Consider the following 50,700-nt stretch of genomic DNA (forward strand, 5'->3'; position numbering starts at 1 on the left):
ATTCTCTCATGATCCTTTGCAGAGACATCTTGGTACTTGTCGAAGACAATGATTTTCTCAGTAGCAGCTGGGTAATGACTCAAACGTCTGTGAATGGATGTTATTAGATCTGAAGGACTACCCTTATGTGGCCATACAATATGGTAGAACAACTGTGAAACATCCACGATGGCAATATCAGCTGATGTTGGCAATGTCTCAGGCACAGCTAGTCGTTTAACCAGCTCTGACTTGCTACCTTTGCGAAGACAACCATACTCATCGATGATTGATGCAGGCACAGCACACAGTTCATAGGCAAACAGCGGCTCAAGCTTCATCTGTCTTCGCTGACCAATCACCAAAAACCGAAGAAAAATGTTTTCAAGGTCTATTACTGGCCTGACTTTGTTGCCCTTCACTTTTGTCTTGAGAATAGACATTGTCTTGATAGGGCTACTTATAGGGTTGTAAAAACCATTAGGAAGACTGGCAATGTATTTTCTCTCCATTTTTTCTCTAATCGCAATCGAGTCAGCAACATTCACAACAGAGGGGGCAATTTGGCCAGTGACTGGATTGTACAGATGAGGTCGATGATCTTCTAGTGGGTGAGGATACTTCTCAACCTCTGCATCAATGAGACTTCTATCTTTTGCATCCAAGACACGTCGATGCTTTAACTCTTCTTTGTGCTGTCTCTGTGCATTTTTGCCTGGTGTATAAGCAGAGTACATACGATCCACACAGTCTGATACATGTACAGTGATAGGGAATGCATCAATCCACTCACACACAAGCTCAGCAGACAGTGTCATTCCCTTGAGAGCTCCTTTACCCATCTTAATAGCAGTCTGCTCACCAAACTGGTCAGCAGAGACAGCATTCCAATATCCATCATGGTGCCGACAGACAAGGTCTGGCATAGCTTCTATGGCATGATGTCTGCGCATCTCCAGCAGGTACTGGGTCAAATATCGAGCATATTGCACATGGCCAGCAAGGAAGAAGTACTTCATCATTCGCTCCAAGGATTGCTGCTTCAAGTAAATGTTACCTTCTCTCTCTGCACGTTCAAACTGGTGGATGAGTAGTGTAGGAAGAATAAAGTTGTCTACCCAGTGCCGGCCAGTGGGATGGAGGCGAGCATTGTCCAGGTACTTCTCTATCTGTTCAAATGTCTTTGGCCCAGTTGATAGAAAACGCTTCAAGATTGATGCTGATACACCACGAAAGGCTCTCATTGCTTTCACCCAGGATTTGCCATTGAATATGCCTGTCAGCCCTCCATATGCTGCAGCCACATACACTTCCAGAGCTGGACCTTGCATTAGTTTTCCAATGCTGCTGAGGAATGACTGTATAATATGCATTCCACCAGGATGAGCGATTACATTATAGAACTGCACTGGCTGGTTCCAGCATACCTGCTTTGTTACAACAAACAGCTGCATGTCCATAGTGAGGTGAACATACGTCATTCCCATGTTGACCAGCGACCCCTGCATGTATGTCAGGGTTGTAAGTATCGTGTCTGGGTGGGAAGGAGGTGCATCAATCAAAGGACCAAACATATACGTGCTGCCAGGTCTTAGTATGCTATGGTTCCTGGCAAGCTGATTGTTGAAACCATTCCACTCCATAGCATCTTGCCCTTCTCTCAAGCTGTTGAGCCACTGTGTGTCTTTTTCTTGTGCAGCCATCAGACTGGCCTGACGAGCACATACTTCATTGAAACTGATCCCAGTGGTCTTGTCAGTTGGTACGGCAGGAGGAATTACTTTCTTAAGACCAGTGTAGTGTATAATTGTTATGGCCTTGCTATTACCCACAGACTTGGCCTGCTTGGATGTAAGGCGTGGGATTACAATTGTGCTGATGCCCGTCTGAATGTTTCCAGTCTCAATGATCCCAGCAGGATGCATCTGAAATTCTGTGGCCATGGCATGTGTCTCACGGCGACCATTTGGGGTTGACACCAGCAAGTCAAAGTTATCATACCAACCAAATACGACTCCAACTGTTTGCGTGAGTCCCATCATCCTATGCAGTGTGGCAGCATTATCACCAACATACTTTGCCGCTGACTTGCGCAACCGTAACACCTCATCATATGACACAGTATATCCATGTCCATTCAAAATTTGAATGAGATCACTGCTACCAAACTTGTGATGTAGTTTCACACCCAACCCAAGTGCTGTTTGGTTTCGTGTATTGGTAATGTGATATTGTATTGATTGTGATAAACTCAGTGATGCCTTTGTAATTTCACCATGTGATACCAGCTTTGAGACAAACCTGAGCAGTGTGGCACTAGTGTGTTCTTTTGTTTTGGCAAATGTAAAGTCACCAAGATCATATATTTTGTTATTGGAAGGAATTTCACGTGCCTCAGTTTTGATCTTTCGGACCAAAGCATCCTCTTTGTCCTCATCCAATGTGTCCACTTTGACAAACTTTAAGATTTTGCCTACAAACTCCCGAAAACCAACAATAGATGCACAACCCTCAATGTAAAGCACCGCCACATCATCACCCAAATACGTAACCAGATTGGTAAACATTTGCTTTCGTGACAACTGACCACCATGACTCACATACTTATCATACAGTTCAATAGAAGTCCAAGTACATAGTTTTCTTTTAGTATACATCTCATCAACAAGCAGCTTCAATGCAATATCATCAATCATTGGGCTCTGGTCAGCATGCATGGGAATTTTTCTGAATTCCTCATAACAGCGAACGTGATACTGTGCCTCAGCTGCAGATAAGTCATGTACACCATGACAGCGCATAGCAACTTCTCGACTCCACAAATCATTTCGATCATCACAATACTGTAGTACAACATCCTTGAAAGGTGGAGCATCTTTGAGACCCTTTCTTTCACAGTGTACCACTCTGTCCCACCTATCGGGATGTTTAGGATTAACAGGTTCACAAACTGCTGCACAAAACAAGCATTGTTTCTTAAAATGAAACTCTGTCACTTGTGATCTTCTGATTCTGGCAGCGGGAGGTTCATCACTATCTAGTAAACCTTCCTTTCTCTTCTTATTAACAACTTGTTTAATATGTTCCTTAGAGGTGAATGAACAGGAGCAGCCTTGATGAACTTCTACTGATGCATCCTCTCCTTGAGAGTCCAAAACATCTTGCATTCTAGTAAGGGTTTCATCATCATGCCGCTCTGTTGCACATGCAATAAGTCTTTGCACGGCTTGTAATTTGAATGTTTTTAGTCGCCCAGACTTGCTGCAGGTTGGCAGGAGGCATTTCCCAGCATCAGTCATCTCTAATACCCAGAAAAGAAACAGTAAAATTAGAAAAAAAAAATAATTCATTTCAAACGTTTAGGTGCAATATTCGCTACTGCTATTCAAACATAAATAAATAAAATAATAAAGGTCAAAGTTAATATTGACCTGACCTTTAGCACTAAACGTTGACCTGCAAATAAACAAATAACATCAGAAATGAATTCTACACACAAGAAAACCCTTAAAAAGAGGTATTACACACTATAGTAGGACGGGTGGGTCAAAATTTACATTTTCAAAATGACGTTTGGTGGCCATCTTGGATTATGCAAATTAGCAGAGTTGCCCAATGTTGCAATTTTGGCAACCAAGCTAAAATTGTTCTTTGGTCCCATATGAATGTAAATCAATAAAAAAACTTCATAGGAAACAAAATTTCTAGGTTCAAGAAATGACAAATCGACTATATTTAGAAAAATCTTCACCAGTATCATTGAAGCACGACTATCAAAATGGGCAAATGTTTTTGATATAATCCCAGAGACACAGGCTGGATTTAGGGAAGGCTATTCAACTATTGATCAAATATTTACATTATATGCCATAATTCAGAAACAGTTAGCCAGGAAAGGGGGGGGGGAATTGTATTGCCTCTATATAGATTCCCAGAAGACATTCGACTCGGTTAACATGTATTTTATTATTTTTTTGACTGGCCAATAATAGTATCAACGGAAAAATGTATGTAATTTTACAAAGTATTTATAAAGATGTCAAATCATGTGAAGGAGGGGTTACTTCGAGATTCTTTGAATTGAAGAATGGGGTTCGACAAGGGTGCATATTACATTAATGAGCTACAAAGCATGTCGGATGACTCTGGGTATAGAGGAATACAATTGATCTCGAACGACATGTTAGAGTTGTTTTCATTATTGTATGCTGACGACATTGCTTTATTTTCAAATTCTGTTTTGGGCTTGAAAAGGCTATAAGTATATTGTATGAGTTTACAAACAAGTGGGATCGCAATATCAACTTAAATAAAACTAAAATTGTAGTTTACAGAAATGGGGGATATCTCAGTAAATATGAAAAGTGGACTTCGAGAACAAGCAAATTAGTACTGTTAGTTCATGCGAATACCTGGGGTTGGTAATGTCATGTAAATATTACCACAGAAAATTTAGCTATAAAAGGCAAAAAGAAGTTGATTGCAATCAAAAGATACTTAAGAAAAATGCAATGTTTTAAAGCAGACTTGTATTTTAAGATCTTTGACACTTTAATTCAATTTGTACTTACATATGGGTCTGAAATCTGGGGATATGGTCAATATCAACATTTAGAAAGTGTACATACATCTTATTGTAGGCAATACCTCGGTGTAGGTAAAAATGCTCTAACTTGTACAGTATTAGGACAGGACAGGATTGTGGGAGGCTACCCTTATTTTGTTACCATGTTAAAAGATGTGTGAAATATTGGTAAAAAATTACTAGCATGGATGAAAACAGATTTCCCCAAAAAGCTTACCGGATGCTACTTTCACTGGACGAAAAAGGACAAAGGTCACATGGGCCACAGAAATTAAAAAATTGCTATTTAAATATGGGTTTGGTTATGTCTGGTTTAATCAAGGGGTGAGGGACTCTGTTATGTTCTTGTACAAATTTTGTGAACGGGTCAAATATATTGGAATTACAGATTGGTATATAGACGTTTGTTCTGGAGAAAAAACGCAGTATTATAGGCAATAAAAAACAAATTTTGGGATTGAAAACTATGTGTCATTGCCACAATTAACATTGCGCAGAGCAATAGCAAGATTAAGATGTGCGTGCCATCCCTTAGAAATAGAAAGAGGTAGACATAATAATATCTCTAGGGAGGGCCGTATTTGTCATTTGTGCCTGCAAGAAATTGATGATGGATATCATTTTTTACTAAAATGTACTGCATGGGACACAATCAGGAAAAAGTATCTCTCAAATGAGACCCAACCTCCAAATTTGAATACTCTAGTACAACTATTAAGTTGCTCTAAAAGCCAAATCATTAACTCATTAGCTATATTTATTTATAAGTGTTTTTTTAATCAAAGATCAAATGAGAATAACCTAATAAGTTTGTATGTATATACATATTAATATCCCCATCACATTATATAGTGCTTATATTATCTATTGACACCCAGGCCTCTTCATCTATATTTTCATACATATTTTGTAATATAAATTTATTTCTTGTCAATAATTAATTTGTATGATTGTAATGGGCCGGAGGCCATTATACAATTAATAAATTATTATTATATTATTATAGTTTTCCTGATTATATTCTTACCCCCAAAGTTGGCTCATTTTGTTTAGCTACACCCTGGCAGCCATGTTTGGCTTATGGAACAGAGTCGATGTTGACATTTCTCTATTGTCAGTTCCTCTATCCTGTTAACTGGGTAGAGGATTATAACTAAGGTTACATGAATGGAATACCCACAGATGCATGTCCCTGTTCTCTAAGGTTTATGGTATAATTAGTAATCAATGCTTTATCAATTTGAGTTAAAGCGGGCGGTACTCACCTGCGCGCACACAATGGAATTTAGCCCTAAGCGACGATAACAACACACGCAAAGGCTCCTGGGTAGACGCTTGTTTGTAAACAATGACACTTTATGGCCATCTGACGCATGCGCAGGCGACGACTCCCCCGCTTTAAACCATTCAACAGAATCGTATATTTCGTCAATAACGAAAGCGGGAATGGGTTGGTTCTCGAAATTTGTTTTAATATAACACCCGCGTTCACTGCGCAATGGTTCAAGTCACGGTCTAATGTTTATGCATAATTCTTGTATAATCACAGGAGATATTGGTCATTATGATGCTGCAGGAAATTTCTTCGTAGTAGACAGATTAAAAGAACTCATTAAGTTCAAGGGCTTTCAGGTTTGATTTCAAATTAAAATCATTTTAAAATAAATCAATTAAAATTAGTTTATTTGAGTTGAAATTATTTTCTGCGAAGAAAGATTTTGATATGTAGGTGTATTTATAGGTTGCACCAGCGGAATTAGAAGATATATTATTGACCCATCCTGAAATACAAGACGCTGCTGTGATCGGTGTACCTGATGAGTATGCTGGTGAACTCCCTAAAGCAATTATTGTGGCAAAGACTGACACGCTTACGCCAGAAGATGTTGTTAGATTTATGGACGGTAAAGTGTTTCATCTTAATACGTTGTTTGAATTTTTAGTCCATTTAACATCATTCCATGATACCAGCATTCAATTTTGTTAGTACTTCATATAATTTCGTCAAAGCAGAATTAATGAGCCTTGGACACAATTATTGGTGAATAAGTTTACAATATATTTATTTTGTAATTTTGTACACAGGGCGTGTTGCTCATCACAAAAAACTTAGAGGCGGTGCTGAGATTTTAAAGGAACTTCCGAAGTCACAAAGTGGGAAGATATTACGAAGAATACTCAGAGATCGTGAAAAAGAATTGAAAAAGAACAATTAGTATCATAAATATTATACCAGTATTTAAACGTGTCGTAAACTTAGAAATGGTGGTAGAAATGTTAGCAATGCTTAATTATGTACATATTCGCAATATACCATGGATGTAGCAATGTTAAAACTAAACTAATAGCATCCAATTATTGGATAGACGAATGATGGATGGAAACTTTAGATATAGCTATCCCTACTTCTTTCATAGTGAGTGATTCTGATATGTTTAGTATTGGTAATTAGGACTAGAATTTGTTCGAACTAAAAATGTAGATCTCGTGGCGTTTACTGTAATCGCAGTATCTATAAATCTCAACTTTTTACACACGGTAATAGGAGAATAACAGCAAAGTAAACGTTAGAAGAATGATTGGACGGAACCACAGGATTTTAAACAACTTTTTTCTGATTCATCATATTGTCATAGTTAACCGTCCAGGACTGACCCAACTACTGAGCATTTAATCTGAACATTTAATGCAAACTTGTGTATTTCTATACACAAGCTAGTATTTGCAAAAAACAGGAAAAATGAATGATTGTTTAATATTACGATATTCGTATACGCGTTGAGCAAGTCTTTCAACCGACCGACCAGGGACATTCGGGTCGTACGATCATTCCCTTTCAATATATGTTACTGCATTATTGAAGAATGGTACACGCTTGGGGATGTTACAATTTAAATTCTAACATTCTAGTTAGGTCTGAGAGGGTGGACTTTTGACACCAATCTGATTACATGCTGACATAGCGCACAGCCATATTTTAAACATGTTTATTATATATAATCTGTATGGATTAGAATAAAAGTTCGAATCGTTATCGTTGTTTTCTTTGTTTGTTTTTTTATAAATTTGTATTCATGACGTGTACTTTAAATTCAGTTATGCAAATCTGTACTGTGTTTTGACAAGTGATATAATGAATTGCATGTACTATAAATGCACAGACAATATGCAAGATTCTAGAAGTTTGAAGGAAGTTAGCGCTGGGTGAACATGAGTCTGACAGCTCTGAGATGAGTGCCCATTCTAGCATTCCTACTCGACAAAACATGCCGATACAGCGACACAGCGATTTAAAAAAACGGTATTATTCAACAAATGTTGCCAGAAAAAAAATGTATGTATGTATGATTAATGATGTAGAACAGATCATGAATAGCACCATCAAGTCATCGGGGTTCATGTGGCTGTCTACTGTAATGATATCACAAGAAAGAAACTGACAAAACCAGCATCTGTACTATACGTCATTATCTATTTCTGAAACGCTTTCTCATTAATTATTACGAGCTGCCATTGTTCACACCAACCACACATTCGGAATTTACCACCTACAGCTACGTGCATAATATTTTTAACCACCACTCCAGTCACAAAATGCTACAACAGCCAATAACTATAAAAAAATACAAAAGCTCACGATACATTTTCGATACATTGGCCGTACGTAATACAAAACTTACAACTTACAACAACATGAGTAACTAACAATACTAAATTCATACTAACCTTATCACCAATGACAGCTGTTAACACCACAATGCCAGCCACAGCTATAAGTCACAATTGAGACACGAATCACGAGTAGCCAACGTATTTCGCAATGAACTCCAACTCCAAGTGGAAACTACGCTCACATAAGCGTTTTGCTTTTTAAATAACTACAACTCTCGTCACCGATATAATTAGATTGACCTCAATTGCTATTTTTAAAACACTATGAAATGGGACAGTTGGTGCTAAATACACGACGACACGAATTCATCAAATTCATGTAGGATATTTGATGTTTCGATTGAAACTCTAGGGCGTTACTCGATTATGTCCGTTCCACAGTAGTCCAAATTGGCTTAAAAGGATTAGTTCAAATTTATTTATATTTAAAACTGAAGCTGTGAAAGATGAAGCGACTTAGGTGGTGTATAATAAATATAGATTCACTATGTAAAATGTTTTCTTGGCGGAACTAAGACCACAATACATTCCAAACTAAGGATTTTAATGCTAAGGGAAGGGTGGAGTAACTTCATTACCGGAACAACCCATTAAACAAATGTACCCCACTTCCTCACTTGGTTATCAGTTTGTGATCAGGACATTAGTCTTATTTAATTAGGTATAAAGAGTGTTGTCTTATGCCACGTAACAATGTGTAAACAAATGTGTACTGACTGGAACTACTTTTAGACATCGATTGACCTGCCAGTTTAGAAAATCACATGGAGTTCGCGTTTGTGTTCTATAGCACGACCTTACAGTAATCACACACATTTTTCGCGATCATTTAAAATAAGCCTTAGAACAATATAAACGGAAAAGAGTACAAGTATTTTACTGTCTCTCAGTTACAGGAGTTTTCTGGCGTTCGTTTCGACCACCGTGGAAAAGTCACTTCCGTGTTACTGTCTGCGTGGATTTGTCGTACTTTGGCGACTGCCCATCGATTCGCTCCATCAACTGATGATGTCTCCCCGTTCATATGTGAAACTGGCCATACTGATACAATTACAGGAAAAATTGACAAATCGTCTACAAAGTTCGACGAAATGCCGTAACTGAAAATTCAACTGGACACTAGTTGTTTTTATAAGACTGCATAAAAGTCACGTTTGCATATCCCTATACGTAAGAGCGAAGTGAAGAGGCCGTTCCAGATTGAATTCTCATGTTAAAATATGACGATAAAGACAATTCCACGGAGCTCTAAACTAAATAACATGTTCAACAGTATATGTTTATTTTCATTATTATAGAGTATATAAAGAACTCATCGTGAAAAAAAAAAAAAAAAAAGTTCCACGCGTAAGAAAGTATTTATGAGTACTTCGTCTTAGCTTATGTAACTTTTTACGACCCATATTCAAAACAAGTAAACAAAGTCCACTTGACGTCCAGAATTTATCGCACCCGAGTAACTGCCTGGGCAACTCTGTTTTTTTTTTGTGGCTAGGTTATTAGCGTGTTGTTCCCGTAATGTCTAAAAATAGAAGGTTTTGTATTTTCATTATTTCTAGTGATCCCGGGGGGGTCACTCAATATTAAAACCTTACACCATGTGCGTTCTTGCTAAAAAAATAATAGGCCCCTAGGGCTGTGGCAGCACATTGACAAACCATACCCCTTATTGCGGACGCAATGTAAATTTAGTACCCCCTAAAGCAGACATATTGAAGAAAAAATCTCCCCCTATTTCAGAGATATTTTAAGAATATCCTACCCCCCTATTGCGAGGATTCTCTGCCGTTTTTTGCACTCAAGTGGATTGTGATCAACTCAAACAAGTTACTGTGTATGCAACTCCTGTTGGTGTCATTCGTTGTTTGATGAAGAAAGATGAGAACTATTGACATGAGTGTGAATATGATCATTTATTTGATAGTTTAAAACACAATGCACACAACTTTGCCAGGATTCTTATTCCATCAGACACAACTACGCAATTTTATGTTCAGCTCCGAGTGACTTTTGCATGAATACAGGGCAGAACACCCAGAAAAAAGCAGGAGCTGAATGCGAATGAGGCCGAGGCGCGAAAGCAATTTCGGAAGTGTGGATGACTCGGGGGATGACTTTCTGTATGCGGTTTATTGTTATCGACGAACCGAAACAAAACGGGATAACACACATAATGTAAATTAAACTGTAATCAGTGAAAATGGGTTTTATACTCACAATATACACACAATATTTGCTGCAAATATTAATATTTAATACGCATATGACTCGTTTCGCTAATTACAGATAATCGAAAATCTGTGATCAGCGAAACATGGGTCTGACACGTACAATATTTACAACTGTCGGACGACACTTGACAAGTATATTTACCTTTCCGTTGTGAAAATGCATTGAAATCGCTCATTTTCACCATTCCGGACCCGGATCTCAGTTATGCATGGACGGATTTTGTTCAAATTTGGTACATACATTAAACATAATAGGACCTTGATGCACGTCTTTTTTTTCGGATCAATAAATAAATAAAAATACTGGTCAAGTTTCGTCTCCGGCCGGGCGGTGGTTTATTGCTTAAATATTATTTTCAGCAACATTTTGTAAATAATGTGCGTATAAGACCCATTTTCACTGAATACAGTTTAATTTATATTATGTGTTTTATCCCGTTTCGTTTCGTTTCGTTTCGTTTTGTTTCGTTTATTTGATTACAATAAGCCTCCGTATGCTCGTATTGAAAGTGGCGGGAATGTCCCGGTGGGAAAGTTCAAGTGGACGTTTGCTGCCTGGTCCGGGCTATGGGTGCGCCAATTCGGGGCCTAGGGCGGTGTATGGGAGTGGTTGTTGCAAGAGGGGGGCTACAACGGGCGCAGCAGCCCTGTGAGTTTATTTCTGGGGGCCTATTGCAGACATTAGCATTTTAAAGGGGGCCTATTTGCTTCCCGCGCGGGCCCGCTTTAGAAGGTGAAAAACACCTCGCTTTCCCGCTAAACTTGGAACGCACATGGGGTAGTAACAGCATATAGAGTGACCCCCCTCCCGGGGACAACATACTACTTGTTTGTGCTATGCTTCCCTTGCACAATTCATCCGCACACTGGCTTGGCAGTTTTTCAAGAAGGCTTACATAATGCGTCTTGTACTAGGCTAATGCTTCTGCCAATATTCACTTTCAGCGATTGCTGCTTGGAGTAAAACTTGAAGAAAGACATTATTTTGTGAAATAGGAAAGCTATTTACTATAATAGTATTATTGACGGGTCACAATAATTTTCATGTAACTTGTCCCAAATTAGGAAATGAAGTTGAAATTACAATATATGATCGATTTTTTTATCTATTAAAATGGGGATCCCTCTCTAATATTGGTGGCTGGGTTGACTAGTTCATGTGATGTCTCGCTTTCTGTGAATGCCACTCGCCCAAACCTTTAAATTATGTTCATGAGGTGTACGAGCTGAGATTCGAATTTCCAAATAGTGATTAAAGTGAGTACAAAAACTGAGAAAAATATTTACACAGGGGAAATATGTCAATAGACAGTGTGAGATTTCTGGTATCGAAGCGTTTTGCAAATTATAAACTTTGTGACCGCTACTATGAGCATCTGGACGAATTTTGTTCGGTGGCACATTTTGAACATTCTTTTCGAAATAGTTCATTTAACCATTAAGACTTTAGCGAGAAGACAAATTCTTATCTCTTCCTAATACTGTTATAGATGATTTTTTTTATATATGAAATCTTCTGGTTGCAAATATGTATCACATGTTTTTACTAAGATGAGTAAACCATTCTAAACACACACACTTGTGAGCGTTGCTGCAGTTTAGCAGCTCTTATTGGCCGCTTAAGCTATTTTGATTTTACGTTGCGACCATCTCTGGTCGCCCGCAACGTATACCACGACCAAGAGAGCTACATAAACGGCAGCAATTGTGAGCGATGATCATATTTAAGCTGGATATTTAAATTGAAGCGGGCATATTGAAAGATCACTATCGGAATTAACAGGTCAAATGTGTTCGACTACACAGTGATTCACAGAGAAGAATATTGTATCACGATTGAATGCCGGTTAACAGATGGACAGTTAACACCATGGACCAATTGACCCTGATACAGCAAGCACTCATATTTTAACCACACTGATATGCTATGTGTGCTGTTTAATTATGTCGACATTGTAATTCTCCCATAAACCAAACACTCTAAATTGTACTAAAATGTTACATCTATCTAAATAAAAGAAATGCTCCACTAATCAATTATAACGAAGACGCTTCACACGCCAACTGTGGATGATTGAACACAGGATTCATTTAAAATATATTTACTAAAGGCTTATACTTATATATTAGTACTGGTAGTGTGCGACAATAATTTATTGTGGTCAATGTGTAATACTTAATGATGACAATATCTAAATTTATGGCAGTAATATGACCTCATTAAAAATATCCAACTGCTAATTGAGTTATCTTTTATACAAAAAGAGAAAAAGTACAAAATACCATTGTCGTTATACTAAAACCATATGAACCGGAACTCATGCCACTGAATAAATATATGGAGTTCATATATGGGTTTTGGTAATCACAAAAAAATGATATGCTAATGAACAAATTATGATAAATTAAATATGCAAAATAACTACACGAGAATAAATACTCACGATGATTTTCCCGGTAACATAGCTTTCATTATTTTTACGCTCACATAATAATTGAATTGAATACACTAAAACGAACAAGAGACTACAAAATACAATAAAAACAAATACAACTAGTATCGTATTCAGGTCATACAATCATCATAACGCGTATGAAGTTACATATTATTTATTGTGATTTCGGCAAGGTGCAATTTTATAAACAGAAAAAGTAATTCCAACACTACGCTACGCTATCACGCCACGCCACACCACACCGCACTATCACGCCACGCCACGCTATGCCACGCTACGCCACACTACACTACACTGCACGGCACTGCACAACACCACACTGCACCACACTACACTACACTACACTGGGTAAAAAGCTTATATAATGTTTTAGTACTAAAAGTCGATAACCCCATTGGGGCATTTTAGCGATTGCTGAAAAAACAAAAAAACACCATCTGTAGAACTAGATCGATGAAAGCATATGTCAGAACTGTATTTCTTCGGTAAGTTTTGTTTGAAACAAATAATCTACTACTGGATGGAAAAATTACTCCCACCACACCAACTGTGGAACTATTTCTATTTGTACTCGTAGAGACACAGAGTAGATTTCTGATGGTATCAGGTGATGTTGTTGGATACTTGGATAACAAAAATCTCAGTTGCCAATTGCTGGAAAGCTTTTAGACCGTAATTGGAACAGTGTTGAATTGATGTGGTCTTGTGACATTATTGACAGATTGTGTAGATGGCGTATCCCTTTTCCTACTCATTTCACTCAGTTAAGTCTCAATTCACTGTCACTTTGACATTTGATGTAGATGCTATTACTGCATAAATCAATGGGAATGCGGCACATATACACACACACCCAAGTTTACCCACAATATTGCATATGAATGGGCATTCTAGTTGATACATCACATACTTGTAGAGTTTGATGTTGCTGGCCGATGCTGAACAGTATCATCAGTGGCTCTTCACACATAAGATTAACAGGTTGTTTGCCAAGCTCTCGGTGACTAGTCCGTCATTGTCTGATTGAAGCTTTTACCACGATGTTGTATCCGCCACAACGTTTTGAACCCCTACCAAGTGACACGATTCTAACTTGACCCTCCACCAGCTTGTTTAACGCTGGGGATCTCATTCCTCTGATTTGTACTGTAAGTCACAGTGAACTAAGTCTCTCTTGTTCTGAAACTCGCCCTCGTAATGGATTAGCATATTCAGTATGTTTATATAATGACTTTCTGTTGCTGTCACCCCTTCTAGACTGTTAAGTTCATGAGTTGGGCTCCTAAATTGTATATGCAGACACAAATTCGATTCAACATATTTAAAAATATTTAAAAGTTGAGATAAAATATGCAAATTTCGAATACACAAGGAACCATGACACGATGGCCGGCCGCGCCACCGTGACGTGCTCACGGAAAAAGGCGAATTTAAAATACCTGACCACCACAGGTGGTACATGGTACACAAGCTTCATGTTCCCTCAGAGGAGGATCTCTTTTTACAAAAGGCAAGTATGTTATGGTTTGGTAAGTCTGAACATATTATAGTAAAATGAATTGCTCCTGACTCGACACAGCATACACATGATTCAGCAACAACGTCATTTCGTGTCGTTGAAATTGATTACCAATTCATCGTTTACAATTATGTACACATACGACACAGTTTTTAACAAGTGATTCGTAATATAGTGGACATATAAATGACGCAATAACATAATACTCTACTCATAATTCTTTGCTGAAGAATCAAAATGGTGGACTACATAATTTGATGAAATGTTGAATATCCAGAGATTTGAATGAAAAGTGATAAAGAAAAACTGTAAATTGCACGTTCTAACATTTGCCGAGCTCTTTTATCTGGGAGTAATATGTTGTTAGCCTTGACTTTTCCTTTAATAAAACAAAATAATACAATAACACATTATACTCCACTTACGTTATTTCTTTCCTCACCATACTAATACGTCATACGCTAACCCCCATCTGTTGTCCAATCGTATATGTTATATATTTCCATAATAATTCACCACTAGAGATTAGAAGCATTCAAATATGTGATCTATAGGAATAAAATAAAGGCCTTACAAATCAACGGTGTCGCTAAAGACGAATCACACGCCAAATGTGTTATTGAATGATTGGACGTAGAATTCATTAATATGTATTTACTAAATGCTGTGCTGTAAAAGTAGATATATATTGATGCTGGTAGTGTAGCAATGCTGGTAGTGTACGAAAATAATTTATTGAGGTCAGCGTGTAGCTCCTAATAATGACAATATTTGAATTTATGCCAGTAATATGACCTCATTAAACATATCCAGTGCTAATTATTCTTTTTATGAAATGAATAAAAAAATACGAGTCATTGTGCAAAGTGTTGTTATATTAACACCATGTGAACTGGTAACCTGTGATTACTGAATATATGTAGGAAATCCACAAATCTTGCGGGCTTTCGCGATCACCAGAAATTTAAAAAAATTAATGCTAATGATAAATAGTAATATTTTAAATATATAACAACAACAAAAAAAAAATACACGGAAATATAATGAAAAACAAATAAACTACGATCGTAATTTATTCAGGTCACATTGTCATCAAGTATCAAGGTACATAATATTTGTGATTTCGGTGAGTAGAAACACCGTTTTGATAGTTGAATTGTTTGAATCTAGTTCAATGACAAACTAAATGAACTAATGAATGACTGGCTGATATGCTACATATACTACAATGTAAATGCGGATATTATATGCATTGTACTTGTCTCAGGCAGTATAGTATCGATAGGTTGGAAACAATAACGTAACAGCAAGCAATATTCGTAGTCACGGAGTGCATGCCATGAATATTAGTCCCAGTCAGTTCAGTCACATAGCACAGCGTCCTCCTAAAAAAAACGAAGTATAAAATATGTTGGCAGGTGACACAAGGTATTTTTTATAATTGTACGTGTATAATATTAAAGGTCGTGGCCGTAGCGTTGCGCATGCGCGAGATATAGGTTTCATTTGAACAAAGACTGTTGCGCAGACCGTTACACGTATTTATATTTTATCATAAATTATGAAATGTTACCAACACACTAGTTCTGTCAGCACAGAAGTGAAACTCGATCGGTTGTAATGACATAGCACTTACGGATATGACAAATGAATGGTTTTCTTTTAGTGCAACATTCATCATCCAGTTTAAATTGTGGATTGGTACGCGGCGACTCCCTGCAATATAAATAGTATTATAACCTTGCCCGTGTTGAAAAATAATAGTTTTGACCAAAAATGAAAATGCATAATGAGAACAATAGAAACTACATATAAAATAAATTGTTTGTTTTTTTTTGGGGGGGGGGTTAATACAGCATGACTGTACTATAGTTTGTTGTTACTCCAAACATTAAAATAAACTGCACAAGAGTATTTGAATGTAAACCCATGTGTTTTCGATATCAACCCTCCAATAACACATCACCCATCGGCAATTTGAATGGTCCAATTTGTTCTGTTCTGCTATTGATGTGACTAAAAATATATATTTTTGTTGTAATAACTGCTGTAATATGTGATAAACAGACACTCGCTGATGTTTTTCTCCCAACCTTAACTTCGGAAGCGCATGGGATTCATTTCTGAGCTGTAAAACACATGTTAACGCTTTACCTTCCTACGGGTGAATTTGTCATTATTGTAAAAATATACGTTTCATATTAGGAAAACTACAAATTATATAAAGTTATTGTTTTTTTTAGGTCACCAACAGCAAGTCAATCTCAAAGTCTGAAGATTATCATCTATTTCATCTTTACACATTTAGACAATCAATCCCGCACGATATACCGAGATCAACTGAATCTCGTCAAATTTTAATCAAATACAATCAATGACAGAGGTGTCAATTTGGAATTACTGCGACGTAATTTACTTATAATTGCCATTTTAATGAAATCGACGTAGGCCATCCGAAAATATCTATCCCAAGAACTTTTACGACCCACAGAGTGTCCACAATATCACGACCGGAAGCGATTATTTATTCGTCAATGGTATAGTAAATAATATAGTTTACCAGAGCTGACAGCAATCTTGGTCATGTCCTACGTCATCGCAGTTTTTAATGATCCTGTTGTTCGGATTTTTTGATTGCCACATCTCACTCGATAGTGAAAAATCTTCCCCATTCGTCCACATGAAAGTTCCTTCAATTTCCCGATCATGGCAACCAATCCAATAACCATGTCTCGGTGGATTATTGAACGGCTCCGTTTTCATCAAGAAGGTTCGCAGTGTGTTACGAAAGACTTTTTTCTCCACGATCGCCAATGACGCCTCGAACCCATCAACGCTGTAAAGATCTCTACAGTAGTCATCGGCAGATTTCCATGACAAAAAAGGACTCAGGAATACTTTAAATAAGTCGTCTTCAACACAAAATTCGTCTGAAAAGTTTGTAGAAAAGCTGTAGCATTAAGTGTATATATTGCGCATATATGCCGTTATGGCAGCAAAAATACGAAGTACGCCACCAAGCGGTGACATAATTTACAGAAAAATACGTGCATCTCATTTTCAAATTCAGATTATCGCCATATCTAGATCTCGTTTGGAGACGGTACTTGTTTTAGCCCATCAAATAATGTTTTAATCTATGACGTCGTTGCGTCCACTAGATACATAGGTCACAGAATAGAAGAAGATCATCCATTGCAGAAATGACAAAATTGTAAAACCTGGTGTACTCCATGCATTCTAGTTTATGTCACTTCACACAGAGTTAACTACATATTTAATACTTTATTCATTCGTTATTTCATTTATCCAATTCATCTCTCGTGATTTTATTATTATTTTCGTAATTCATCTAATTATGGTAAAATATCTTGTAACCAATTTTGACTATCGCATACAAATCGAGAATAACCAATTACATATTGCATAACAAACCCTTTTATAATCTGAATCATATCAAAGCAACATTAAATATGTCGAATTGTCTCTTTTGACTTATAATAAATGTTAAACATTAATTTTCTTTTGTGGATGCAAATCAGGCGTGATAACAAACGACCACCAAATATCAATAAGTGACATCTGATTGACCAACCCACACTGCATCGTTCCCTTTCACAAAAACATTTTACAACATAGAGTCGCCGTAGAGGGAGCCGTGTAGACAAGTACTAAAACATACATGAATTCATACACTGTTTCACAGAAACAATACAATAACAGATTACAATACAAATCACCCCTACCTGCAGCAGAGTCATTATATCCTCCTTTCTGAATATCACACGGACAGAACACGCGTACCTCGTAGTTCTGACATAAATTATAGTTATCGTCATGGAAACATATCAAACCAAATGATAAATGACATTGTAGAGTTTGTGATGTCTGGTCCCACGGAGTGTACGGCTCCACTGCAGTACGACACTCTATCTCAGAAGGCGAGTCACAAATTTGATAATTTAGACGAAGGTCTTCTATCAATTCGAATTCGCCAACTGCTTCAAAGTCAACCAGACCGCCATTTTCGTCGTCCATCCAGTCAGTCCATACATCGCAGGCTGGTGAATTGACAAATGGATTGTTATGACGATTTGTTTCAATATGAGTGGTCGTGTAGTTATTCAACTCCACGGATACTCTGAATACGTGTCTCATTCGTTACAAATCCAAACTGAACCTCGAGTTATCACGAATTCAATTGTGTTTCGAAATGTTTATCGATCGAACGTGTTCTGGTTGATATACTTAAATCAATCGAAATTTTATTATTCTAATTGATTTCGATGCATATGCGAATTACCTACGGATATTAAATAATACCGAATATCATTGCATTCAACGTTCAAAAATGGTATTATATAAAAGCGACCATTCCTAGTTTTATTTTCAGCAAAGAGAAAAGAAGAGCGAGAGATCAAACAGCGTTTTCCCATCAACGCAGTGACTTTTACAGTTAGTACAGCTATGTTGACAATCCAGCATTCAATTCGACCATACAACTGATCTTGCCGATCTGTTCGAAGTAAACGTTGATTGATGTTGCTAGGATTAATACTTTTTATATCTTTCATCTTGCAATCCTGTGTGATATTTAAAAGGGTCGTAGTTACTCTAAATTTCCCGATACCAATCTTTGCTAATTAGGAAAATATCACTCAGGGGAACATATAAAACTATAGATTAGAAAAATATCAAAACGCTAAGTACAAAATGGCTTTATCTTCATTCCGGGTTTTAATGTACAACATTCGGGAAAAATGAGCCCCGACATGCGGACTGCGAATGGATTGTCGATAGTATATTTATAGAATTATTTGATTGTAGTTTATGGTAAATATCTCGAATCTCAGATCAATTTGCTACAATAAATTTAATTTAATAAACCAGAAATACATATTACAAAACACTATAAAACAAATATATAATTCATATTACCTTCATCTGCAGCATATGCCTGTAATAATAATTTAAACACGTATGATTTAATATATATATACAACTATAAATACACTACTGAATTTCCACTACTGAATGTTACCTAAGAAAGAGATTAGATAAAACATTTGGTGCGCCACATGGTTGAATGGTCACCTAATGTGAGCTAACTATACAATGCGAAACAGTATGCGATATATAGAAACATCTAAACTACGGGTACTAATACTGTCTGGGTCGTTTTAGTAGTTTTGACTAGTCTGTTCGTATGGTGTACATTCTGGGTACCTGTCATCACCGCGGCGACATTCGTGATTAGTCTTGGAGACCTGTTATATAGTAAACTGTATTTAGACTTAACTAAATATATTGATATTCGGACGAAAATATATAAATATATATATTTATTTTTCATTGTACATAAGAGAATCTTCGGAGGAAAACTCATACATTTCGAGCCATAGTCTGTTAAGGGCTAAATTTAAACACATTAGTTGGATGTATTAATGTGTAATAAATTGATACTATATGAAAAATAATAAATTACTTTTTTTGAAGATCAAAAATAAATTTTTTAAATTAGCTTTGACACTTGCAATTGCAATTGTTTTTCAAAACAAAAATTATAACAGTAAATATAGTTAGCAAATTTATAAAGTCGAACAAAATAAATCATTAGTTATCTTCCCTTGGAGATGATCTTTCAATACAACGAAGTTTGTATATGGAATTCAAAGAAAAATTTCGCTTGATTTAAGTATACTTACCTGTTGCAATACGATTAACCAGCATAGCCATTCAAACATCAGTGGTATCCTAATTTTCATTTTTCTTGGACATGATGTGCCGTAGATGACAAAGTGTATTCATTTTATCAACGTGCATTCCCCTCATCGAATAAGTAATTTGTAATATACGATTATTATCATATGATTAAAAAATGTGTAAAATAAACACGCATTGCGTGTCGAGACATATATTATACTTATTGAGTTTGCTTCAATAATTATACTAGTATAGGAAATCAGTGATTATAACCTTGACAAACTGAAAATTCATAAAAGAACACTGAAAACTAATTAGATTTGACGTGGTATAATAAACCTGATTCATTATAGAAGATACCTAGGATATTTTCTCTTTTTGCGGCAAAGTAATAATACACCCTTGGCTTTCAAGTACACGAGTCAATTTACTTTGAAGACTAAATTTTGAAAAGGGTAATTATTACATAGTGAAATTATCCATTTACTTCAAATATTTTTTATTTTGTATGTTGAATTATTCAATGTAAATGTTATTAATACCAGCATGTTGGTACATCTAATATGCGGTTACCATAGTCATTGAATGTAATAGGCATATTGTCTGAAGTTCCCAGGACATCGCTGATACGTACGCAGATCGACTTCGTTATTTAGTATGTACATCCGTACGGATTGGAAGAGTCCAATTTATTTACCAATCAATTAATGGTAGTGTGTGTGGAAAATTCAGTGACACGTTTTACAAATGCTAGATTAATTGAGTCGACATATTGGACTATTATAAATGAGAATACCCTGAATTTATTTAATTTGTAATCAATTGTACTCCCGACGAAAAAAAATTATTAATAAGTTGCCCGACAATTGGCCTTTATGGCTGAATATTTAGAAGTTATTAGAAGGCAGTCTTTATCATATCGTGTCGTATTGCCAAATGATTGGGGCATTGGGACAAGTCACCAAGCGACGAGTTATAATATAAGGTTATAACGAAGAAACCTCAAAGTATGCATGAAGACAGTACAGCGGCAGTATCGACCGACGCGCAGCGGAGGTCGATGCGACAGGGTACTGTTTCAGTCATAATATTGATAATATTGATGATGCCGAAGGCTCTGGCATCATCAATATTATGGTCATGACCAACAGCCCGAGGGCAGACAACATATCGTGATATTGCCCGAATAACCATGTGTTATTTATTTTATCACATCGAACAGACATCCACCATGCACAAATACATCTACCATAGATCACTCACACCCACTCTCCCACGAAATAACAACGCTTATATTTGAAGTATGCAATATTGTATTTTATGCATTATAACAAGTGCAACATTACATATATAATAACAATATCATACATACATTGTTTGCTAAAAAAACTACAAAAAACACACAGTAAACGCTATTTTCAGCCACGGATACTAAAAGTTAACCACTCAATTTATCAAGTATAACATTTTTGAAATAAATTGAGAGAAATTCTCAAAATGTATTTTAACCACTCGCCAGATAAAAATGTCAGAGTGCAGTAGAAGTGTTTGAAATTACTTTCTCACGAACATAACAAACCAGTCACACAGCTTAGGCCGTTTTCGGTTAGCATCGGCGTGGAACTTGAACGTCTAGAAATGCTCACAGCGTAGAACGCGCTTCATATAAAGAATACCCTAAACATCAAAACAGAGTATCTTACTCAATATTCATTCTGGCACGTTGGCTGTCTATTTCGGATGGCCAAAGTTCCTTCAAAACCTTGGTAGCAACCCCGAAAGCAACAACGGCCGGGGAAGCATCAATGCCGCGAACGACAATTTTTTATGCGCAGTATCGTTGCGCAGTAGTTTCAGTGACGTCATTCTTGTGATATACCCATGTAATATCCACTTGGCGGGCAATATACCATGTAATATCCATCTTTATTCAATGTCATATGACCAAGTTTCAACCAATCATAGCAGGCGTAACAGTAGTGAGATGTGATAATAGCATGTAGAATAACACGGCGCGATATTACGCGGTGACGTTTATTTACCTATATACAACATTGGATACGGTTTAATTGATCTGCAACAAACTGTCTAAATACAATAAGAAAGAGATGCAATTGGCGATTTGAAAGTCCGGAAATAGAAATATGTTTTTTTATCAAGTTACCAGCGTTACCATGTGTAAACCATAAACTCAAAGCAGTTCCAACTCCTTATATAGGGTTGGAAAAACATCTATGTAATTTTTTGAAACCTCACTGAAAAAAATACCTTACTCATGTACTCTTTGTTTGTAAATAGTGATAAAAATGTTCATAAACAATGTTGGGCCACTGTGTGGAGTCAGACGTTACTATTGCGTGTGTGTGAATATCACGTTCTGTCACATCGTGCCATTGTATGTGAGATGACAGTCCGTACACGTATGACATGAAAGTAATAACCACGTTAATTCACGAATCCACTGTTTTATTAATATGTTATGTACTGAATATATGAAATCCTCAAGTTTCTTGCACAGAGTCTAATTATTCTGAATCTTGCCATTGAACTAAGCCTCTTATCAATCGCGTCTATCGCAATATTTTTTTTTCAAATGTGTTTTATTTATTCCCTTCAACTCGCAAATTACTAGAGGCAGAAAAAGTGTAAATAATGAGCACCTATTCATTATGTACGAGTCAGTTTAAAATGCTCCGAATACAATTTACTATTATATTGAGTTATGTATAATCAAAGATTTCAAAAATTAGTTGAGAGTAAAGCAAGTTAATTCAGTCGAAAAAAAGTCACAATCGATGACCTTATATAATATTATGTTGCTGAAGTTATCGTGATTAACGTGTATGTAAGCTAATGATCTGCTGCAGCTCGGGACTCGGATATCATTGGCCAGTTTGAAAATACCTTATTTGCATATTAAAATTTGAAGAAAAAAAATTGTAGGGTTGTATGTGAAAGCCATGATAGGGAAAGTTGGGGGAAAAAATCATTCCAGCCCAAATGTAATTTAACATGCCCCCCCCAAATAACTGCAATGACACAAAGAGGGTATAAACAATTGAAATGAGGAAGAGACAGTAGGTGGGGACGTTTAGAGCTATGGGTGAGGTGGTTGTTGCAGACGTCAGGTACACTATTTGTAGTACTCCTCTTACTGGTTATGTTTTTATTATAATTGACTTTGATTTAGGTTATTTTAGTCACCTGTGTATGTTCGACAGTAGCCATGCTTAACATTATTGTTTCGATAGTTTTGTTTTTGGTTCCAAATACAACTGGGACACCACCAGTTATAATCTGTTAATTAAAGTCACAGCTTTATACATACCCACTTCATTTATTTGTTTGGAATGGATTTTGTCAAATTCATCTTTTCATCTGGTTGAACAGGTTGAACGTGGTTGAACGAGGTTGAATGATGATGAATTGGATTTTGTCAAATTCATCTTTTCATTTGGTTGAACAGGTTGAACGTGGTTGAACGAGGTTGAACGAGTTTGGAATGGATTTTGTCAAATTCATCTTTTCATCTGGTTGAACAGGTTGAACGTGGTTGAACGAGGTTGAACGAGGTTGAACGAAGATGAAAAACAGAAAAAATCAGAAAGAAGTCAAAATGTAGTATGCTTGGTGAATACTTGATTGTAACTATACTGCCATTAATTATAATGCCTAACATTTAATGGCATAACATATAGACCTGAAGGATGAAATGATGTATGACAACATTAAAGTCAAAAAACAAGCAGCCTCTCAACTGTGATAGCTCTGCTGTTAGCAACACACATTTTAATTAAAGAATTGAAGATATCATCACAAAATGAACAAATCTGACAGAGGCTCGCCTGTAGTACCTATATGTATAATATCAAAGCAATCTGAATGGCATGAAATAAAAAAAATCTAAGGTACATATCAGACTTTCAAGAAGAAGTCGAAAAAGTAAGTCCCTGGACCATTGTCTGCCGGGGGCTAAAAATACACATTGCAGGGAAAGAATTAGTACTACACAAAATGTTATAATCTTAGTTTTAAATGGTATTTGCTGCCCCAATGAAAGTTATCTCCAGTAGAAGTGCATATAAACTATTAATGTATAATGGATCATTTAAATATTTTTTTTTCTTTTGTTGTCATTGACGTAAGCACATGGGCTATTAATACGTAATACATAAATTGTAGTTCTAGATAGTGAAGGCTCATGTAAGTCAATAGGCGAGTCAATGAGTTTAATCCAGATTTATATATTTTATTTTAAGCTTTATCGTTATTGCCAATTTTTTTGATTTTCAACTCGTCATCAGAAATAGGCTAATAATAGATAATCAATATGCATTTTTTCAACTAATTATGTCTGTGGATTACCAAAAGGAATATTATACAAATTAAGCAATTATTTTGCATAGATTTAGGTCTGCAAATATGCATATGTTTCATTATAATGTGATGATTAATTCTAACTAAATTAGTGGAAAGCTGAAAAGTTAATTATTACACAAATTATCTAATTATTTATGAATGTATATAAACCCAAAACTAATGGTCACATTGTGTTAGAGTACATACATACTAAGATTCATTTAAAACAAATAAGTACTGGCGCAGACTATCTAAGTACAAAGTTTTATTGAAACTTAGCAGGTCTGTGCATTGTTCTAGAGTAGCTCTATAGACAAAGTTTCATTGAAATGAATTAATTAGTACTTGTGTTATAAGTGAGAAAGCTGAAAATTGGTTAGTTATGCAAATTAGGTGATTAATATACACACATTTTTAGCGAAAACTAATTAGGTATCTGTATAGTTCTAGATCACCTATGTAACAAGTTTCATTGAAAAATAATGATTAGTACTTGAAATATCAAAAGCTAAAATTTATTAATTATTCAAATTAGGTTAATATCCGTACATAATAATTACCTATCAGGTCTGTGCTTGTCCTATGACATCTATGTACTAAGTGTCATTGAAATGGAGTGATTAGTACTTGCGATATAAGTGAAAAAGCTAAATATTGGCTAATTATGCAAATTAGGTTATTAATATGCACAACTCTTTATCCAAAACTAATCAGGTGTCTGCATAGTCATAGAGAATCTATGTGCCAAGTTTCATTGAAATGTGATGATTAATACTAGAGATATCAGTGGAAAAGCTGAAAATTAACTAATTATGCAAATAGGGTGATTAATAGGCACAAATATATATCCCAAAACAATTAATGTCTGAATAGTCCTTGAGTATCTATGTATAAAATTTCATTGAAATGTAATGATTACTACTTGAAATATCAAAAGCTGAAAATTAATTAATTATGCAAATTAGGTAATTAATATGTACTGATATTACCCTAAAAACGATCAGGTCTGTGCAGTGTCCTATGACATCTATGTACCAAGTTTTATTGAAATGTGATGATTAGTACTTATCAGTGGAAAAGCCGAAAATTGATTAATCATTATGCAAATTAGGTAATTAATATGCACAGATTTGTACCCAAAACTAATCAAAACCTTGCATTAATTCAGAGCATCTATGTACCGCGTTTCATCAAAATCCAATGAGTGGTTGTTTAGATATAAGTGGAACAGTCACGAGACAGCTAAAAATTATCATGCAAATTAGGTAATCAATGTGCATGAATATCTACCAAAACCTAATCAAATCTGCGCATTGGCCCAGAGCATCTATGCACCAAGTTTCATCAAAATCTAATGAATGGTTCTTTAGATATCAGTGGAAAAGTCATGGAACATCTAAAAAATAGTAAATAAACAAATATATATGTTTTTGTGTGGCAAGGTGTTTAACAATATATATTCAATTACTTAACATCAAATGGAATAGGTGTGCTACAACTAGGGTAGAACAACAAAAGTGGTACAATATACATCTAGGAAAAAAGAAAAAGATAGAGTGACATTATTTAAGAGGTATTGATGTCAAGATTTTAAATCCATTTTACCTGTAAATACACATGAACATGTCATCAATCTTATGGATATGCTAATTTTTCTGTCCAATTTATTGTTGCTTTTGGAAGTAAGTCATAAGGTAGCAGCCTACTCGTAATTTGTGAGAAAGTTCGTCATAAATCACATGAAAATGTTCATTGGTTTATTGTATAAAATCGTGAAGGTATTTCTTTTGTGTGCTACAGTGACGTATTTTGAGAAACTTGTCCTAATATCATTCAAAAATCCTTATTTTCAGAACAATTCCATAGAGTACAATGTTAAAGAATAATTTAATTTTGTGCCACATCTTAAAACCCAGATTTTTGAAATAAATGAGAACAAAAAGTACCCCATCATTCACAATATATAATTTTTCAGCCTATGTCACCAGCCTACATTATCTCTGCCACAGGAACCTATGGCAAAAACACTATAATACTGCCAAAATGTACACTATTCACTAAAATACAACGATGATTTTCTTGAAAATTAAGCTGTGACCTTCAACTTTGTTAAGTCAATATCCTTATATTGCTCAAAAGTACAATGTTCTGGGTATTTGAAATCATGAGTAGGCTTCTAATGGTTTACGAAAAGAAATTAAAGAAACAGAATACAATAAAAACAGCTATATATAACAGCTATATGACAAATACTCGGACCATTCAATAGTACGTAAAAAGCAAAAACGTGGCGGGCTGACAATACTGAACACGAAGATATGATTTGGTGTAAACTACAAAAACATTTTTTCAATATACCCACAGATATACAAATATGTTTTGTTTACAATCCACCAGCAAATTCAAATACCAACTCAGACACATTTTTTGAATGGTTAGAAAAAATAATTAGAGAGATGGATTCAAAGGGTTCTATTTTAATAATGGGAGATATAAATGCAAGAACTGGTTTACTACATGATTTCATCCAAAGTGACAATTCAAGACAAGGAAGTGGAAATGGGATAAATCATCTGTTTTTAAATACCATGATAGATCAGCATCAAAAAAAAAGAGTTTAATAACACAATTCATAATTTAAAATAATAATGTAAATATAACATCCCATAAATTTAATCACAAAAACAAACAAAAAAAGAATCCCAGATGGTTTGATAAACAATGCAACCAGAGTAAACGTGATATAATGGCTTGTGCAAAGTTGATAAATAAATTACCATTTGATATGCAACTAAGACAATTTTATCACTTAGATAAGGTTATTAGTGAAAAAGAACTTAGTTTTGAGTAGCTCAGTTTTCCCAGATATTTGGAATTTAAGGTGCATCACTCATCTTTATAACAAAAAAAGAGACAAATTACACCCTCAAAATTACAGGGGAATATCAGTTTCAAGTTGTATTGGTAAGGTCTTCTGTTCCATCATATATAAACGCATAAACTGTTTCATTGAAAAAAATAAAATACTCAAAAACAACCAGGCCGGCTTCAGAAAAAACACAGAACAACAGATCATTTTTTTGCATTGTAAACTCTAATTCAGAAACACATTAAAAAAACAAAAACTCTATGTTTGTTTTGTAGATTTTGCCAAAGCATTTGACACGAGAGTAGGGCTATTCTATATACTATTAAAAAATAACATTAATGGCAAGATTTACACAATAATAAAAAACATGTATTCAAAAACAAAAGCTTACATTAATATAAATAATTATATAACCAAAGAATTCACTATTAATAGAGGAGTAAAACAGGGATGTACAACTAGTCCAACTCTTTTCAACATTTGTATTAATGATTTAAAAGATAGTTTGGATAATGCCAATACTGAATAATAACACTGTTAAGTATTTCATATGCAGATGATTTAGCCCTCACTTCCACTACCCAGGCTGGTCTACATACATCATTAAATACGCTAAAATAGTATTGCAATCGGTGAAAATTGAGTGTGAACCTTTCAAAAACCCAAGTTGTTATCTTTGGTTCATCAACATTGAGAAATAAATACCAATTCAGTTTTGGAAATGATAACATTCAAACAACAAACAGTTATACATATCTAGGAATCAAATGGGAGTATAATTTGCTGATACCGTGTCAAATTTAGCAGGTAAAGCTGGAAAATCAATTTACATCATGAAATGAAACTATTGAACATTTACATAAAAAACAATTTTGCTTTTAGGCTCAGAATTATGGGCCCTAGACTTGCAGGACATTCAGGACAATGCTAAATGGGACAAAACATCAATTGAATAAGTCAATATTAAATTCTGCAAACAAATCTTACAAGTGAATAAAACATTCTGTAACTTAGCATCAAGAGCAAAGGTGGGTAATTATCCACTACTACTACTAAGTTCAAGCTATTAATTACTGGTTGCATATAAAGGAACTCCCAGATAATAATCTTAACAAAACAGGCATACCTAGAACAAGCACAACACAATGCTAAATGCAATACATACAACATTGAAAGAAAATTTACTAAACTTCATAAAAGAAAAAAACACTCACTATAGAACAAAAAATCAAATTAATATGATTTTTAAAAACTTCCCTTGAAAATAAATATGCCAGTTTTTGGAAAGAAATGATCTCCAAAGAAAATAGCAAACTGAGAACATATGCTAAATTTAAAACAGAATACATCTTTGAGCCATATTTGAATGAACTTGAATGAATGTTGACAAAATTTAGAATTAGTAACCATAACTTAGGAAATGAAACTATGAAACCTATGAACAAAAGAATATGCAATAACTGTGACATAAATTCATTTGAAGATGAAGAACATTTTCTATTGAATTGCCCAAAATATGAACACATGCAGGGAAAACTTCATCCAAAAAAATGATGACTCTACTTTCATCCAAAAATAACAATATACTCTTCACATATATACTCTCAAGCAAACATACTGGCATAATTATAGAACTTGACAATTATATTTACACAACACAAAACTTTATTTACTAGTTAAGTTCTTTTTTTATAATATTTTTACATATATCCAGTTATTATTTTAACACTCTTTTTTGCTGTATTTTTCTTATGAAAATCTTTTTACGCGGAGGCAATAAAGTTATTATTATTAGTAAGAAACGAGTTCTTGAAATGTTTCGTAATATTAAAATGTGCGACAGCATGAATGTGTTTCTGTCATCAGTCATACGCGACAATGATGGGCGAATAATTACAAGTTAGTCAGTCGCCGATGTAGCTGTCGCTGCTACAACTAAAATGTTGCAATTGGAGTTCAATGCTTCGATCAGGAAAATACAAACCAGCCAGTTCATGCTACGATCGACCGCCTTTATTATAGATTCCACACGTTATTCAGAGCTCACACCAATACCTTCTCAACTTGAATCCTATGCAGCCCTCAAAACAGTAAAGAAAGTCGCCAGGAGCAAAGTTTAGCTCGATACATTGAGCTCAAAGCAACTGCGCGATGAATTGAACGAGGTCAACAAGCAACTTCTCAGAGAATAAGATTAAAAGACCGTTGACCCGGTTGGCCGTAGATGGCGCAGCTCATTAACATTAACCAATCACGATCGATTCCCGAGCCGCTGCAGATCAACAGTAAGCTAAACCAAGTACATCGTTCGAAGACATGCTCCCGGGGGTACTCACTGCAATTTACCTTACGCGGATGTGCCGCCCTTTGGGGTGTATATTTTCAGCCATCTGGTCCTAAATGGGATCCACCAAATTTCGGGATTTGGTCTAAAATGGGGTCCACAATGACTGATTGTCAAATGGACATGGGTCTAAAAAGGGGTTATTTTGTCCACGCATAAAGGTGCATACATGTATGCATAAGTATATGCCATAATCACCAAATGTCGAAATGACTTTCAAGAAACGGGGACTTAGTATTCAGCTATCTATAGTTTTGATGGAATGCATGCATACTTGTATGGTTTAATACAAAGTATATGTATTCATTAAGATAATTTCGGTCTACTTTTAATATGCCAAGACCAAAATGGGGTCTGCTGGACAAATTGCGGATCTAAAATGGGGTCTACTAGACAACATTTTGGTCTATGATGGGGTATACATTTTTGGTCCAATTTGATCTAAAATGGGCTCTGGGTTTTGCAATGTGGGCTACACACCTATACCATATCAGCAGCCAAGTACCCCCCCCCCCCGAGACATGCACGGCATATAATGGTTTTATAGGCGCTACTAATTTGTGTGGTAATTACTGATCTCACATAAACACGGCATATAAATCACCAAGTAATAGCACAACAGTAACATGCAACAAAGTACACATTGTCTTAACCACAAGGAAGACCTTAGTAAGCTTAAAGTATTTTTTTCTTTTTTTGAACCAGTTTAGTCTCCACCACGGTAACGTAATTTCAATAACATACACTTTTCATCTACATATTTTAAGCCCAATAATCAACACAGATATTTCTATTGTCGCAGATTGGTCCTAGTGTTCTCCCTTGATAAATCCAAGTACATGCGGTGCGCATTTTTTATTTGTAACGTACATTTCATTACAAAAATTACGTACACTATCTGATCATTTTATATAACGTTGGTTTCTTGAACACTTTTTCTAACACGCGGATTTATTATTTGTGATACAATATTGGATAGCCAAATTATAACTTGGGACATCAATCATATAGTAGAATAACATGATTCATTAGCAGGTCGTTAAAGTGTGTGGCAACGTACATTTCACTTATGCCAAGGTAACCACTTCAAACATGTATCAGCTATTTAACAAATCTAATTAATCAGAGCTGTTAAATCTTTCTAGATTCTGTAAAGATATAATTCAGCCAGGCCAATTCTGACCACCGATTCAGTACCACGTATTTTTATTTATTTACTTGCTTTTTGCAATTTTGCGCTGGTGCCTTGTTATGCATTTCTTCTAATTTACTAATTTATTTCGTGTGACGCTTCCATATACATGTTTTTTCGTTTGTATTATGCAGTGTATATCATTTAGTTCTCTCATATCTCTATCGGAGGAAGCAAAGGGAATACATTATTATTACTTAACCTTAAGATAGCAACATTTCATTTCTAATAACTAATAAGTATGACGCAATATTATAATAAATTGATGCCGTAAATTAAAATCTATTGTTACAGAATTCTTGATTATATCAAACTGACGTATTCAACTTCCCTTGTAATTGAAACATTTGTTTACAACAATATGTTAACTTATTCCAGCAACCTGAAACAGTAACGTAATGTCATAATCAGAGGTATTCCGTAACATATGGATAGTGGAATAATGGAGATTAATACAACTTTATTTTTATAGCCCAGTTTGTACTCTTAGTGTAGGATGCATGCAGCATATATAGAAAGTCTCTTATTAAATTTTATCTAACTGCCCAGGACCTTCTGTACCTCCTTATTGTGTTTGTGTGAAAATATCTATGTCCGTACGGCATTATTCTGATCAGATATAATACATTTACAAATAATGAAATGTTTCGGTGAAATGGATACAAAGTTATAACATATCGCTCTAGGTGTGGTGCAGTTACTGTAGTTTGCACTTTACAATTTCAAAAGTTCTGTGATGTATTCTGTTTTATTATTCGTGCTGGAATGACTGTAGAACGCTAGTTAGACCACGCCAATTACACACATTTAAATATGACCATGAAATGTTGTATAAACAATATAAAAACAAGCTGTGATCGCATTTTAAATGCGTGATGATAATTAGTGATAAGATTAATTAGTTCAGACAACACATCAACATCAACAGCCTTCGTCATCCTGGAAGTAATATCATGGGATTGTATATCTATAACTGTCTGTAAAAAATGAAATTGTTTTAATATCAACCGACTTCAACAAAACGAAATGAAAATACACTTATTTCAACACAATCCGTAGTTATCAGGCTGTATATAAACCTAGAGTTGTCATACAACCTTCATGCGTACAGTCACAGTGACAACATGTTCCTAACTTTGTGACGTCAAACTATATTATATGAGACCAAATCGTGCAACAGTGCCGTTTTAATCGCCGTAATACGAAGATTTCGAACTTGATAACTAAAAATACTCGGTTGGTACAACTATAATAACATATCGCTGAAAGGGATACAATTTCTGCCGATTCCCAAAACCTAACGCGCCTAGATGCTACGCGTAATTAACTAAAATTATCGTTCAATTCATACGCGTGGTTCACAATTTACAGAAGTGTGCTCATAAAATATCACTTCATAGAGCTGTTTGGTACTCATGACGTCATGGAATGTTTTATTCACTTATCTTCGGTTTGTGAATAGCACTGACGCGCAATTTATAACCAACTTTCTCAGAAACTAGGAGTACGACTCTACATTCCACGGTGCCGTGATTTGTTTTCTTGTCCTCCTATTAATCATGGCAGTTCCGTGTGGTAAAGTGCATAATGCACATTCTAATGCCCTGTTTGGTGATTTGACAATACATGTATATATTGTTTGTAATTATAGTAAATCTGAATGTTTAGGATTGGATCATCAAATATCAGCAAAAGTGCATTTTCGTCTAAAGTCGCATTCACGGACTTCACTTCACCATTGAATCTGAAGTTTTCCAAGACTCCACAGTTCACAGTAAAAGACCGTTGCATTATCTAGTATGTCTGCTTGATGATTTTACAGATTGTGTAATTCGTCGAAAATTGGTGAACATGTTAATTATGTCTCTATCAAACCGTCGGCAGTGTGACGTAAATACGAGAGTGGCATTTGTGGGACAGAATCAGTACTCCGTACATAAAAGGTAACGTAACAGTTTAATATTCAATACAGGTAAAATAAAAGACATCTCTTATCTTATAAGTCGCCACTTCTCCCCAGCTCCGCTTAGGAATCGTTTGGCAATAATATTTCGCCGCAACTGACACTGGAAATAATTAATGTACTATCGAATCATAACGACTTTTAAACACCCCGCACTTCAAGTGCTCATGTATACATTCACGCAGTTGTATGTATAGATCGTGTTAGTGATACGGGCAAATACAAATTGGCAGAATTTAAATGGTAGTTTAACAATGACGTATTTAATAAACACTTTGATTTAACGAGTCAGTCGAATGACGTAGTATGTCTTTCACAATGGATGAATGGATGCAATATAACGAAACAGTTTCAGCATATTGTTGGAAATCTAAAACGTTGCGCATAATATTTTTAAACAATATGGTTAATAGTCTTGGTAATTTAAGTAGACAGTGATGAATTACTGTACACGCCATTTTAACAAATCGCGTTTTGTTTGTATATTTCACCATAAAAACGTGGTATGTATGAAAAACGTGCATACAAATTGATATTGAGACGAAAATGTTTGTCGACGCGATAATGTTAAATACGGTGCATCACAAATAACATTTTGTCCTGCCTCCAGTCGCTACCGATTATTGAAACGGTACGCACATTTGGTCATAACAGACATACAATTGCGTGAATCTGCAATATCATATTCTCTCCACAATTTGACGGGTCGTTAAAACAACAAACCCACCATAATATTTTTATTTTTAGGAAAATCTATAATATACCCGTGTTTTCGACGTACTAAACATATTTTTATCATTCTATATTTCTTGTTTACTTTCTTCACTAAGCGTATGTTAAACGTTTTGACATTTACGGATTCGGGGAGATATTCACAAGTGACACTGGAGCCGCGAAACTACGGCTAGTAGGTAAGCGGACTCGTTTTATCACTCGGACGTTTCACCAGCCCAGATGATTTAATTTATGCAAATCATAGCAACGTAGTCGTCGTTTCCACGTGGAAACGCATGTCAAGTAGTCGGTCCACAAACAAACTTCAGTGACACGCATAATAAACTCATCATATGCAAATTTATTTCAATTAATTCATCTACTTCTATTAAATATAATGAGGCCAATTATAAAGACCGACGTTATATTCCGGACAGCAGAGCAGTATAAGAGTGTAACTTATACACATAGCACTGGATCAATTGGCACATTTTCCTCCTAAAAAATGAAAAGTTGAAATTATATTTAGAGGTTATAAACAGCAAGTGTGAATAAAATATGTATGTTAATATGGTCTAGTCATTATGCATTTAGACAAAAACTACCTAAATTAAATGCAATTACAGTGAAGATAACGAGTTGGAAAGTCTGCTCCACACGAGCATGACTTGGGAATTCTTGGAAACTGACGCATTTATTTTGCTTGGCTACCATGGTAATATATTTATGCGTCAACCACTCACACTTTCTCACAAATGATTAAACAGATATCATTAGCACATGCTGTACTGTCATTCAAGCGGAGAAATTGACTGGCAATTAAATAACCGCTGACTTGGTTTTGGAGCAAATATTATTACATAGCACGATTTCAAATAAACAATAACATAAATAACTTTTCCCAACCTATATCCTAATTATATTACGATTTGCAGTAATATTGATAAATTTACTAAGTTTGTGTGTGAACACGAGCACTGGCCATTTGGTAGGTCTATGTGAAATTCATAATTCATAATTTCGATGGTTTCGACAAAACTAAACCATTTTGCCAATTTTACTCACAGTAAAAAGGACCCCACCAATATTTGTATCAGAAACAGCGTATTACGAGATACGAGTAGAGAAACATGTCCATTGCACATTGCGTGGTGACCGCATAAGTATACGCAATTCAAAACAGACAACAAACTTACGGATTTCGCAAATGAATCCTTTCTTTTTTGTGCAACACTCATCGTCAATTTTGAATACTGGGTCGGTTCTCGGATATTCCCTGGAAGAAAACAAACTTTCTGAATTAGTCATCTGATTACTGCAATGTCGGTGCCGATGAGTGTAACGATAGTGATAACTGCTTTGATTTGATGCGTTCGAATTCTTATTATTTTGAACAGTTTGTGCTTTTGGCACAGAAAATCAATCAATCAATCAATCAATCAATCAGTTGATCGATCGATCATTCGAATCAGTCAAATTTCTGCTGACTTACAAAATACTGCTCACCAAATTTACCTACCACTAGTAATCAATCAATCAATCAATCAACGTTAACAACAGACGGAGTAATGTATGTTCAACATTTCAACGTGATATTAACATAATATACTTCAATATGAATGTAAATATAAAAATTTCTTGATACTCTAACACAAGTTTTACCCGAATATTAGATACAAGATAATACAAATCAATGACTTATATGAAAATGTAATAACTAAGAAATATTTACCAGAGTTGACAGCAATCTTGGTCATGATCTTCATCCGCGCACCTGAGATTGACCTTGTTATTGGGATTGTTTGACGACCATACCATATCTTGCGTTTTCATAGCTTCCCCGGTGGTCCACGTAAAGGTACCTTCTATGTCCCGATCGTTGCAACCAATCCAATAACCGTGTTTAGGTGGATGACTGTACACTGTCGATGACATCAAAAACGTGCGCAGTGTATTGCGTACTTCTTGCTTCTCTAAAACAGCCAGCGACGAATCAAACCCATCAATACTATACTGATCTCTACAGTAGTCATCAGCTGATTTCCACATCATGATTGGGCTGAGAAATACCTTGAACAAATCGTCTCCAATACAAAGTTCGTCTGAAAAAAGAATATCAAAAGTAGTTCAGAGTAGCACGAGAACTATTCCTAATAATAACGAGATATATGTTATGTAAGGTTTTTAACTAGGGATGAACTTGAATACTGATATCAATGTGAATACTGAATTATTGCCTAGTAGTTTCCCATATTTATTAAAAAAATCAACAACATCAACAATATAATATCAAAAATATGTTGACTATATTTAAGTGGCATAAACTTCTCACTACATTAATCAACAGTACAACAACATGCTTCATGATGTGTCAGGTTACCCGTACTGTCTATGAAGATATATATGAACACACGCATGTATGTGAGTTGCACCCTAGTGCAAATCCCACTGCGGTTAATTTTGATAAACGATGAGATCACTCAGCAATAAAAGTGGATACTAGCTACACTGCTAATATGTGTACAGAAACATACAGTCGTCATTTTAATCGAATCTCTGTACTAAAATTAGTTCACCGTGTAGCTAGAAATGTGCACAACATAATGGGGTCTTATTACAATTCATACCCAAAGCATCGGATTTCGTAATCTAGTGTAGTTTCACTGCCACCGATGTACACACAATACGTACAATTTTGAAAAGCTTCTCTACAAGCGGTCAAAGCAGAAGACGTACCTTCAGCAGAATCATTATATGCCACATTCTGGACAGAACATGGACAGAACACGCGTACTTCGTAGTTCTGACATAAATTATGGTTGTCGTCATGGAAACATATCAAACCAAACGATAAATGACACTGTAGAGTTTGTGATGTCTGGTCCCACGGAGTGTACGGCTCCACCGCGGCACGACACTCTATCTCAGACGGCGAGTCACAAATTTGATAATTTAGACGAAGATCTTCTATCAATTCAAATTCACCAACTGCTTCAAAGTCAACCAGACCGCCATTCTCGTCGTCCATCCATTCGGTCCATACATCACAGGCTGGTAGAACGAAAATGCGTTATTTGTTTATTGTCAAAACAAATACTCACATATGAAACACTGATACACACGCACCAGATACTATAAAGCGCCACAGTCACTGTGTAGCGTTCGATTTTTGTGTTGGAGTTGTCCGAGGACTGGTGAACGTTGCACCTGGGCAACGTCCGTTACTAGTGCTAACGTGCGATTAGTTACACTGCAACTGTTGTCGTTTCTGCGTGGCCACTATGAGCGTGTATTTTATTTGTGACAAAACAGAGATGATCTGATAATGACCAGTGCTGATAAATCAATCGTGATGAAATTATGAGAGAAAATTTGCACTCGCAATTTAAGAATAACCTTGCTTTAAATGGGTCTGATTTACTCGTGGTGCAACACTTATAAACTAAACAACTGTGCAATTATAATGAATGATACTGCATACTGTTGCTGTAAATAGCAAAACAATTATGACTATATAATATATATTGAATAAATAAAAGATGATAAAAACAAATAATAAGTACTACACCTTCTTCTGCCGCATTTGTCTGAAGTAATAGAAATAAAAAAAAAATTGTTACAGAGTTTATGCATTTAGATTATCGGTTATGCAATATATTAGCAACCGAAAATACATCTTAATATTATTAGTTATGTACTCGCAGTAATTGAAGAGAATAAATGTATTTTGTGACATCTTACCTTTTGCAAAGATGTGAAAGAGAAAATGCACAGGAGCAGTACTAACAGTAGCATGTTTCAGGATATGAAAGACTTCGTGAGTCAACGTACGACGACTTTATGGACAACGCCTTACCCGAATATGCAATTTCATATGTGATTACAGGCAATTGTTATTCTAATTTATTTTGTGAAGTGGAATCGCGTGTTTTGCAGTGTACTTGAACATTAACAGTTCTCGAGTTCTCGATTCATTTGTTAACTCCCCCCGATGTTGCTATGCCAATATAACTGAACACAAACTAAGTCATAAATACAAACCAATTCTAGGATTTCCTGTTGTGTTTATGATTGAATGTTTAATCGCCCATTATCGAAAGATAGCATCATTGTGTATCGATCTAATTTCTTTTTCATGTTATTTTAAATTGTTAAGTATAAAAGTAACGTTGATTACGGTGCAATGCGATATGCGTCTGCTTACTTGCTTATTATTTGCTGAAGTCTCGAGTTAGAATCCCGTTTTGCTTGATTAATATGCGCTTAATATGTCTGTAGTGTTTGTATATGAAGTGTATAAGTTATTATTTACGATCAAGCCTTCGAATAAAACAGTCATGTTCTTAGCAAGCGTAGTTTTTCCATTCATAATATTGTAGAAAGCATGATACTTACATGTACGCTATCGATAGGAAGTGTATTAACTGTTCCTGTTATCTGCACGTAATATCTCAATGGCCGCGAGATAAATAATTACAATTCAGGGCACAATTGAACAGCCAACAAATTTGGATAATCGCAGCAAAATAGATATTCCATCTCACACACCCCCCCCACACACATGAAATCGAACAAATGATACACATATGCCAATGCACACACGTATTCAAATAAGTGATAAAAATATCCCCCGGGCATGAGACTAACCGAGGTAACAAGCAATACATTAAATTCCGCATTTTCTGCCAATCTACACGTTTTCAAATTAGCTACAAACTCTATTCAATGTTCATTATCAATTATGTCTTGGGTGACACTAATTGGAATTTGCGTTCAAAGTGTTAAACAGTAAATATTAAACAACAACACGTCATTTGATTGATGTATGATCAATTTAATTGAGAATGTGACGTCAATTTATATTGTAAATGATTAATTATCGTTGTGTATAATTGTCACGTCTTATAAACCACATATACCGGTGTGAAATCGTCTTCTATGGACGTGCGCAATATCCAGCTGGAGATAAAACTTAAGTTTTATAATCAGAGTATTTCGAGTAATAGTAATAAATTTACTCTGTAGTAGTACCACGTATTTTGTCTTTTGTCTCGCACATCACTGAATATGTTGCATGCTTCTTAACGTAATTACATGTTAAGCATCTTTAGGCCGACGGAACGCAACAGGTAACGATATTAACACAAAGTTTGGATAATGTAAAATGCCACGTTTACGTTTATATTTTACAATAAATAATATTTCACATACAATATCACAGAAAAATAATTAAAAACGCTCAAAAAATACCCACAGTACAGTTATCCGTATTGACTCTTCAATAGAGGAAAATAATTGATTCTAAGTGTTCATACAGTTTTCGATATTCAATTATATTATAGTGAACTTACGAACTTCACAGATGAAAGCCTTGTTGTCTGTGCAGCAGGAATCATCCATTTTGAAGGAAGGATCGTTTTTTGGTCTTTCACTATAAAAGACATCATGACAATTGACGATTCAATACGAAGAAGCTCACAGAGTACACCCATTTATTTGTAATTGCAGGACGGGAGAGATTACCTGATGAATGACTTTTCAGAAAATGTTTGAAAAAAAAAGCAGATTGCAAGCATAATATACTAATTGGAATCAACGTACCACAGTTGACAACAATCCTGGTCCCAATCTTTTGCATCGCAATCACCGGTATATTTGTTGTTTGGATAGGAATACCAGGCACTGTCAGGCACATTAACCTTCTCTCCATTCAACCATACGAATATGCCTTCGTTTTCCTCGTCGTGACACCCAATCCAGTAGCCTTTCCCTTTTGGGTTTGAGAAGCCTGGAACATTCTTTATGAACCTTCTCACAGAGTTTCGTACCTCATTAGATTCTAAATTAGCTAAACCGGCAACGAAGCCTTTTGGAGCGAAGAGGTCCTTGTAGTTGTAGAATCTTGTAGTTCATACAAGGGGAAACATTGTCTTCATGAAAGCATATCAATCCATCAGGTAAATCGCAGTGTACGGTCTGTCCAGTTTCGTACGATAGTGTATACGGTTCAAGCACTGTACGGCACTCAATACTGCTAGGGGTTTCGCAGAAATCATAGAGGCTACGAAGATCAGGGAGGTATTCAAATTCACCAAGTTGAGGGTCAACAAGACCACCATTTTCGTCATCCATCCACTGCGTCCAATTCCCACACTCTGTATTTTGAAATCAATGTTACTTTATGAAGTTTTATTTTAAAACATGGCGCAAAAAGATAAAAACGAAATAGAATTGTCGGTTAATATCAGAAATATTATTTTTCAACTTACGTATAGCCGAGTATACAATAAATAAATAAATAACTATAATTAAAATAAATACAGTAAGTCGTGTCTTACCTGTTTGCGTATTAACCTAAAGGAAGTAAATAGTAATATATATAAATTATATAACAAGCAATTTCTGTATATTTTAAATGCAATTATATAATAATGTAAATACAAATTACAGATCACTATATTATATAATAAAACATATATTATGTATAGGTATTGTATCAATGTAAACATAAATTATAGATCGCTAAATTATTGTCAGACAAATTTACTTACGCTAAAAGCCCATGACAAGACTAAAAACAAATGTACGAACCACCTGAATTGTTACCCATCCATACTGTCGGTAAACTATCAAAATTATAGTAAGTTGCTGTATTTATATTTATTCATGGATATCGAGTTCTGCCAGGCAATATTAACTACAAATTACCCATTCTGTTGACATCAAAGTAAGTCATTATGGCCGCGTATATTAAAACGGATTCATTTGCCAGCACACTTTGTAGTTATTACTCATACAAATATTTCGATACAATATACAATCAGGAGTTGTATTTCAAGAGTTTTATTTCAATTTAAACAACTATAGTATAAATTTGGTGATTGAAAGTGTGTGTTATGCAATTTACAACAAAAACGCCGCATTAAACTAAACCGCCATCATTATTACATCATTAAGGGTTTTCTCATAAGACAGGCTGTATACGTAGCCTGGTCGTTCTATGTCATACCCGTCAAAACAGACGAAAATCACAGATGAATAAAACAGAATGTTTTTTTTATACGGCAATATATACCAAGTTTGTAATACTATGTCACCATACGAAATGTACAGCATTTATTTACCATACGAAATGCACGTAACGCCAATGAAAACAAAATAAAAAATCATTGAAGAAATCGACAACTTGGCTTGTTCATGAGATAATAATAATAGACGTGTTTTCTAATCAGCTGAGGAAAATGCTAGTGCTGTAAAAGAAGAATTATTGCTTGTCGTCGACTCGTAGTGACACGGTTCTACGTCACTCGTACTATTAGATTATTTCTTCTCTAAAACATGAATACTTTAGTTAGTAATTACAAGAACACGTTCAGCTACAACAATAGTGTGTAATCGATCAATTTTCACCAGAATTCACTTTGATTCACTTGAATTTCCGAAACGAAATATAAGTGAATAATATACGGTTATTATGAGTCTAATCCTCCAATTATGTTGAACTTTGTCAGACTGTGGCGATTTAATTCTGCAAATGAGTCAGTGACCAGTAACTTAACGCAGCTGTTCAATTTAAAATAAATATTTATATTCATATTGGATATTTCAAAGATTGATTGGGTGAATGACAAGTCATGTTACAGACAATTGAACGATTTCTTTCATAAACGTGAATTAGCTATAGCTGTATTTCAACAATGTGATGTATATGCTATGCATAATTTAAATTGCCAGAATATTGTTTATTTTTAGTGGTGAAATTTAGTAGGAATCTAGATAAATACTCGTAAACAGGTGTACAGTTTAGTATAGAATAAGTGCAATTACTACAATAGAGAGGTTTAGCCAGCACGTATTCACGTCAGGAGTTGCATTTGGCGATTAAAAAATCCGAAAAGAAAAGTATGATAAATTATCGAAATGTTACCAAAAGTTTGAAACATTACATATGCTAAATTAGACCATCAGTATAAAATGAACACAATTTAGTCATATCTGTTGAATTCTACAATTTCTCATCACTCTACATTTGAACATTATTTTTAACCTAATGTTGGTAAAGGTGAAATTTGTGAAGGTGACTTTCATTATGTGGTAAATTACGTCATTATGGATGATGTCATGATGTCATGTTTCATAATTACACAGCTACTTTGTCTGTTACTTCATCGTTATCTGAAACTGACGAATATATTGTCACAGTTGCTATATTGACAATTTTCACAAGCTTTTGTGGCAGCTACATTTCATTGTACCGAATTCTGTTGAACACTTACATCGGATTATCTCGAGCAGTGTAACTTGCGCAGAAATTGTGTCAAGTATGTCGCCATATACGTTCCAGTCCCACTCATTGGGATCCATGCTGTTGTCATCCCATATTCACTGCATTACTTGTGAATAAGTCTATCGAGATGGATGATTTGTGGCTTCCTCTTATGTTTGCATAATGACACTAGCGACACTATGGACACTACCTTGAGTCCCCTTAAACAAGCATAGCATTGCCTTGCGGCCAGTGGTTTCAATAGTACCTTGATTCGTCTATAGTGATCTTTGAACATGCAGACAAGACAGAATTGCCCTTGGTCAATTGTTAGAGGACATACTTTTGTCGAACTTATAGATGTAGAGTCACTCAAACCTTAATACACATTTGATTTCCCTTTGGTTTTGTCAGAACGAAAATAACGATCCTTGCAGTCCTTTGCTCCATGATACAGTAATACTAGTAACAAACATGTGTTTAATCCAATATAGGTTGTTGAATTGTTTGATAACATTAATTGTATTGGCTCATCGATGATAATTTTGCTTTTCTGTTGTATGCGGTTTGCAATCAGGTAGATGGCAGTTCTGTTCATATCCTTTGAGAGAAATTCATCATTTGTCTAACAAATTTGGTTGGAAATCTGATATCTGATATATTGACTTTATTTGTAACTTTTTCTGCGCTGATGTGTATTGTCCTTATCGCATCCGTCACATATAGATTAAATGAGAAGGATGCATATGTATCAGCAATTGATCTGTACGGGGTTCCTTCTTTCCGTCACATTTATTTAACTGTATCTTTTACAATGAAAGGATTTTGAACATTTATATTTATATCCGTGATAATATTTCTTAAAGTTGTCTATCCAGAGAAATGTTCTTCAAGCCTGTTTGCAAGTTTTACTAACTTAGCCTGTCTGTTCCTTTTCATTTGTGAATCAGTTGCTTCCTTTTTTTGTTCACTTGATATATACACCGTATTATTGAAGTTCTTCAAGGCAAAATTGTAGTTCGAGGATATGGGAAGAGACATTATCCAAAGCTCTTCAGTCATGCCAATTCGCTAGTTATTTAAAACCAACTTTACTCTTCAAGGACCACATTCGAGTTCGCTCAATGGCCAATCAGAGCCAAGACCAACTCATTACTGATTAGTGAAACTAATGAAATCTATGTAAACATTTCATGTACATTGGAGATAAATATATGCAGATTTAAGTAAATTAGCATTCCCAGCAGCAGCAAATATAGGTAAACACTCAGATATAGCCTGGACGATACATTTGCCAGAACTCTGTGTGATCAGTTTTGATGATTTATCAGGCAACTTCCAACATTCGTTGATAGCTGGGCCACACTTTGCTTGTTTTTGAACTATTGGATAATTCAAATTTTAGCGCTTCAATAAAATCTGATTTTAATAATGTGTCCAAGTCAATTAGAGTATATAGTCTTTCAATTTCTTGCCTGGTCCATATTCAATGACATTGATGCATCATGTATAACTTATTTCTAAGGATTCCAGCTAAATGAAGTGCATTGTCTGAAGACATGCATGATATATAACGGGCTTATATGAGTAACTAGACTGATCTCAGCAGCATTTTTTTAAATATCTATATTAACCGAAGAATTTATTACGAGACAGCTACACAATCATTTTAATCACAGAGCCACGGGTTTAGATACAATTAAGACTACTTTTTCTGAAGTTTCGGAAAATGTAATCCCTTCCTCTTTAACTACTTTGTTCAATCACAGCATTTACCTCAGGTGTTTATCCGGACATGTAAAAGCTACCAATTTACAAATCATGGGATAGATCGAATGTTAAAATTCATTGACCCAATACTGGCACACAATTGTCTAGCACAGATATGTTCATGATTCGTTCTGCGCATATTTAAATAATAACAACTCTATTAATGATGTACAGTTAGGTTTTCGAAAATCGCTTTCTTGCCAGGCTGCTCTGATTAAAGCCATATATTCAGGCAAAGGTGTGGTGTGTGTTTTTCTCGATCTTTTCTTTTCTCGAGGTGTTTAATTATTTGATCATTGACTATATCATGTTATTACAAAAGCTTGAATGTTATCCATGCTCTAATGAATCAATCATAAGGGTCTCATCGTATTTGAAAGAAAGATCATAGCGGGTAAATATCAAGAGTACACTTTCTTTCCCCAGGAGTTCAATCTATTTATGAATGATCTTAATCTGACTCCTGTCACCAGTTGGATATGTATGCGGATGATACGATTATTTCCATGTTTGGAAAATCTATTAATATTTCAATGTTATTAAATACTGATTTGATGCATGCGAGTATATGGTAAGAATACTGTAATACTAGTACTGATATGCTTTTTCTATGGGTTAACAAAATAAACCCAGTTTCAAGTCTCTTTTGCAATTACAGAATTATCTAATGTTACCAGAGAAAAAGTCCTCGACAAGTACTAGAACAATATGTTTTTTTTTAAGTAATTGGAATTACAGATTGTTTCAAGTAGTTTCTGATATCAAGTGCATTTCTGTTTCAAAGTCGTATGTACTGACTTCACTTTCTAATTCTCCAAAACTTAATATCTTCACAGTGGGAGTATGTTGAATTATAATAGTTATCTTATTGTCACAGACCTCTCTAACTCTATGTATCTATGAAACAATACATAATGCGAAGTATGTATGAGAGGTGCATGTTGGGGATATTCAACTGTATAGACAAGACAAGAGCTTGTCTCAAATACATGTCTCATAACAGACATCTCTGGTAGAGTGTTCATCTTGTAAGTCTTTATTGTCACGGGGTGGGGGAGCGTTTGGCGATGATATATATCACCACAACCGACACTGTGCAAGAAAAGTAACAACAGTATGATATATACAGTTCATTGTAGTAATTATAGATAACCGTAGGAATTGTTTTGAAATGAAAAAAACATTGTTGCTGTACTCCATAGTAGTTGTACTACTATAGGGTGGTGTATATATTGTATTTGTTTTGGGAAAATGTGTATTTGTGTTAATTTGGCAGTGAATTTGGTGATGCACATCCGTTGTGTCAGTGAAGTGCTCGTTAGAATCAAGGTGCCGGATATTCACCCAATAGTGTAAATCAGAGTAGTCTTCTCTGCTTTCCAAACACGTGGTATTAGGCTTAGGGGAAAAGCTTACATGTGTACTTGAAATTATCAGCTAAGACAAAAGACATTAGAAATGATAGCAGTGACTTCAATGACACCCGGAACAAAAATGACGCCTGGCTCGGACCCATGGATGTAGACTGACGTGGTGGACGTATCAACTCTCAGCACAATGACGCTAAGATAAACAACTGAAAACTGAGAACAACCGATAATATGATTATTCATAAGGATCGATACAAATCCGCTCTAAATAGGTAATTTTCCGTTCAACTGCGTGATCGTGCTTATTGCGTGTTCGAAACGAACCGAGCGTCTGCAGCAAAAATCGAAAAATTTAATTTTGAACCAGTTTTTTTTTTCCGTACCTCAAAGTCGAAAGGTCGATTTTTGACAGGGAAATGTTACATTTAGATTTCTTTACTTCATCGAAATTCACCATCATCAAATTTATACAGCACATTATTAAGCGTGGAAATACCCCTAGTATCCATTGTTGAATCTGGCGCCAGGTTTGACGCGATTTCTACGACGCTATGACCTTTGTTTATCCTGGTTTGACGTTCAATTTCAAGTATAACGCTGGATCTCGCAGAGAGCGGGGAATGGTCTATAAGGTAAAACAGCGGGAACATGAATATCTTCTCTCTCAAGCACACAAATAAACGAAAAGGTAATAAAAATATGCAAATACACACATGCACACAAATAAATATTCACAGGGCGTCATACGTCATTTGATGAATGATGACTTTAATTATGATGTAATGTGGCGCTAATTTACATATCAATGATATTTTAAATAATTACTTATCGCCGTCTATAATTGTTACTTTTTATAAACCATATGGTGGTGTGACGTCGTCTTCTATGGACTTGCGCAGTATCCAGCTGGAGATAAAATGTAAATTTTATAATCAGATAGACGAAATGGGGAGACACGATCTACTATAATATCACATCATATTGTTCTGAGCAACAACAAAAAAACTCTCAAAATTGTTTCCGTCTTGCCTGTTAAATAGGGAAAAAAACAGTTGAATCTGAGTGTCTATTTTGATCTGATAGTTAATCATGTTATGATAAACTTACGAACTTCACAAATGAAAGCCTTTTTATCTGTACAGCACACATCATCCATTTTGAAGGTAGGGTCTTTTTTTGGTCTTTTCCTATGTATAAAAATATAATGCATGAAGCAATAAACGAACCAATACTCATAAGTTACGCGTTTCGTTTTGCCCTAATAAAGTGACTTGGTAAGATTACAGAGTACGCCACGTACGTCACGAAGTGATTAGCTGAATAACACTTTATGGAAAATTTTTGAATAAAACACATATTGCAAGCAGAATATCGAAATTAGAATCAACGTACCACAGTTGACAACAATCCTGGTCCCCATCCTTTGCATCGCAATTACCGGTATATTTGTTGTTTGGATAGGAATACCAGGCACTGTCAGGCACATTAACCTTCTCTCCATTCAACCATACGAATATGCCTTCATTTTCCTCGTCGTGACACCCAATCCAGTAGCCTTTCCCTTTTGGGTCGGACAATCCCGGAACATTCTTTATGAAATTTCTCACCGAGTTTCGTACACTGTTAGATTCTAAATTAGCTAAACCGGCAACAAAGCCTCTCGGAGCGAAGAGGTCATTGCATTGTGTATCTGCGTCGTGCCACGTCAGGGAGCCTTGCCAAACCATTTTATATAAATTGTCACCAACACATAGTTCGTCTAGTATAAATGAAAATAAAATCAGTACTGTTACAAATTCACGTAATACAAATTAAAATTGCAATTATTTATCTATGGGTTAATATTTTGAATACAATCGGTTCTAAGTCACGTCATACTATCGTACCTCATACTATGAATCTATTGAATCAGTTTATCATAAAACAATCCACAATACATGGAATTAAGCAAGTCATTAATTTAACTGGTATCCCATGCTACTACAAACTATTAATGCAAAATGTGTACCCTGCTTACCATTTTCCAATGGCAACGGGCAACACAATCGAATCTTGTAGTTCATACAAGGGGACACATTGTCTTCATGAAAGCATATCAAGCCATCGGGTAAATCACAGTGTACGGTCTGTCCAGTTTCGTACGATAGTGTAAACGGTTCAAGCACTGTACGACACTCAATACTGCTAGGGGTTTCGCAGAAATCATAGAGACTACGAAGATCAGGAAGGTATTCAAATTCACCAATTGCAGGGTCAACAAGACCACCATTTTCGTCATCCATCCACTGTGTCCAATTCCTACACTCTTCATTTTGAAAGGAATATTAAATTAAAGATATATTTTAAAACTTGTTCTCAAATCGGAAGGATAAGAGCGAAATAAAATTGTTAGTTTAAAGTAAATCAATTTCATAAACAAGTTATTACCACAGATGATATTTTTTGACTAGATACAACAGGAAATGTCACATCAAATAATTTCACATTTATTATATATCAAGTTCTAAAGCACACTCACAATCATACAAATATACAAAAAACGATTCTTACCACTTTGCGTATCACCCTAATGAAAGTAAAATAACATACATGAATTTAATTGGAAATAACATACATATATTTAAAAATAAATCATATAGTGATATTAGTGATATTTTTCAAGTCCAAGAACGAAAAACAAATGACTGACAGCAATTGGCAGAACAATCCACAATAACAAAACAAAAACAAGTGTATGTACACTATACACTAAATCCATAGTAATTATAAAATGATGTTGGATGTTTCGAAGTGTGAGCACAACCTGCGCCACTTGTGACACCCACTGCATATCTTTTTGTGCCATAATCAAAATAACATAAAATACATTTTCTGCATAGTGTATGTGTGATTGAATAATGTAAATACGAATTACAGTTTAATAAATTATGGTGTGACAAATTAACATTTACTTACGCTAAATGCCCATGACACGACTAAAAACAAATGTACGAACCACCTGAACTGTTTCCCATCCATACTGTCGGTAAACTATCAAAATTATAGCCTCTGCTGTATTTATATTTCTTCATCTATATCCAGTTCTGCCAGGCGATGTTAATACTTAGCCAAATACAAATATTAACTACAAATTACCCATTTTGTTTACATCAAAGGAAGTCATTATGGCCATGTGTTATAATACGGATTCATTTGCCAGCATACGTTGTACTTATTACTGATACAAGTACTTAAATAAAAATACAATATGTGACTTCATTTCACTTCAAACATCTCATTTCCCCCAGTACAATTTGCCAATTGGAAATAGGTGTTATGCAACATACAACAACACGGCTCATTAAACGCAACCGCCATCTTTATTACATCATTATGCTTTTCCGGATACAAAGAATCCCACGCAATATGTAACATTGTTATTTTAAGTTTCGAATCCAATTTCGATTTTATTTCATTTTTTATCATGCTCGAATAAATGTTCTCGAAGAAGATTACCAATTATTTACGTTCTTTATTTTTCAAAGCAGGCGCAAAATTTAATTTTAATTAGTAACTATATTACGAGTGAAAATTTAGCTACGCAAGAGTGTGTAGTTTACTCTAGAAACCGGCTTTCCACAGAATTACTTATATTATTATATTTTGACAAGGGATAAGTGAATAACATTGTATATTAATATTACCAAGACATAAAGGGTATCTTATGAGTGATGCTACAATATCAGATTTATTAAACGAGTAAAGTAATTTGCGTTTGAAAACAAGGATCGTAGTTCGAGATCGTAGAGAATAAACTTATTTTTGAAGTCATAATTTTAGTTCCGGATTCGAGGATGGATTTGTAGTATACCTAGTACTTTTAAAGTTGCTGTCATTTCGCGTTCCGCGACGTATCGCCACACAGCTTTTATATGCGGCTTTATATCATACACGCGTTCTCGCCGACACCTGAAACAGGAATATTGAAATGATATTAGGATTTGTGTGTAAAACCACCAATATCCGATATTCAGCCATTATGTAAAAAGGTTAATCAGTGATTGTAATTACATAATATGGAGAAACGATTAAAAGCGAAGGGTGAAGTGATAGAAAGTTATTGAATTGATGTTAAAGCTAAAATCATAATACAACATAATTACCGCTATCTTTATAACATCATCATGCTTTTCGAATAATTTATATTAATTACCAGTTGATTGAACAGAACGAAAAATGCGTTACAAAACTAAGTTATTCCTCTTGAAGATCCTGACTACCCCCCACACACAGAACCGTGTATTTTTAGAGCAAATATAAGGCTGTATTTGATAAAGCTACCAAGTAAAAGTTCCTGGTAGCAGCTGTGTCTAATGTTATTTGGAGATATGACAGATCGAGTGAAACTGTTTACACTAAATCATCTGAATAATGATAGGAAGTATACATCTCATTCAGAAATTGGTGGTTTTCCAACACTTTACTTTGAATCTGTTAAAATTACAGTCAATCCTAAGGAAGAAATGAACAGACTTCGTACTGATATTCTACTTTGTCTTTGCCACACACCTGTGTATGAGGTGCTTGGTAATACAAACTGAGTGGTGTTCAACAATGTTCAACACTCTCATAAACACTTATACAACATGATCAACACTTTATTTCTGCAGATGTTGTTAGCTTTGCTGAGTCACGTCTTACACAACATGGTAATAATGGTCTACCCGAATGTCATGCTGTAATCCGTAATCATCAGCGACAAACAAGATCATCAACTCGGCTTAGCTACATACACTAAGGACACACGAGATACTTTCAGCAAACCATTACACGTCTAAATATATTGAGATCTCTGTGATGAAAGTTAAACCACACAGTAAAGAAAGATCACAATTAGTTGTTTATTGCAAAACAAGTTTTCAAATTTGAAGGCAAGAATGTAGATTATTATAGATTTGATAGACACAAATTCTGCGTTTCTTATCATTAGTGATTTCAACAGTAATGCTGCAGCTACTGAAAATACAACAGTGATACAGTGATACATTGATATATTGACCTTGCATTTAGTAATGTACAATGTATCTCTAAAATAAATGATTCATTTTTATCTGATCACAAGTTGACAATACAGCAATAAATATTGTAATCATTTCCACCCAAAACAGCATTTATTTCATTTTCTATGTTTTATACTTTTTCCAAAGTAATAATTTTCACAATGTGATATCAGTGGTGTATTGCAGTGTGTAAATGATTCAGTGATTACAAAGTGATATCAACATTTCAAGTATATTTCTTATGCTATTAGAAATGGCGAACTATACCTGAGAATACAACACATTTAGTGTGTAGTTCATCTGCGTGTAGTTGAGCTATTACAATAAGTTTTAGAGGACATTTTCACTGCAACTGCCACTCATCAACGCTAATATCACACCGTTGCGAATGACAACTTTCCTGAGAACCCCGAAACCCAAATAACTTTGTGTCGCAGAACAATGCAAGATGTAACAGGGCTTCTGGGTGGTGCATGCCGGCTACTCCCTTCTCAAACAGAATACGATTTCCTCTCTCTGAATCATAGCTTCCGCAACGTCTGGCTTATTACCCTTTCTTTTACTTTTAAGTTCCGATCGTTTCTCCCTCTTCACTTTCTGTGATTGCATGAACTGTTGTTGAAAAAGCGATCAATTTCACGCGTATCTGGTTATAGTTAGAACTATCTT

General features: G+C 35.2%; 3 protein-coding genes across 3 annotated transcripts in view; 1 reads left to right on the forward strand and 2 right to left on the reverse strand.

Annotated features, from left to right (window-relative positions):
* LOC102807583 (uncharacterized) overlaps positions 1-6,780 on the forward strand; it is a 20,859-nt gene extending 14,079 nt beyond the window's left edge. Inside the window, exons 10-12 of the mRNA XM_085502749.1 lie at positions 6,114-6,196; positions 6,306-6,468; positions 6,650-6,780. Coding sequence (XP_085358875.1) covers positions 6,114-6,196; positions 6,306-6,468; positions 6,650-6,780 — 377 coding nt within the window. The remainder of the gene's footprint in view (positions 1-6,113; positions 6,197-6,305; positions 6,469-6,649) is intronic.
* Positions 6,781-15,483: 8,703 nt separating this feature from the next.
* Positions 15,484-18,600, reverse strand: LOC100368198 (uncharacterized). The gene is made up of 4 exons (XM_002738611.4): positions 18,189-18,600; positions 17,003-17,372; positions 16,079-16,158; positions 15,484-15,827 (listed from the first exon to the last, which is right to left on the reverse strand). The coding sequence occupies exons 1-4, from the start codon at positions 18,598-18,600 to the stop codon at positions 15,808-15,810; spliced, it is 882 nt and encodes a 293-aa protein (XP_002738657.3). The 3' UTR covers positions 15,484-15,807.
* Positions 18,601-33,927: 15,327 nt separating this feature from the next.
* LOC144359403 (mucin-5AC-like) lies at positions 33,928-48,011 on the reverse strand. The gene is made up of 15 exons (XM_085502750.1): positions 47,948-48,011; positions 47,543-47,558; positions 47,010-47,297; positions 46,385-46,751; positions 46,100-46,179; positions 45,884-45,898; positions 39,502-39,741; positions 39,188-39,452; positions 38,938-39,017; positions 37,328-37,374; positions 37,155-37,173; positions 36,323-36,637; positions 35,319-35,688; positions 34,783-34,862; positions 33,928-34,084 (listed from the first exon to the last, which is right to left on the reverse strand). Exons 1-15 carry the CDS (start codon positions 48,008-48,010, stop codon positions 34,065-34,067), a joined length of 2,265 nt encoding a protein of 754 aa, XP_085358876.1. The 5' UTR covers position 48,011; the 3' UTR covers positions 33,928-34,064.
* Positions 48,012-50,700: the final 2,689 nt, after the last annotated feature.

The sequence above is a fragment of the Saccoglossus kowalevskii genome, chromosome 8 (assembly GCF_978046115.1).
Source record: "Saccoglossus kowalevskii chromosome 8, keSacKowa6.1, whole genome shotgun sequence".
Classification (NCBI taxonomy): domain Eukaryota; kingdom Metazoa; phylum Hemichordata; class Enteropneusta; family Harrimaniidae; genus Saccoglossus; species Saccoglossus kowalevskii.

Coding starts and splice junctions, on each gene's coding strand:
- LOC100368198 (XM_002738611.4), bottom strand. CDS start 18,600: ATGAGACACGTATTCAGAGTATCCGTGGAGTTGAATAACTACACGACC. Junction 16,159..17,002: donor CAAGATTGCTGTCAGCTCTG/GTAAACTATATT, acceptor TTTATATTGCAG/GGAGTCGCCGCGTACCAATC. Junction 15,828..16,078: donor ACCATTCATTTGTCATATCC/GTAAGTGCTATG, acceptor CGTTTTTTTTAG/GAGGACGCTGTGCTATGTGA.
- LOC144359403 (XM_085502750.1), bottom strand. CDS start 48,010: ATGGATGGGAAACAGTTCAGGTGGTTCGTACATTTGTTTTTAGTCGTG. Junction 39,453..39,501: donor TGAAGACAATGTTTCCCCTT/GTATGAACTACA, acceptor TCGCTCCAAAAG/GCTTCGTTGCCGGTTTAGCT. Junction 34,085..34,782: donor AGGATTCATTTGCGAAATCC/GTAAGTTTGTTG, acceptor TTCATTTTTTAG/GAGGAAAATGTGCCAATTGA.